Consider the following 71,794-nt stretch of genomic DNA (forward strand, 5'->3'; position numbering starts at 1 on the left):
CTATCACTTGCTGGAGTGCTTTGCCTCCATCAAAAGAGGACGACTTCTCAATGACCCTGTTTTGGGGTCTTCAGGGGTACAGATACAGGTCCCTCATCCTTCAGCAACTCTTGGGTATTTTTTCTTGCATGCCCAGGCTGTGCAATCATGTTTCTGGGCTCCTGTATCCTATAGCCTGGAGCCTGGGCTGATCTCTGCTGAGGGACTGCCCATCGCAGGTCATTGCCCTCCTGCACTGACTCTTACTCGCCTCTCATCTCTTTTTGTCACCAGACTGCTGACCCTGGCTCACTTTGCTGTCCTTTTGCTGTCCTTGCCATCACACACTCGCCTTCCCTTCCTTCTCCGTCTTCTTTATCAGTCACTGTGCTGGCTGACTGCCAAAGATACTTGGTTTTGATCTAGAAAATCCTATAAAAATATGGCTTAAAGTCCTTTATATACAGTAATCAGCTCTTTTTGTTATGTCGTGCCTCTTTGGTTTTGCTAAGCCTCAGGCTGTTTCCAGTGAGGTGCCCACATCCCCTCATGTTCACTTCGGCTGCTGGAAGCTTATTTGGTTTCACAGTGCTTGTACCTAAGGAGACTGGATGTGAACACTGCTTCAGTTTCTATAGTTTATCAAGAGGTTTTGTTCTTTGAAATTGCTATTTCATGTACCTGACTAACTTTTTCTTGGCCCCAACTCTATGTGGAAGCTGTGTTTTGGGGGGTGAGAGCTCTGGAACACTTTGGAGAAGTGTCTGCCTTTCATGTTGCTGTCATGTGTACCAGAAACTTTGACCCTTCGCCTCGGGTCACCCCATGTGGCTGCATCCAGCAGTGCAAAGTGGAGATGAGCAGCTAAAAAACCTGATTTATTTAGATCCCGCTCCATCCCCAACTTCTGACTCAGCCAATATACTTGATTGCTCTGTTTTCTTTTCTCATTTAAAAAAACTGCTCAAGAAAAATCAGTTTTATATAAGACTGTAAATATTGCCTTTCTTATATTAACTCTGTGGAAAAGCAGAACAAGAATGGTTATAACAGTGGAAATGTTACAGTATGAACTTCTCATTCAAAGTGTCACCTAGTGGCTGGGTGGAAATTTTGCATCCCAAGTTAAACAATAATCAGAATGATCACATAAGCCATAAAAGACAAAGGCTAATTCTTATGCACAATAACTGATGAAGAGGCATTTCATATTCTGTTGGTCATCTTAAAATTCCTTTTTAATGTGTCTCATTTAAGCCCTACAATTTGCACTGAACCACTGCATTCTTGGGCTAGGATTACATTATTTCAGCTTTATTCTTTCCTATTCTGATGAGTAAAATGACAATTAATTGCTAAAAAAGTTAATTGTCAGTGATACTAGCAGTGAAATCTTGCCTGAACAAAATCATTAGACCTTGTTTATGCTAATAAGTTCCTTGTGCAGCTGTGGGGTGGGTTCAGGCAGAGTCCCTGTGACAAAAAGATGATTGTGCATCTGAGTATGCGGTCGGTTCAGAGCTACTGGAAAATGTGTCTTACATAACACATATGAAAAAGATTAGCAGTTTCAGAGTCGTCATCATCTATAGTTCTAAAGGATATTACAAAGGAAGTTAATTAATATAATATACTTGTAGCATGGACCAGAAAACATAAAATGAGCTTCTCCATTTATGTGAAATTGTGCAGTTTACAAGCTGCAGAAGATTATATGAATGGAAACATTAAATATGTGTTTTGAAAATACATCAGTAGAAGCCATCTATGATGCTGTATTTTTTTGTTTTGTTTCTTGCTTTATTATTCTGTGTGGACACTTTAAACTTGTGTAGGAACTTTCTTTGGAAAGAACTGAGCACCTTTGTGTTACGAAGATGTGCAGGAACAGCAAAGGCTCAGCGTCTCTGAAAATAAGGCTGGACATATTGGCTTGGGCACTCAAAATTGGCCACCGGATTTGAGAATTCAGTTGTGTTTTGCCTGGGGTCATGCAGTGATAGGAGGGTCCCAGGTTGGAGGAGAGCCTGGGGCTGCTGATTCCCATGTTTTGCTCATTAATCATGAACTTCATGAGCTGAGATACATAGGCAACACCGTTGAGCAATTTTATTTGTGACAGTTTTGGTTTTTGTTCTGCTGCTGTGACACATTGCTGTACTTACCTAGTGCTTGGGGGTGAAGGTGTTTAACCACTGGATATACAAGAGGCTAAAGGTGAAGAATTTTACAGGACCAGGTAGTAAAAATTTTGGTGATTACTTTTCTCTAGACCTCTGGGCACAGTTTTTTGATAGAAAAATATTGCCTATTGCAACCTCTTTTATTTTCAGCCCAGCTAGTGATGAAGTGAACAGTAGAATACAGGTCTTGACTTCACAGCCCTGGTCTGTGCAAGGGAGAGGAATAAGATGTCCTGGTGTAGCTAAGATGTAGGTCTTCTCAGGCTAATTACATTTCCCTGAAGCTTGTAGTGCAAAGATGCAGCTGCACAATGGAGCCACTTTTGGTTAATAAACTACATAAGAAAGGATCAGCTCCTGGCAAAGGCTGGCAGGCTGCTAAGATGTGGGTAGCAAAGGGGAGGCCTTTTTAGCCTCTGCCCTGTAAAGCTACATGGTGGGGAAGAAGAGAGATTGCAGCAGGTAAAAGGTACCTCTAACCAAAGCTCAAAATTGTACATGTTTAATATTGCAAGGTAGTTTAAAGAAAACTGTGCTGCTTTTCTTAAATGCCAGTAAGGAATATGGGACAGGTCCCAAGGGAAGCTCAGTCCACCCCTGGGCTTATGAACCTTGACTCTGTCCCTTTAAATGTAATTGTTAGTAAACACTCTAATGAAAGAAGCTTTCATCAGAGAAAAAAAGTGGCAAACTAGACTGGTAAATAATTTGCCTTGGCAAATAATATTTAAGCCACTGATTTGAACCATAATTCTGCTCAGCATTATCATTTGCTTTGTAAATAGAAGGGCTTATCCAAACACCCGAGTTTTGTGTTGTTGTTTATGAAAATAGGGAAATATGGGGCAGAGGGAGCATATCACTTCCCTTCCTTTCTGGAAGTCTGCGGTTTCCAGCTATTCAGATAAAACTGCTTGTGTTTCCATCGATCCAAGCCTTGCACCGCCACAGTAGCGTGGGAGAACAGCGTTGAGAAATAACCCCCCGCTCTATTGGTGTCCCCAGTTTTGGGGGGACTCTGCTCCATGACCCACTTAGAAACTTCAGGAGCACCCTTGGAGAAAGAGGCGGGTGCCCGAGCTCCCAGCACCCACCCGGCTGTCGCAAGGTCAGCGGCTGTGGCTGCACGCTTGCCCCGTGCACCGAGCCCACCACCCAGCGACGCCTGCAACCCCGGGTGACATTTGAGGGTGGCACGGGGAGATTTCCATTTCGCAGCCCTGAGTGAGCTTCCCCCTCCTTCTTCTCCGAGCCAGATGGAGACGCATTTGGTTTCTCTTTTAACCATGTTACTTTTGCGAGGAGAATAAACGGAGCAGGAGCAGCTATTGGCCGCAGCGGCAGAAGAAAGCCGTGCTCTGCCAGAGGAAACCACATAAAAGCGTGCGTGTGTGTTTGGGGGGAGGGCGCAGCGAGGGATGATGCCTGGAGCTTCTTGCAGTCGGAGCTGCGATTTGTGAGTGAAACATGATGAAATCACCCCCTGGACAAATCACACGAGCCTGTCAACCTCACCAGGTGGGATTACTTGTAGCTAATAGCCCGAACTCCCAGAGCAAACAGAGCTCTGCGCTCACTATAAAGAAAAGGCGACGGTGCCGCGCAGGCTTTTCAAGAACTCTCTAGTATGGCTCAGAAGGGCTGCGTCCACTCGCACCAGGTAGGGGAGGAGAGGAGCGTGTTTGCTTTTAGAGGAGGAGTAGCCCGTCTCTCCTGAATAAGTTCCTACAAAAAGGAGCGTTTCAGCTTGGGAAAGAGATGTTTTATTCATAAACCCCTTCTGGTTTGTGTTACTCTCTAACGGTGATGCTGTCAGCTGCTGCTCCAGTGATGGGAACTGCAGTGCTGGGGAGCTCGAATGTACAGAGGACCATCTCTGCCCCTTTAATCCTAACACTCTTAGCTCCAAAGTCCTGCTTTTTGCACAGTTTGCTCACTTTGCTGTTTTACTTTTGCAGGTTATATCTTTATTTGCTTTTGCCTTTGGAGTAAATGTCTGCATGGGATTTACAACAAATCGATTTAGGAGATCTGAAGAATGGGATGAGGGCCCAGTCTCAGGTACAGTAACGGACATAAATTGTACATCGCAATACTCTTATGTTATATGGTGTAGTTAGAAACCACTCCTACTCCGAAACAGTAGTTTGCTTGTTCCTTTTCCCTCTAGGATGTAGAGAAGAATAAATAACTTGCCGAGCCCAAGTCAGTTGACCTTTGGGACTCACCTATGGGTCTCCTATTTACTTAAACTTTTGCTCTGTGTGCATGTGACTATGGAAAATCTAGCTTATTTTAGGACTGAGCACCGTCAGTCTCACAGAGACCAGTCTCACCAGCTCCTGTGTAGCATTTGCTGTGTTTTTTGCTCTGCACAGTTTCCTTCTAGAGCTAAGAGAAACTCCCCGATGAGTTTAAGGGTACTGGTTTTGTTTTAGTAGCTATTGAAGCGGTTTCTAGAAACTTGATTAATGCTTTCAAGAGGCGGTGGTGAGAAAAGCTTTTGGGATTTCTGCGGCTCCTGAGGTCATGCTGGTTTGTGAACAGTAGACGGCAGACATCTGACGGCGGAGAGGGCCGGGGAGAGGAGAGCTGAGCAGGTGTTCGCGCAGATGTGCTGTCACCCCGTCGTCTGTTTTCCTTTCACCTCCTACTTTTTTCTTTGCAGGAACATGCCACAGAAGGGACTGTTGTTTGTGTTCTGGGGCAGTATAAGGTTTTGTGAGCTCAGGCATAGTCCAAATGGAAAAATATATAAAATGGAAAACTAGTCTTTTTTTCTTTTTTTAAAAAAAGAAGTAGGCTTGACTTGTGTCTCTGTTCCTTTCTTTGGCTGGAGAAAGGAAACCTGTGGTCATTGACTTAGAGCTGGTTAATGCAACTGAAGTGAAAGGGTTTTGTTTGCAATAGCTGCCTGTAATGATAGCTTGTCAATTTTAATTATAAAATTCTTTTCCATGGCCTGAGTTTGTTGTGTTCCTGGTCACGAATCTGTGTCTCCCCCATTTTTCAGAGGAATTGGTGTCTAATCACAGCCACAATCAGGGCTGCTGGTCACTGAGCAGAGGCATTTTAGGTAACCAAAAAGATAGCAGGTATTGCTTTTGATCTTTATATGACAGTAAAAAAAATTAGTTTGAAAACCAAATTTATTTCTATTTTTAACTTCTAGTGCATTAACTGTAGAGCAGTTGCATAGTGTGTGTAATAGTGACATGAAGGATTTGAATTTCAAGTTTCCAACATCTGAGTGCCAGTTGCTTTGCTTTCACTGGCCTAGGCTTTAGGGCAGAGCTGCTTAGCTGATTTTTACTGAAGTCCCAAAAGTCTGATATTGGGGACCCATTGCAGCCTATGAGTGGCAGCTCTGCCGAGCCAGCCAGCACTGTTCAACACTGCCAGGGCTGCTTCCAATAGCAGGAGGTTTAGCTCAGCATTCCAGGAAAACAGGAAGACACACAGCATCTCTTGCAAGAGATATTTGGCAGTCTATTGAGAATTTGCTTACAGGTGGGATTGGACCAGCAGCTGGCATTGAAGTAGTCCAGTACAGGGTGCAACAATGAGAGACAGAAAAGTAATGGAGAGTCTTGTCCCTTCTGTGTTTATGCAGCTTGGTTACTTTTGTTGCAGTAAAAAGAAGGATGTGACAGCAAAGAATAAAGTATTATCACATCTATCTAAAGGAGAAAGTAAAAAGTTACGCTGGAGAGGTGCTTTTTTTTAACAAACTAGAAGCACTGTGATCAAAGAACCTATTTAGGCTCTCCTAATTGCCTGACTTCCAGTTATACTTCATCAGAAGTCCAGTGCAATGAAATATCCAGAATAAAAGATTAGTATAAATTCTTTTTACAACTTCACTCTGCCTTGGCTTATTTACTTCTAAGTTTCTTGGTATTTAGAGTTAATTATTTTGGATTGACAAAACACTCGACCAACAACTGCTCTATAGACCAATTTGTTATTTCTCCAGAGGTATGACATAATTGTAAGCAAAATTCAGTTTTAATCTAGCATAGAACTCCTCTATGAGTCACAAACAATGTGGTTTTTTTCTAGTCCCTTATAAATGCATGTCAAAGTACCATAATGCTTAAGGACCTCCTCCTTTTCTTTTTTTTACAGTGTACAGATATATAAGCCTTTATACTTTGAGATGTTTACCCTACACATTATTTTATTGGAATAATATTTTTACTTAGAATTTCTGAAATACATTAGAGAAATAAGGCTCCCTTTTTTTCATAACTTTGCCTTTGTAAGTTATTGGCTTTATTAGCTTTCTAGGCATGTTTTTAAGCACTTTCAGGGAAAATGGCCTTAGTCTCTTGAAGCATGTTTCTTGGTGATGATAGGATGACAGCTTTAATTTTGGAAGGAGAAACACTGGAGTTTTTCTATGCCTTCTCACTGTATTTTTAAGCATGTAATTAAAAATAGAGTAGTATCTTTCTTGTATTGAAATGGTTAGGATGTATTTTTCACTTTATATGACTTTTCATTGAAATTTTGCTCATTGCAATGACACCATGCAAAAATGAAATGCAAGTTCATAATATGAATGTTATCTATCAGAACTGGTGTTCCAGATGTTTTGTATAGGCATTCAGTTGATCCATGTAGGTTCCATATAGGATCCGTAGGATCCAAAATGGCAAATCTTTACCAGGTAGTCTCCTTCCTGTACTGACTGTGTAAGCATGTCTATATTGTGTAGTCCTATGACTGAAATACTACTGGAAGTAAATGGATTTGAATTTTTTTTTTAAATATTGTAATCAGATATAATCAGAGCAAGTAGTTTGATATGGCACTTTCTAAGGTAAATATAACACATTTACAGTGGAAATGTAATAACCTCCAGGGACTGAATCAGGAAGGCACTATTGCCCTATGTAACTTCTCTCTCTAACCTATGACATAAGAGACAATCCTCAGATCGTCGTTTTGAGCTTAGCTGGCCAAAAAAGAATGCATGGAAAAGGATGTGTAAAGCTTTAGGTATTAAATAAGGAGGGGAGGATATTCATGTTGACATCCCTCTGCCTACTGCATGGTCTGATTGCAGGAGCTGTGGAGGGATGCAGGAATTTTGGAAAGGATTTTGAAATTGTGGAAGTTTGTTCTGTACAGGGGTTTCTGTTAACTTAAGAATGCTCACAAGGGATGGAGCTCCTGATGTTATATATTCAAACTATTCTGCATGCACCAGTACCCATGCCATGGCATTGTGCACGACCTGAAAATCATGGTCTGGCTGCAAAGGCAAGGTCAAGTGTGGTAAACAAAGGAACGATCTTAGTGTATTTAGAGATCAGAGGAATTAAACCAAGTCCTCTTTTGTGTTGCTATATGGAAAGTGTCCTACATTGACTCAGGAGGTATGGCTTGAATTTGCTAAGTAATTTGGGATAATTTGTCACATCACTAACAAAGCGGTTGTCAAGAGATGTGAAAAAATAACAGACAAGGTAGCTGGGCTAAACCTTTCCTACGTGCAGTGGAAACCCTGCTGGCAGTTACAGAAGATGGAGCTAGAGGAGACCTTGAACAGCTATGTACATCTCTATAGCCAAAGACACGGTCAGTTGTTACTGAAGTGCTCCTGACAGCTCTTGGTCTAACCTGTTCTTCCTGATAAATTAGCTGCTCTTTGCAACAGGTAGACATTCCTTGAGCTGCAGTCGACTCTGTCCTTTATGTCATGTGCAGTCAGATGTACAACTTCTCTTTTCTAAACGCATGTTGACATGTTTTTTTGACCTTCTGAAAGGATCTCCCTTGCATCCCTTTGAAATGAAGAAGGCAGTGCCAGTGTAAGGGACATATAGCATGTGCTAGTATTTAATACCTTTGATTTGCAGCTTACTGGGCCTGTGATTATGTATCACCTAGCTTCCAAAAAAGAAAGCAGTTGAAGAGTTACATAACATGGAAATATTATTTAGTAGCAGATTTTCAGAAGCATTTGTCAGGAAGCAGCTGTCGTTAAGAATAAGGCACAAGAATTCATATCTCTGAAAAATCTGAGTGTTAGCATGCTTTGAAACAATTCTCATGTGATTAATTTCTAACGTAGCATTGTGGCTTATTTATATGAGCAAAGAAAGTACTGATCTCTGTGTTGCAAGCATAGACACATGACCTTCAGCTTTTCATAATTCCAGATGGCCTAATATTGATGGCTCATTAAGAGCATGCTTGCAAGGTATGTACCTATAGAGTGAAACTTCACTGTGCGTATGATGTTGCTTGCTCTGAGCATTACTGACCTGATTGAAAAAACCACAAAAGCAGAGAGAGACACGGTTGTCTGCTACTACTTTTTCCAGCAGTCATGTGAATGTGCCTTGCCACTGCCATGATCCATGACTGCAACCACGGTAGATTGGTTTTCTTACCCATTATCTTGCTGTAGGGTTGATTTGCTGCCAGGTTTGCTCCCTGAAGAGCTTTATGCTGGTGTCCAGCCGGTGCCACTCCAAGGGGGGCAGTGGAGCAGTCATGACAGAGATGGGAGCTGATGGGACATCAGCTACTACAGGGTCATCTCCAAACTCCCCCTTCGTCTTCTTTTCCATTCATTCTCACCGTGTTGGGGTAATGCCATCTTGTTTGGGAAGATATTTCCCCTCAGTTTGTGTGGAAACTAAACTTTCAGCTATGTAAAAGAGTAAGGGAAAAATATATAAGAAAAGATGAGAGCAATTGTTTCCCACAAGTGCCATTGCAACAGTCCTCTTAAAATCATACTGCTAATCATGGTGAGGCTTGCCAAAACCAAAACCAAACCATGGTCTAAAAGAAAACAAAGCCCAAGACAATTTCAAAGACTTAATTTTAATAGGTCTCTCAAGGAACAAAAGACATTGTGAAATTTTCCTTGGAACACCTCTGTTTTTAAAAAATAACATACATTCCTCTCAGTTTATTTTGTAAAATATGATTAACCCTAGAGAGTAGCACACAATTTTCCTGCTTTATATAAGCTACTGTGCAGGATTCTCTCATAGGAAAAATGTATAGCATGTGTAAAGTATATAGAATGTGGAAGATACTAAGTTTTGAGAAAAGAGCATCAGCTTTGATAGTAAGGGCCATTACTAACAGATTATTGAAGTCTAAAGCATTATTCATGGTTTTCAGATTGGCAGTCCTCTGTTTCGTTATACACATCAAATATATTGATTTCTTACATAAATCTGTATTTTGTTAAGTTTTAATAATTCAATGCTCTGCAGAAGCCTACTAAAAAGCCCTGCTTTACTTCTCCATTAATTTATAGAGCATCTTACAGTTTTCTTTCACGCTTGACATTGATTTGGCACCTTCCAGTGTAGCAAACCGAGTCCTGCTGACTGCATGCAGATTAATTGCAGTCCTTTCCTATGCAAACTGCCCAGCCAGCCATGAAAATGTCACTTGGTTTCTGAAAACAAAGGCCTGCTTCTGAGGAATAGCTGCAGCTCCTGGAATGAGGCCTTGGAGACTTCAATACATTTGTGCTAATGATTTCTTGATTGTTACAGAGGTAAAGCCAGGGCTGTTTCTTTGCAGGACCTTATCACAGCATACTGCTTCCTCTTTTTTTTTTTTTTTTATTTTTTTCCCCCTCCCCCAAAAGAGTACCTTTTTTTGGAATTTGTTCTTTTTTGTTTGTTTTTGGTTTCATTTTTGTTTCCTCCAGCAACCCTCCTCCTCTCCCTGCTCCCTTCCCTTCCCCATAGCAGGCAGCCGAGGTTTTGCTCATCCGAGTGGCTTGGGGCTGAGCCGCCAGCCCCACCACTGCTGTCCTGACAGATGTTGCCCTGTTTCTTGTTCCACGCAGTCCTGTCAGATTCCTCCTGGATCAGTACCTCTGGCTCCTGCAAAAACAGATGCTTTGAACTTCAAGAGGCAGAGCCTCCTGGCTGCCGCTGTGACAACCTGTGCAAGAGCTACAACAGCTGCTGCTTCGACTTTGATGAGCTGTGCTTAAAGACAGGTACGATGGGTCTCCTGTCCCGCACTGCTGGGCGCTGCTGAAGCCTGGTTTACGCCAGTGGCTGGAACCTGCCACGATAAACCAGCGCTCCCTGCCATAACCTGCATCTCCTCCACACCTTGCCTTGCCAGGCAGGCTGGGCTCAGCCCAAAAGGCAGCCCGTGTTTCCTTGCAAGGAGCAGTAGGGATGTGTACCTATCACTCCTCACTGCTAGGCTTCAGCTGTGGTTTCCAGGGCAGAAAAAGCAGGACACTATTCATACTACCTGAAAAGTAGATCTTCAGATGCTCAATTAAAAGCAATAATCAGCATTCAGGCACCAGTTTGATCTCCAGGTTACAATGAGAAGAGCCATGGTAAGGGCTGGGAGGGGGTCATTCTGTGGCAGCCATCCTTCTTCTCTCCCAAGTGATCACTTAATATTGGAGCAACGAATGCTTGCTTGTGGACTGTGCATTGTGGTTGCTCATGAAGGCACCTCTGAAGCTGGGAGCATTGAAGTGGCGCAGGTCCTTCTGGAGTGAGCTGCAGGTGACAGGCTGGGCTTGTTACCCTTGCACCAGACTCCCATTTCCAGATGTCAAGATGCATATAACACACTGGTAAAAATGGTTTACTTCAGTTCATTGGACCCTGGAGAATGGAAATACAGCACTGGGTTTATTTCCTTTTTGTTTTTTTTTCATGAGTCATAAGCAAGGAAAAACTTCAAAGAGGGCCATGAGTTATGTTTTACTTCTTAGCATAGGGCATTTAAATTATTAGTTGTATCCATCTCCTTGAGTGTTTGCACAGTGGTTAGAGTTGACACAGGTGCCTTCTACTTTTGCCATTAAACATTTTCTGCTTTATCAAATAGTTACACTTACTAAGCAGCCAGAGGAGAAGTCTAATGATTAAAAATATCATTGACCATGGACGTACCATGCTTGAGAGTCCTGACTTCCTCAGTTGTGTTTGTAATTATATAATTTTAATAGCTTGGTGCCAAAAAATGGTGAGCTAATCCGGTATGAAAAACTACTTGGTTTCCTGGCCAAAAACTTTTGAATTTTAGGCTGACGCTGTTTTGCCCCTGGTGTAAATGACTGCAGAATGAGAGGCTCTTTTTGAAGATTTTCAGCACTATACAAGGTGTTTGCTTCAAAAAGGCAGTTCCTCAGCCTCCTGTCTGCAGCACACCACGTCCGCATATGTGTATGGATACCTGCACAGCCCTTGGGACTGTTGTGTGAATTGTGATACACTCCCATAGACATTTATTAAGGCAATTATCACATGTACAATCTGTGAATATCACGTATGTTTAGAAGAAAGACCCAAGTAAAAGAGAAAAGGGGATAAAAGAGATTGCTCTGATGTGGTGTGGTTTTTCTGGGTGCATGTAGTCTAAAGTGAGTTTTGAAGTTTCTTGCTGGTTTGGCAAGGACATGTGGAAAACCATATGCTTACATCCTCAGGCTCTATTCCGAAGTGCAGCGAGGTACTGCCCTTGAGAGAGTGCTCTAATTAGGCAGGCCCTTAGATCCTAACTTCATTTGCAAGATGAGAAGAGCTGGAGTGTTTTACAGCAGCCGTGCCATGCTTTTCCTTAAAGAGCAGCTCTTATTCTTGTAAGTTTGCAGTTGGTGTTGAATCTCACCCTGTGGTTGAGGAACTGGTGGGAGTAAAGCATCAATTGGTGTCTACATAGTCTCTTTTCAACTTCTCTGACTTCTGGTGCGTTGAACTGGAGACTCAAATAGTTGGGAGAAAAAGAACGGATTACCCAAGAAACACCAGAATTCTTAGTTTGTACTCCAGGCCCCGCCATTTATCTTTCAAGATCCTTTCTTGTCTCGCCCTTTCTACACTTTTTCTGGCATTCAGGGTGTACAAAGCCTGGAGTGCAACACCCGAGGGCAGCAGAAGCACTTGTGTGTGGGTGGAGGAGCCCTCCTGCACCTGCAGGACACAAGGATCCTTTTTGTTTCTGGTTGACAGGCCTACTTCAGAGGTCTTGAAATCGCTAAAATAGGGCCATAAAATTTACATCCAACTTTAACAACTAGAGTGTTGTCATTATGGCTTGAGTGAGTACTTTTTCTTTTGATTATAATCTCTCATTCTTGCTTACCTTGTGAATATTTCAGCTCGGGGCTGGGAATGTACCAAAGATCGCTGTGGAGAAACCAGGAATGATGACAATGCTTGTCATTGCTCTGAAGACTGCTTAAGTAGAGGAGATTGTTGTACTAATTACCAAGTCGTTTGCAAAGGTAGGTCTCTGGTCTTTCTACCTCTTATCTTTTGAAACCCCATAGAAGGCAGCCCTGTGGGTAAAGAGTTTTCTTCTAAAGGAGGAACCCGTTCCTTGTTTCGTTCTGAATTTTTGAACGAGGGAGGAAGAATGGGGAATTGCATTTGTAATTTTTTGGGCACTAGCAGAGGTGAATAATTCTAATTCGTTGATGGCAGAAGGACAGTTGGCTTTGCCTGTAGAGATACTGATAGGAAGAGAAGAAGCTTAGGTGGATGAAGAGGAATTTAAAGCAAAACACAGAAGTGTTCAGACGCATTTGTCTGCATCACAGAAAAAACAGGAATATCTGATGGTCTCAGATGGAATTGAGCATTCCTAGGTACATTATCTCTGTCTCAAAGACCTCTCTCCACCCCCACCACAAAAGGGTCCTGCTCAAACTACTTGGCCTGACATCTGTAGGCTTTGTTTCTTGTGGAAGAGGAGTTGCAAGATTGCAAGGGCTGTAATTTTGCAGATGGGTGGCATAGGCTTCAGGTGACTATGCCACCTTCTAGACACACCATGGCAGCAGTACGGCCTGCACTGGTTGGTGGGTGGATGGGCTGTGAAGGCTTAATTTTCATCCTCCACCCCCATCTTTTGGAGCATATCCTGCCTTGTGTAAACTGTCTTCCATTCAGAGCAGGTCTTGTGATCCTTCGTAATGAACTCTACAGGTTCTCACTTTTGTATTTTTTTTATATTTGTATTATTTATATTTGTATTTTGCTAGTTCTTAGTTTTTTCATTCATTAACTTTACTGGTAGAAGGGTTACAGTTTGAAATTTTTTCTTCCACTCCATTTTGGCCAACGCGTATGTTTAGAAAACTATAATAGTCCATATCCACACACTGAAAATGGCCTTTTCTTCTTTGCTTGAGTTTTGCTGTTGGGAATCCAAATTAAGTATTTGTATTCCCATAGATTACGTTCTTCCACTTCCCAAAGAAACCCAAGGCTTAGACCACTTAAATACTGGTATAGTTTTCAGTTCCTGCCTTTTTTGTGAGCTCCCTCTTTTCCTGCCTTCTTTGAGAACTCCTTCTTGCAAGGGTCAAGATAGAGGAATTTACATGTGTCCAGATTTAATGTACATAATCTTTGTTTAATTGGTTAATAACAAGTGATCTCAATGACCCTGTCATTCTGACACACTGTCTTAGGTGAGAACAGTGTTTCCTCTTTATTCAGGCCTTTGCCTATCTAAGGATAGTGTGGTTTGTTTTTGCTTTTTTCTTGGAAATTGTCCTGCACCTCCTGTCATGGTCAGTTGGAATTGCTGCAGAACACATTTCCTGCAGATCTTTTCTATGGCGCTTTTTGTTTTGTTCTTTTAATTGAACTGCAGTTCCTTTAATAGGGATTCAGGAAATGAGCCTCATTAGCTAATCATTTGTTTTTCAATTGACCTGTGAAAGTGCAAATCATGAGCCACTCTATAGCCAGCATTCAGCAGTGAAAACTTTAATAGTTGATTACATAAAGTAATTTTAACTAATCTAGCTCTGAAAGAGTATTAATGCTTTTTTTAGCTGTGTCTGAGTCTCACCTGATCCATGAGCTGATCAGCTCTCTAAACCAGCTGGAAGCTATTCAGAGTTGTTTTTCTTCCCCAGAATGAATTTTGTTTTGTGTCTTTAGCCAGCTGAATCAGCTCATGGAGACATGAGAGCGGGAATTCACAGCCAGAAGCAGCACCACCTGTTTTTGACAGATCGAAAATAAAAAAATTAAAATAGATGACCACTGTGCCTAAAGTGTTACCGCTGTCTCCTGCGGTCAAAAGGACACTTTTAACTCTGGTTTTAAGAGCTACTTCTAGGACTGCTAGCTTGGATATTCTTGTTGAATAGAATGTAACCAGATCATTTGTTGGGCTTTGCACAAAGACCCACTCATTATTCATGGCAAGTATGGCAAGACAGTCCATTAGCTGGTGCTAGACTTTACTTGATGTTTACTGTGAAACTTGTATCTGTGCCCACAGATTACTTTTTTTCAACTTCAGTGTGTTTTTCTGGTAGGAGAAACTCACTGGGTGGATGATGACTGTGAAGAGATAAAGGCTCCTGAATGTCCAGCAGGGTGAGTGCATGCAACTGCAAAGTCAAATGCAACATGGCCAGTGGTCCCCCGGCTCTGCCCTGGACCTTTGAACACCACGTTTCTGCACTGGCCCTGTCACACAGGCTGAATCGCTGTGGGTTGGATGCTTTCCTATGCTTCACCATTTCACCATTAGGCTGATGATATTGTAACACATTTGCCATTGAGCAGCTGGATGAGTAGTGGCATATGATATGTGGGCTTGAACTCTTGGTCTTTGATCACCTGCTGATGGGTTTGCCTGCTTCATTTACCTGCATAGGGAAGGTAACCAAACTCCCTTGAAGTCAGGGGAAAAGTTTAGGCTTTTTTGGTTTCAATAAAATTCAGGTTAAGCCATATGTGAACACAGTTCAGGCCTTTTTTTTTTAAATTTCATTTTGTACTCTTAGTCTTTTCCTAACTGAAAGGATTTAAAAATTGCAATGGGATACAGGCTTGACAGTGAGGTATCTGAGCACATTAATAACATTGAGAAAGTAAGCACTGTTGAAACCAGCTGGTTCACTATTATCCTTAAAGGTGTCTGTCAGGTGCTGCGTTGGGTTGCAGCTCAGTCTGTGCTATTATTAGGAGGATAGTTTGGAGGAGATAGGAGCCCCCTGCTTCTCCTGGTGATAGTGGTGGCTGCTTACACCTGCAGCAGGTGACTAACATTAAAAGCTCAGGTGTGTCCATCCAGGACACACCTCTGCCTACTTAGTGTCAACTCCCAGTAGCAGCAGTAAATAAAATTGTAATAAAATAACATTAAATACTGTCACCTTTAGTATGTGAAAATGAGCTCTGCCTCATAGAGCCCCCTCTAAATGCCACATGGACTTTTGTTTGTGAAAAGAGAACAGCTGTCATGAGGCATGTGGTTTTTAATTACAGATTGTATACTAGGGTGGGTATTCAGCATACTGTTTTTTTTTTTCCTTCTCCATCTCCTTCTATAAGCACTTGCTTTTTTGGGCTATATGCTTTTAGCTGCTCAGGGAAGATATCTTTTATGTTGGAGCTCAGTCCTTCCACTGACTGTGAGCAAATACCGGATGTTACTGAGCATGCAGGTTATCAGTTTTTGCTAATCTGTTAAGTAAGCAAAAAAAAATTACAGACATACAGCATATGCGGTAACTGTACTATAGTTCTTTGGAGTCTCAGTGAGCAAGTGGAAAAAAAAATAATTTTGAAATGCTGCCTTACGCTCCCACTGTTTTTGCTTTTAGCTTTGTTCGTCCTCCTTTGATCATCTTCTCTGTTGATGGTTTCCGTGCATCATATATGAAGAAAGGGAGCAAGGTCATGCCCAATATTGAAAAACTGAGTGAGTACATCTGTTTTCTTATAATAGATGAAAGACAAGCTCTTGCAGCCCAGTTGTTTTCATTGTTCATTGAGCAACAGACGTCAGCGTGGAGCTGGCGGGTAGAACCAAACACAGGGGTCCTTTAACTGAGAGGTCTAACCAAGATTAAGTCTTCTTCCATGAAAGCAAAATGGCAGAAGTCCCCTTTGGTTTAAACGGTATCAATTGGTGGCTTGAAAGTACCCTGACTAAAGCTGCATGTAGCAATCAGAGAGTGGGCAAGAGAGCTGCGGGTTTGGGGAATGCTGCTCGGAATCGGTGACCTTCATGTGGTTTCGTCAAAAAAAAAAATGCCTCTTCAGTATATATACCATGCACTCTTATAGGCTAGTTGGGAGGTGCCCACAAAATTTTCTGCTCAATTCATAAATATTGAAGCTATGGGTAAGTGGGTGCAGGAGCCGCAGTGGATGTGTGATAACTGGCTGGGGACATGCCCCAGTGGTGAGCGGTCCCGCACACACCTCTGGGGGAGCGGCCACCCGCCTGGGGTTGTGGAGTGCTGGCTGCAATGCAGATTTGAGCTTCTCCATCTAGGATGGTAGTTGTGTGTGTGCCCGTGCCCCTGAAAGGTGGTTGGGTTTTTTTTTCCTGTGTGTGTGTGCTGGCCCTCCTGTAGCTGTCTGGGGACCTGTGGCCAAAGCCCATTGTGAAAATCCAGCTTTAGTGTATTTGTCCCTTACAATCAGCCTGCGTTTTCCTCATGTTGTTTTATTTAGCAAGATACTTCTAAGGACTCTGGAAGAAGGCTAGCTCAGAAAGGAAAACAGTCTGTGGAAATGTAGCTGGTTCTGTGGTCCTCTGGCTGCATTACTTCAGTTGTTTATTGTGAAGTACAAAGAGTGCATGAGTGGATTTACTACTGTCTCATGGGAAGACCTGCCAATGTTAAGCAGCAGAATGTTCATTTAAATCAGTTAAAATTTAACCAATTTCTGCAGCATTTTGAGTCACAGCACATTACTTTCTTTGTTTTTGTTTTCCGTATCTGAGAGCTTCACTTGCTAATGTTTGCATTCCCTATTGATTTTTCAGGATCTTGTGGAACACATTCTCCTTACATGAGACCTGTCTACCCTACAAAAACCTTCCCCAACTTGTACACCCTTGCTACTGTAAGTCCCTGGGAAGGAATTTTTGATGATAAAATGTTGCATTGCAGTAGAAATGTGGGTTCTGGGAAGCAGATTTTTTTTTTTTTTTAAATAAAACTCCTTTGCTGTCCATCATTTTTGGCCTTCAGTTATGTTAAACATTTTCTTCAGTATTTTGAAGGTCTGAGATAAAGTGTATCTTGCCATTGTACACTGTGTTACAGCTTTCTTGTGCTTTCTTTATGCCTGCTTTTGCAGTTATTTGTACTGCTGTGTAATTACAGGTCACAGTTTTTCTAGGGGGGGAAAAAACCACCCCTGAAATCCTACCCAGAATACAGCCAGCAGTTGTTCCTTCATGGGAGTAGCTGACTTAGCAGCCGACTTACAATTTACAGTTGCTGAATGTGTCTGGATGCTGGGTTGGCCCTGCAGTAAAAGGAACCATCACTTTGGCACTCTGGTGGCACGGCTGACAGCCAGGCTGTCCCCACGCTGGGATGCAAATGCTCCTGGTGTGACAGCGACAGTGCTCCCAAAGCTGGGCTAAGGGACTTCCTCCCTGCAGCTGCATTTTTTTTCCCTTTCCTTTTTTTTCCTGCAGCCTCAGCACAAATGTTAAATGGGAAGAGAAAGGAGGGGATGGAGAAACAAATAGCTGGGGATGAGAGAGCGCCAAGAGAAAGGGAGAAGAGCAGAAACCTCTTACATTGCCTTTACTGTTGGACAAATTGTCATAAAAGACCATGGCTTGGGGTGACTTGCCTCTTTTTTTTTTTTTTTTCCCTTGGAGATAACTCTTATCTCACAGAGGCTCTGGTGAAGATAAAATATTATAAAATGGAAATGCTAAGTGTAACTCTTGCAAGCAGAGAGTGAATTACTGTTTCCAGAAAGGGAATTCACAAAGAGGAACTGAAAGTTCAAATCAATCTTCTTTTCATAAATTTTTGCTTACTTTAGATGCCCTGAAACTAACTTTTAACCAGTGTGAAAATACTTTAAAGTATCGAGTAACAGGAGGTTTTGTGCTTTTTAGCACAATTCAATCATCTCCTACTGCTTTCATGACTACAGCCAGTTTTAAATGTGCTTATCTTAGAGTTACAAACTTTTCTGGTGTGCAGTTACAACGATACCTATTTTAAAATAATTTGGTGGTATTTGCAGATTGCTTTGAGGAACTGGATTTGTGTGTATTAGGGTTTTACTAATTAATCTACTTCTGCACAAAGGGACTCTATCCTGAATCACATGGAATCGTTGGCAATTCAATGTATGACCCAGTGTTTGATGCCAGCTTCAGTCTTCGAGGCCGAGAGAAATTCAATCACAGATGGTGGGGAGGTCAACCAGTAAGTTTCAGATTCCTTCCTCTTCCTCTCCTTCTCCTTCTCCTCCCCTCCCTCTGTGCTGTGGAACATAGCCAATAATAATAATAATTAAAAAAATACATCTGTGAACAATTTGTCCCTAACCCCCCCCCCCACCCCGGCTGGCCATGTGTCTATCCATTTAATGTAACGTTTTGAGTTGGCTTTTGCTTTTCAGAATAATAAAGCCATTGATTATGGAAAGGTGCTTGCGTTGATAAGTATAAATCAGATGTGGCTAGGAAAAAAACCTCACTTTAGGCAGCAGTTTAACAGGAATTACTATATTTTCATCACTGTGGCATAATTTTTCCTTTTCATTATGGGTTTCTCAGGTTTTCGTCCTAGTTATGTTCTTGTGGCAGTTTTAGTATTCGTGTTTTGTCAGCGCAGCGTGGCATAACTTCATTATTATTAAGTCCAAAAGCAATCGCTCTTACCTGACTCGCTGCAGAGCTGTAGAAGTTTGTGAATTCATTTCTGCCCTGAACACAGCAGCAGTGGCTGAACTGGGCCTTCCCTCTTAGATCCATGTTGCACTTGGTGGTTTCTCTAGCTCTGAATCCTTATTCCAGACAAGGAAACGGCCTCCTTCAAAGTATTCTGCTTTACTACAGCTAAGAAGGTCCCCTTGCTTCTGCTGCGCTTTCCCCTATTAGTGCACGCTGTGGTGGCTTGCTTTTGCCAACTGAAGTGGGTTTGAATTAAACTAGTAAGTTTTTTTGCAAGCAGCCACCGTGCGTGCACATTTCATTGCACTGATTGCTTAGGGAACTGTAGTTGAAAAGCTCCCCGATCAGTTAACCCCACAAAAGAGTGGGATGATGGAGAAATTGGAAGGGGCTTGGGAACACCATAATCTGTCATTGCTGTTTGCTAAAGTCATCAGTGTCATCCCCCAAATCTCTTAAGACAGAAATATCCCAAGAGGGTAAAGGAAGTTACTCGGATAGTTTTAGGCTTAGCGAGTGCGTGTGTTATTTGTCTGCATGTGGTTTTAGTCTGCAACAAATGCGAGACAAGACAATTTAGAGCTTCAGGCAGATGTGTGAGAGGCAGATGTGTCTGGCTGTAGCTGAGCCAGAATGAGGTATTTGTGCTCTTGTAAAATTTGTCAGTGTAACAGCGAGCGTAGTCACTCCCTTGCCCAGCTATGACCTGGGTTAGCTTCTCGCGTGGGTTGTGTGGAGAGGAGAGGGTGAGGAACACGCCTGGCTGTTATCCCCCGAGACGTAAGCAAAGCAGCAGGATCAAAACTAGTGACAGGGCAGCAGTGGGTAGCCTCTTCCTCCATCTCAGATGCAGCCAGAGCCACACACCTAACAAACTGTGCCGCTGCAGCCGGGCATCGAGCTTGGACACATTATTGGGGCTCAACAGCTATATGACCACTTATTAAGCAGCTGTAATTTAATTATGCATTGCAAATTTAGTTGTGCATCTTACCTTAATCACAATTAGGTAGGAGTTAGTGGGGAACTAACTTCTGGGAACAGTACAAATGTCCCTATTTTTAAACTACAATATATTTAAAGTAAAATACAAGTCTATAAATACTTCATCACCTGCTGTGTTGAGTGGGGAATGCTGGTAATTCCCACAACCATCCGTTAGAAGCACCTATGCTGCTCCAGAGAATAAAAGTCACTCTGGACTGTAAACAAGGGTCATGAAAAATGTCAGCTGAGAAGAGTTCAAGAAAGTTACACAACAGTGGATGACCATGCACTGGATGAAATCCTCACAGGACAGGGGGAAGCGTTGCATACACAAGTAAGGATGATAAAATAAACCAGCTGATCTGAAGAAGTGTTAAAAAGGAAAAACACAAAAATAATGTAATAAACTGGAAATGTCTTTGGAGAATTGGAAACAAATGCATAGAGGAAGGGCTATAATTCAATCCTCACACACTTAATATGAGGGAAACCTGTAAGTTTGTCAAACCTGATAGAGTGGCCGTAGTGGCTGGGTAAGGAGGTGGTAGAGCTCTTGCAGAAGTATGATATAAATTATACTCTCTCTGCACATGAAAGAGTTGCACATTTGATAAGAGAATTGCAGATTTTTATAAGAGAAAAAATTATCTCCATCTGTATATGGGTTAGATACAGTCCATTTCTAACTCCTTTTTATAATTTTCTCTAAATATCACATTGACATAGACTGCCAAAAATAGCTGGGTATTGAAAGACAAGACAGTAAAATTAAGGGGGAAGGAAGGGAAATTTGGTCTGCATATCACAGAAATCTTTCCTGTCATGTCACGTATTCATCTGGGTCTTTCTAGGTCTTGGGTCTCAAACTGAAGCCCTCAAATGACTGCAGAGTGGTACCTGGTTTGCACAGAATTAGGAGCTATTGCTTTTCTGTCCAGGAAGACAGAAAAAGTGTCTGGGACCCTCAGCCTCATATTATGGCTAAAACTGCCTAGAAGAGAATGTCATTTACTGTTGATAATTTCTGAAATACTTAAATACTTTCTTGTTCCTGGAAACTGGCCTGTTGTATATGGCTTTGTTAAAATGTGGGGGTTTTGGTGCCTTTTTTTTTAATTACTTGTTCTAATACTCAGCATCTTGCTGGGAAACAACCAGATTAGCATGGACATCAGTAGGATTTGCTAGATGAGTACCTGAATGTTTCTACACAAGGAATTACGAGAAATTAATTTTAAGAACATTAGGAAAAGGAGAAGGGAGGAGAAAGTAGCTTGGAAGTGTTTTGAGGTGCTCTAGCCGGCTGTGGGACTTCCTGAAATCCAGTCTTCTGATTTAGTATACAACCTTGATTTATTGTATGAGCTTGAAACCGTGTTGTTTTTCAAGACAAAAATGTTTGACAGAAAGCAGCTGCAAAACCACTCGTATTGCTACAGCATCGCACAGAAATGGTGAGCATCAGCGCCCATGCTCCCAAGGGGGAAACTAAGTTTAGTGCTCATTTTTCATGACACTGAGACTCTGTTTTCGTCTCAAGTAACTCTAAACACTAAATTAGGTCCCAGCTGCCTTTGCCTTCTGTTAAGCAGTAGTTTTCCATGTCTTGATTTGATTTAGTAAGCTTAAGCTTACACTACAGACAATACATGGCTTTTTTTTTTTTTTTAGTGATTTTTCATGATCCTTAGAAAGAATCCATTGGCCTCCCTAAGGTCAGAAGCTGACAGGTATAAAACTGCTGGTTTGTGGTTAATGGGAACAGAGAGGCTCCTTCAGAAGGTAACCCAGCTTGGATCCGAGTTTGGCTCCAAAGATGCCTCTGTCTTCAGAAATATCTTAATTATAAAAGTATTGCAGGTTGTTTAAGGCACCTTGTATGAAGTGTTACTTTCACCATTAACCTTTTAAAGAGAATACAACTCTCAAAAAGTGGCCCAGCTTGAGATGCTGAGATAATCCCTAAAAGGGGCCATGTCATTACTGGACAAGTGACAGATGATGTGAAACTGTCTTACAGTCTGCAAGGTATGCCTGTAGACACTAGGCATCATCGCTACACATCTCAACTGGATATTCTTGATTTTATCTAGATTTCATATTCTGTATCAACCTTTGGGATAAAAACATTTTGCTCTCCTGTTTACTGGAATTTTGTTGATTTTTACCACCTAATGATTACATAAAGAACTTGTTATTTTCATTTTCTGACCTAGTTGGCCTGCTGGATAGTTATATCTGAGGAGCCCAGGCTCTGCAGAAAGCTGTCATCTGCCTTTTTGTCCCAAACACATTTTGCAATCACTCTGTTGACTGGTGGGGGGGAGGCAGGAGACATGGCTAAAATTGTCTTTTTATAAGTATTTATTTTTGTCTAGCTTGAGCCATAAACAAGCAATGGGGCTCTTTGAGTCTGCCTAATTATTTATCAGGCTTCTTGTACCAAAATCTTATGTCTGGGCAAGAAGGCAATGCTTAGTTTTCAAGGCTGTGAGATTGTGTCCTGTGAGAGTGAGGAGTGTGGAAGGGGCTACTCGACATTTTTCCTTGTTGGCAGGACATGTTTACTTAGCTGGGAAATGCTGTGATTTCTCCCTTCCCACCTTTGCCTGGATGTGGAAGGGATTTCCCATTCATGCATTACCAACCCTCTGCTGCCATAGGTGTATGTGTTTCCTCTGCTCCTGACATGAATCTACTTCCCCCGTTGGCGAGCAGGAGCATTTTTTCCCAACTCTGCCCAAAGGCTGGACTTCAGAGCCGTCACTCCCACCAGCCACGAGGTGTGCTGTTGCCGGTCCTTTCATAGCACAACAAATATCGGGCAGCCTTTGCGAAGTTATGGGCTCTTATTTGTTCACGGAAGATTAAAAGTAGGGAGGTGCCCCACTTTCTGTGGAGGTTTTCAAAGACAATTCCACAGCTATCTTGAATAACTCTGTATGTAGTGTCTGTGTGCAAACACGTCTAGCAGCCAGAAGAAGGGAGAGCTTCGAACTTCCATGTTCCATATGGCATTGCCACCTGAACTATTTCATAGCCTGTCTATTTTTATCCATAAATAAAGGAGAATTGTAGTCATTCAACACAGAGGATATAAAAATGACAGTAATTCAACTTACAGGATATGTTTCATATAAATCTAGAAAAGCATACATGTTATTTATTGGGACATGTGCCATGTACTAAGGTTGAATCTGTGGCTCTGTAATTTAACAGGTCTTTCTGCATTGGAAAAGTTAGAGAGTCTCTAATTCCTGTGGCATGGTATGAAGACAGAGTGGTTAATATTAGATTTTTTTAAAAAAGTATTTATTCCCCTCCTCTCTGCTTAAGCAAATTAATTCAGAAATATGGCCTTTATATAGCTTGCAACACAGTAAGACTTGTCCCGTATCCAGACCAGGGGCATACATCTGACATAGTTAGACAGCTGGGTATAAAATTCTAACATATTAACAGTTAAAACCAATGTATTTATGTATGGCAAATAAATTACATAAGCTTACAAATGGTACTGACCTTGCAACGCCTAACATAGCAAACTTTTATGATAAGTGACCTGAACAGATGTGACGAGCCACAGAGTATATATAATGCATTGCATTTACATGCGCAGTACTGGAACATCTAGGATTAATTAGCTTTAAGACTGTGACTCTAACCAACAGAGAGGAAATGGAACAATAACCCTTATTCCCTTCTTAATTTCAGTTGTTTTGGATGGAGAAGGTTGAGAGGGCATCAGCTAACGTCTTTTTTCTATCCTACATTGATTGACAGTGCAGATCCCTGTTAGCCTGCCAGGGGTATGACTCGTAGTCTGCCTTGACAAACTATGAATTTAATTTAAAGACAGGCAGAGATGATCACTGGTGATTAGGCTGCAGTAACAGTTTGCCACGCTTTTCTGCTAGACTTACTATCCTATAGCTGAGGGTTGTAAGGAAACTTCTGTGCTCCTATCAGCTGCTCCAGTCTGCTAATTTTATCTAGCCAGTAAAGGGTCTGGCTAATCAAGGGCACTTCTGGTAGAGAGGGTAAGAGACTGCTGCCACTTGATTAATCATCAGTAGCTGTCGCAACTCTAAAACACACTGGAAATTTGAATTAAAGCTTGCTCAATGCAGATAGAAATTCTTCCACCTAGATGACTGCTGCTTCTCTGCGTGTGTAAAGACGTCTTTGCAAATGTATTGTTATGAGTAGCGGCTTTAGGTATGATGATGAATAGTGATGAATTTTCTTATTTTGGTTTTAAATAAATAAAAGGATTTTTTTCCCCTTCCCCTTAAAAAAAAAGGAGAGGGAAGGTCCAGTATTGTTTTGTTGTAACCTTGAGTTGAACCAGACTCTGCCTGGAAAAATCAGGATGGAGTCACTCAGACTTCACAGATGTTGTGGTCAGATATGTGCCTTTGGGTTTGCTGCTCTTTGGCTTCAACAGATCATTGTCTTAGCTGTTGAGCTTATTTCAAGTGCAGCAGACACATGTCCTCATCCAAACAGTTAATGCCAACAGAAATGGCTGCATTCCCAAGGTGAAATCCCTGGGAGCAGGGAGGGTGAAGTTTTTCCCTGTCTGCAGCCAGCTGGGTGCCTTAGGACTGCCCTGCTCTTACTGCTCACTTAGGGGTGTGCAACTAGGAGTGCTCTCCACTTGCATTACTCCTTGCTCAGAAAGGTGTTCCTGCTGTTTTCACGTGGCGCTCATGAAACACACTCTATGCTTGACAGGAATAAAAAATAGCTACCGCCTTCTTGCAGGCATGCTGGGTGCCTTGGCAATGTACATAGGGCCTAATTATTCATCTGTCAAGATGACTACTGTTCTACTGGCTTGGCCAGAGGGAGGGCATCTTCTGGCACATGTTTAAAATCACTGCCTAAAATAGACAGGGTCACGGGTGATTTCAGCAATGCTAACAGCCAGGAGCAGTGCAGGACAGCCTCAGCTGCTGGGGGTGGAACTTGGCTGGCCTGATTTGGCCAACCAGGCAGGCTGGACCACCTGGACCTGTGCGGGCCAAAGCACTAGAAAGTCAAACTAGAGTTAACAGATGGTAAAATCCAAATGCTGAATTCCCTGGACTTAGTTTGTTGATACCTTCCCAAAGATATCTGCAAAATTATTTAAACTTTGCAGGAACAAAAACACTTTCAAAGAAAAATAAATCTGCTGCAGCTCTGCAGGGACGATGGTTTTCCAAGTACAGCAAGACCAAAGAGCATAACAACAGCGGAGCTGACGATGGATTTGTATTTGACCTCTTTTCTCTGCAGTGAAGTGTTCTGCTCTAGGAATAAATCTGCAACACAAATAAAAATGTAATTGCTTTAAGTGGGGGCCTTTTTTCACCTGGGAAGCTCATGAACCACTAATGAACATGGAGTAGCTCCTGCCCTAGTTAGACACAGGGTCCAGGCTGAAATTATATACCATGTGCTGATTTATATGACACAAGCGAGCTTGAAGACGCATCCTTGCATTGCGGTCACACCTCTGACGGCAGTGTCTGGGCTCAGTGACATGATCAGTGGATTGTAGGCACTCTTCTCTTTGGTTCACTGGCATCTTTCTGTCTCATCCTGTCAGGGATAGTATTCTGGGAGCATTTGAAAACAATATCCCTGTTATTCAACAATTAAAAACTCAATTTCAATATAAATTCAATGACTTTTTTTTTCTTTTTTTGGGGAGTCAGTTTGCAGCCACATCATCTTGTGGCCATTGTCCCCATGCAAACCCCAGTGCTGGTGGAAGGCTGGGGCTGCAGACAGTGGGGGAGATGCTTGGAGGACTCCCCATTTGGTGGCAGCTTGAGCACAGATTAATATGAATCAACCCTGAAATCAGACTCTTGGGGAGAAGCAACTGAAAACAGAGAAGGATGGGCTGCAAATCCATGGCCCTTCTGCTCCTGCTGCATTTATTTAGTAAATCACCGTTTCTGTAGAGTTATCATGGATGTATTCTTCCCTGAAAAAGGGGATACATTACCAAAAGGTTAGAATACAATGAAAACAAATGCTCTTCTATAGCTGTGATTTTAATTTAACTGGATTGAGTCCAGTAAGATTTGGAAGAGTATAAGACAAGAGAGAAGCAGTGTGTCCAGGGTACTGGAAAGGCAAAGATCACCAATTTTCCCATCAATAACAATGTCCAAATGTAGTTGCTGTTCACTATAGCCTCAGTTTGCAAATGATCTGTCATCAGACTGTGCCTACTTTATTTCAGTTAAGACTGATTCAAGAATAATTCCGACGTGATGTTTGAATAATGCATGCCCAGACGACAGTTTATAAGTGCCTGTTTGAGGAAGGTAGAGGGGCCTTGAATTATTTTCAAAAAATTGATTTAAAGTAAACCAGAGGTTTTGCAATTATTAAGTAAGAGAACTATGTTTCGGTCTAACTGCTCATGAAATGGATAAATTGCAGTATGCATTAAAAATGGGAAGAAATAATATCATTGTATATGTAATGCTGGCCTTTAAGCCATTATCACTATTGAAGTGACTTTTGAGATAGTTTTGATAGTTTCTTGCAAGAGAAATTTAGTTCTGTAGGGTTATAAACTCATTGTTTGCTTTGCTTGATTGTGGAGCTTTCTGATGTTTGGTCATTCTCATTCCCCTGCCTTATATAGATGTTCATAGAATAGAAAAGAGAAAAAGAGTGAAGGGGGAGAGAGAGAAGGGTAATGAGGATAACTGGGGGGGCAATAACTAGGGGTATGGTATGTCTACAGCACAGCGGCTGATCCACAGCTACAGAATTTGCATAAGTTTGTCACTCCATGGGTTCAAATTAGGGACGCAGGCTGAGGACTGAAATTTTCACTTCTAAGCTCAGGGTAGAAGAATGTGTCTTGAAAACATTTTCTTTTGATTTCAGAGGGTCATTAAAGATCTGAACACATTCTAATCCTCTTATATTTTCCTCATTAGATTTGGATTACTGCAGCCAAGCAAGGGGTAAAAGCTGGCACATTCTTCTGGTCTGTGTAAGTGCCCTGTTTTCTGGAGATTTGTAACTAGTAATTCAAAATTAATTTGACGCAAGTGTTTATTAAGTCATTTTCCATACTCTAAGCACTCAGTAGCTTGGAGACCGTACCTGTAACCTTCCCTTGTTTCATTTGTGCAATGTTTCTGATAACTAATTTGCTGCTTTACGTTCATACACTGATTTTTAGCAGCTGTCAGAAGAAAAGATGTGTGACTATGTAAAAAATTACTTTCTTTCATTTCACAGTGTGTTGTTTCACCTCGTTAGTATTGCTAGCAAAGTTTCCTAGTCCTCTGACTGTTTGTGGAAGACTCTTTTATTGTCCTATTATGTCATCTGACATCAACAGCCTAATTGACTCAAAAGCCTGACTTGCTCATTTTACAATCCAATCTGACCTTTAAGTAAGTTATCCAATTGCCCTTTCCTAAAAGACAGCTTTGAAGATCTTTGCTACTTATTCTGTTGTTTAATGGGTCCAATTTATTTTCCCTTGTTCCAACTAAGATGTATCTTTGTAACCAAAAAATTACGAATTTTGATCTTTTCTGAGTTCTGAAGAATTCACACGGATCAATCTCTCGTTTTCATTTTAGTGGTAGGATTGCAGGAGCAAAGAAAATGGGCAAACTGTCAAGACTGAAGTACTAAGGGGGTTTGCCTATTTTTTGCTGATTCCATTAGGAATGATACTCTTTGCTGCTCTAAATACCATATAGTATATGGAGGGAATAATAAAATATACCACATACAAAGCTGATGAGAGGGTTAGGCTTGCAAGATGGTTATCTGACAGAGCTCCAGCCTGGTGCTCTACAAAACGAAGAAATTAATGTGATTCTGTGATTCTGTGTAATGTGATTCCTAAGCTCTATAACTCTGTAGTCACCATAAACACCCTGGCCAATGTGTGCTTGGTGATATAAAATGTTGTGGAAGGTAACCAAGGGTATGTCATATGAATGGCAATAGTAAGGGAGTGAGACAGCCACTTCATGTATGAATGAAGTATGTATGCTTTAAAACTGTATTATTTAATCTGAGACACAGAAAGTTTTTTGGGAGAATTTTCAGGCAAACTCTTTTAGGAAAACAGAGGTGTTACAAACATCTTAGTCACAAATGACTTTATTGAAATAGTGGATTTTTTTTCATATTGCATAATAAATACAAATTTCAAAACTGGGCAATACACAAGATTATTATTCCACTTTGTAATATTGCCTTGTTTGCAAATGTTAACATAAATTCTTATTTTTGTAGTTTTTTTACAACCAAAAGTTCTTTGTGTAGCTGGAAGCTGAGGACCACTGTTGTTCTACAAGGCATGAAAAACTAATTTATTTCACAGTGGCTGTTGGCATCTCTATTTGTCTGTCAGACCTTTCTGAAGAGTGCTGAATTCAGTTCAGCATGGTGAATCCCAGACTGTTGTATTTGATTCCTGCTTTGACCTGATGGAATCTGGACTGACTATAATATTGTATTAACATAACTGCTTGGTCAGTGACCTGCAGAGCTCTTCTAAGATGAGATATTTGGAACTTTAATGTCTGTTTATAAGGTTAGTCATTCTCATAGCACGAACTTGGCCTCAGCAGCCAAGTGAGAAGTCTCAGGATACAGTGAAACAGGATGAGTCTGTTCTGCAGAGGGAGAAGCTGTCAGAGTTGTGCAAGTCACCATGCTGATAGCCTGGGATTTCAGATGGCTCTGTTTTGATTTACACCAGCCTAGCCCTCAGTTTGGTTACTATAAAGTCAATGAGAACGTTTCCAGTGTCTTCAAGACTACCTGAACAGGATGGTCATTTAAACCTGTGAGCAATTTAATGGCTTTTACTCACACCACCTGTCCAATGGCAGCACTGTATTGCATGAAAAAGTTCATCTGGGTTAAAGCTACCAGAATGGATCTTTATTTACTCCTATTTAGAACAGATAGATTTACTGCTTCAAGTTCTGACTCCAGTTACAAACTTTTAATCATCTTTCTTTTGGAGTATGTGGACATCCAGGAGAGCTGAAGTGACTCTGTTTGCAAAATAAGAATCAGTACCAAGCAAGAAAGAAGATACGGCGTACTAAAAGCAGATGAAGTTCTTATGACTGATTTTAATCATCTTAGAATCAGTTCGTAACAAGTCTTTGTTGATGCTTGTTGTATTCTGTGATAACAAGATATATTATTGTATTTTGCGGTCCAGTGTCATCCCCCATGAGCGCAGAATATTAACAATACTGCAGTGGCTAACTCTTCCAGACAGTGAAAGGTAATTCACTTATTGTCATCTACTGTTGGATAACTGCTACCTTATCTTCTCCCTAAAAGTAGTCAGAAGAGCAAGAGGAAATTTAATTCCAAATGTTATTTTTGTCTATTACATGCTATCACTGATTTAAGGATATGCTTGGGGTTTGCGTTTGGTGTGGTGTGTTTTGGGTTTGTTTGTTTTTTTTTTTTTTAATCTCAGCTTTTAACCATCAGCATTTTTATTCTTCTCAATAAATGTATGGTATGAATTTATTTCTTATCAAGAAGCATTTAGTTACATGGATTAACTTGGATTGTTCTTATCCTACTGAGTCTAATATGGTTTAACAACCTCACGGGCAATGGCAGTTGCAGAACTGGACCCGGAGGACTGTGTAAATGTTAATATTTTAATTATGAGTATTTTTTAGCACACAAGTTCCCACATGCTGCTGGCTGCAAAGCTTAGGCGAGCTGCTGTTATGATCTCTCCTACAAGACTTGGAGCATGTGTCCTCAGATGGTACCCCATGTGCCTCCCTGCATGTGTTCTTGGATTTAATAAAACTGTAGAACAACTAATTGCTTAATCATACCATGGAAACATGACTGAGAAACAGTTTTTTTTCCGTAAAGCCAACTCTCTCCTTGGAAAGTTAACTTGATTTGACTTGACCTAACAGGTCTGGGGTTTTTTGTTGTTGTTGTTGAAGGAAAGCTATCCTGAACAAGACCTTTCTTTCTTTCAGGCCTTATGTTTATGCTTTCTACTCTGAACAACCAGATGCTGCTGGCCACAGATATGGTCCTTTCAACTCAGAGGTTAGTATAGATTTGCTTCTGCAGAAAAAGCACGTTGGGCAAATACAGTTTTGGAATAATTGCTACTGCTCGGGAGTAACATTTCTGGCAAGTTTTTTTCACCCGTTTCTGCAGAATGCTTCCCCTCTGCCAGAGAAAGCAAAGTTATTGTCTTAAGGATCTATCTTGTAAGATTCACTTCTGAGAGAAGGAGCTGCCTGTGCCTTCCAGGAGGCTGTTTCTCTGTGTCATATGATAATGCAAATGGAAAGATTTATTTGGCAAAGACAGGAGTATATTTGGGGCAACACCATGATTTAACTTTTCTCAAACAATTTATCCTTCTTCAAAGTAATAGAAATATAATGCAGAAAATATTGAGGAAAAATGAGGAGGAGAAAAAGCTTTCTTTAAAGCTGACAGCCTGCAGTAGCCAAAGTAATAATTCCAGTCTGTCGTGAACTGTAAAAAGCTGCTATTTCCAGCTTCATATAGGCCCTACAGGGGTTCAGAAAGCTTTGCCAGTACTGTTCCCTCAGGACCAGACTGTTGAGTTTGGAAAAAGTTTTGAAGCACTGTAAAGTATTTTAATGAAAAATTATGTGCAAAATGCTACAGAAGTTTAACTCCTTGTTTGAGCTTTGGGTGGCTGGCTGGGATGGATGAGTACCACTTCCCTGTCAACACTGTCCAGGTGACAAAAACTTAAAGACTATCACTTGTCTAGAATTTGTGGGGAGGGAATGTAAACTGCACCCAAATATGTGATTACTTCAGGTGGCTGGGATCTGGCATCTCCTGTGATCTCTGGCATCTGGCAAAGGTCCCCTAGTTTCAGTGTAAATCTATGCCTGCAGATTGCCATCATAGGACTTTAAGAGTTTTTATACATGCTCTTTAAAGAGTAAACAAATATTTGCAAATCTTTGAAAACTGAGGAGTGTATCAGACACCTAACCTTTGGAAGGTAGTAGAAGTCTCCCTGAGCAGCCAAGTACCCAGCAGTAGTTCCTGACTTGTTTGGTATACATCTGATAGCTCTTCTCTACTGGAGAAGAGAGCAAAGAGAAGCAGCATTAATCTTTTTAATATACTTGAGTTATTTGGGCTGTTTAAATAAGTTTGCAGCAGTTATGAACTTGCTGTGGGTAGCATCCCTGTTGGAGCAGTTTGAGCCATGGTCCCAGAGCAGCGCCTGTGAGGAGTTATTCCAAACCAACACTGAAACACCATACTGGATAGGAAGAAGTGGTCCTTTTTCTGGATTAACAGTGGTTAAAATCTGCCAACACTCTTGCTAATTGATAGGCGTTTATGTGTCTCCATTTGTCTCAGAACAGGAGAGATGTCTGAATCAGTCAACCAAGATATTGGTAATGAGAGCTCTCTGATTCAAGGATATATTACTCAGTGATGCTTTATAGTTCCTCGTATTAAGTGTTAAAAATACTATGTGTGGCTTATGACTGACAACTCTAATTTTATTTATCTGTAGACAACCAGTTCCTTCTGAACAGAGTTGTGAGGCTCTTTCTGTGAAGACGACAATATTGAATTTGCTCTTTAAATTGTAGTCTTTAACAAACCACTTTAGTATCCAATGTGGTAATCCAGTTTCAGGTTAATTATAAATGTCTAAAAAGTGAAGAGGAATTGTATCATCATAGGAAAAGCCACTATAAAAGCAAAAGGCCCCCAAAGGCTCTTATTGCTTGGGGGTTCTTCTGGATGGTAATCTGAAGGTTGACTTCTAATTGCAAGGCAAAGCTTAGGCTCTTAATAAGTGTGAATTAATAGCTTACGTAAGTTTTACAAAGAAATTGATTTATGCCATTTGTGTTAAACACAAGAAGAGCATGAAACTGATTTTTATCAAATTGAGAACAGATGACTTAGCAGATGAGCGTGTATGGGCTTGTAGTTCAAACAGTGGCCATAACTTTGTGAATGGAAATTTGAATAAATGAATACAGCTGTGTAAGTATTCAGATGCTAAGATTTGCTAGAGGCTTGGTTTCAGCACAGAAAAACTAGGAGACACATTATATTGTTTTTCTTGACACTGTTTTCAATATAATTTTTAGGAGATACGAAGCTTACGTAAATCAGCTGGGGAGAAAGTCCTCAAAGAGATCTATTTCAGCTGCTTCCTTGACACCAAGAGCACGACATCCCTGTGAAATAATTCTTTTTTTGTATACAGCTGGCAGCACTTAGAGAGTTGGAGTAGTTCTGACCACTTCATTTTTCTTCATGCAAAGGCAGATCAGCCAAACAATAATGTTTGAAAACAAGCTCTTAGCAATTCTGTTTTGTGTTTAAGATGAGCTTTTTATTTTTTCTTTTGAAGAGTGAAGATTTTATGCTGAGTTTTTCTTGCTGCATTTAGTAGCTTGAGGAATACACCTTGAAAACCTCCAAATCCTACAAATGTCCATTAGTGTAAAGTGTGTGTTCATTACAGCTTCTTACGCCAAATACTGTTCTAAGTGTACTTTAAATGTATTACTTTTAAGGTCTAATGGTGTCCATAACTGATAATTTTCAGCTTCTAGTCTTCAGCGGATGGCACTCAGAGCTTCACAGGACATACAAAACAGCCTACCTCCAAAGTGTCGTAAAAGCTAGAAATGAAGGGACTTAGATGCACTCGTACTTTGCTGGGGAATTGCCAGTGTTGCTGATATAAGCGGAATATAGATTGTGGCCAGTGTCCACTAGTGTAACTTTGCATGTTTTCTAACATTATGAATTTCACTATAGAAGTTTTGTTTGTTTGTTTTTGGTTGTTGTTGTTGTTTTGGTGGAAGAGGAATAAACTTCTTAGGAAGTATTTTAAAGGATTCTGCTACATTTCCAGGAGTAGTTATGGGAATTATCAGTTATGTGCTTGCTCTTGATTTACTTCTGCATTTTTTTTTCTATCCCTTTGTGCTTCTGCAGTTGAATTCTGGTAGGTGGGTCCCTTTGGGTCAAGAAGCAGAGCTTTGGCTGGCTAGTTATCCTTGTGATGTTACAGTTCCCTTCTGTAAGCAGGGAGGGATTTGTTGCCCTCCTGCATAACTCTGTTCTGACTCTTCTCAAGCAAGGCTAAGATTTGGCTGGTTAATAAGAACTTGGCGCTTTTTTTTTTTTTTCCTCCTAGCTAACTTTTTTTTTTTGGAAAATAAAATATTGTAGAATTATACTACCATAAGAGCTCTAAACCACATCGAAGTCTGGCATTGCTAAGGCGTTCCTGCTGCTCCTCTAACATGCTGTCTTGAGACGGCTATTTTCAGTGTTGAGACCTGGGTCTCCTGCGCTCGCGTGTTTCTGGCATTGTGGAGCTCTGTCTGAGCTGATTCAGAGACAGTAAAATGAGAATCCTTCCTTTCCTTGCCGCTCCTCTCATCAGGACTGCACAAAGCTTGAAGCGTTTTAAAAACAGAAAACTCTGGTGCTGCTTTATTAAAATGCCTTTCTGGAGAGAGACGAATGAGACTGGACTAGAATCTCCTTTCCAGCTGCTTGCCTTGGAAGCAATGAAACAGCATGGCAGATGGTAACATCCCCTTCCTTCCCTTCCGTGTTTACATAGCTCTGTGACTGAACAACTGTGAGAAGCTGCCTAAGTACATAGAAGTAAAAGATCATCATAAATCTCCGACTCTTCTCAAGCCCACTCAGCATGCTCCGTTATACGCAGCATCTCGTAGTTACTATCTCCCAGTAGGTGAAATCTATCACTGCTTCACACGCAATTCCAAGCAGCGCCAAGTGCCTGCAACTTGGATTAAAGTCAGTGAGAGTGGTACAGTTTAAAATCATGAGCAAATTGATTAATGGGATAGTATGTTTTTCCAATTATGTCTTAAATTTTTTTTTTTCCCTTCTATAAGCCTATCCCAGGTATTTGTGTATTTATGAACAATAGCATTACCCAGTAAGACGCCACACTGAAAGTGCTAGGAAATTAAATTCTCAAATTGCCCGTAAAGCTGGTAATAAGGCAGGTAGCAGTGCGGCTTTCTGATGTATTGCCACTAATATGCCCTGCCTAGCCGATTTGAAGGATACAAGCTCCATGCTAACTGAGTCTCACCTTCGCAGCTTTGTCCTGCAATCTGCAAACAGTGTCTAGTGGGGTTCTGGTGATTCCAGTGGGGTGCATGGCCCGGCACACAACAGTGACACCTGCTAATGACACTGATGAGGGTCCCCACTGTCACTGATTCTCAGCCAAAAAGTGCGGGTGGGAAACGTTGCAGAAAGCCATTTGGACTGGACAGGCTCTCGTGCTCGTACCTGAAGCATCGTACAAGTGAGATGTTGCATTTCCACCAGCAGTCTACCTCATTAAATTGTATGCAATTAATTTCAATTTAAGTAAAATTAAGTTTACTTATATTTTGATAATATTAATGGATTAATACTTGATCAATAAAAACCCCCACATAACTATATATTTTAAAAACCAGAAGCCCCATCTATCTTCCAAAACACCAATTTCATTTGCTTTTATGCTGTCCACTCTTATAACTGGAACAGGCTGCCCAGAGAGGTTGTAGAATCTCCTTCTCTGGAGATATTGAAAACCTGCCTGGACGTAATCCTGGGCAATGTGCTCTAGGTGACCCTGCTTGAGCAGGGGGTTGGACTGGATGATCTCCAGAGGTCCCTTCCAACCTCAGCTATTTGGTGATTCTGTGAACTGCTGTTCTGCTTTCAGTACAATTTGATGGATTCCTCTTTAAGGAGAGACAGATCCTAAATTGTCCAAATGCCTACATTTTTGAAAAGGCCACAGTATTTATGCTTCAGAATTAGCTGGCACAGGAAGCTTTACTGTCTGATGTGAGTCAGGCTTTTTTCTGAGTCCAGACATCTCTCCCCGCCAGTACAGGAGAGTAGTTATGGCTCCCCTCTTACTCCGCCTAAGAGACCTAAGAGAAAGCTTCCTCCTAAGAGGAGACAGGAAAGACCAGTTGCAGCTGCAAAGAAAAGAAGAAGAAAAATTCATAGAGCGGATCAATATGCTGCGGAAGCTCGTCGGAAGAAAGTAAGTTTACATATGTTCCAAAATTTTATGATGGAAGTGCCACTTTTTAGGCACTATTCTAGCTTTCTTTTTTTTCAACTTGGGAGTTCGCTCCATGCCTCAGCTTGGGATTTTGCAAACAAAACTTCTTTAAATGTACTGCCGGACCCAAAGGGAAGCAGCCAAACCAGACCAAGTCTTCTGGGAGCTATGTTTTTCTTGTTTCAGACTCTGTTTGCATTAGGGAAAGTCATCTTTATAACCTCTTTATATTTTTAAATCCAGACATCAGCTGGAGGCAATGTCAGATAAATCCCTGTGAAGACACTACCAGTGTTGCTAACCCTTCTGAGCCATTACGAATTCTGCAACATGTTATAGCCTCCTTAATTCCCTAGCTCTTGGGAGCCTGGTGATTATTTGAGATTGTGTGTCTAGTCATTGTGGTTGTGGAAAAGTCCTGAAAATGTGACTCATAAAATCTAAAAAGGAAAGAACTTTAAAAAGTTGTTTTAAAAAATATATTTTAAAGCCAGTTTGTGACTTTGGAGGGTAGAGGACTACATGATTTCTGAATGCCATATTTGCAACAGATGTGGTGCATAAGTCTGTTTTCACAGCAAAAAGGTCAAATAGAATTTGCTTTATTAGGAAAAGGTGCAAGTGGAGGAAAAGCATGTTCCTTAGTGTACTGCCTTTCTCCACCTAGCACTAACACACTGGGAGAAATTATAGATCACTTCAGTGTTATTTTAATTTCAGAAATTTAACTAAATAATTTTAAAACTCTTCTAATAAACAACCTAAATATTTCTCCTATAGGTTTTAAACAAGAGCCTTGACACACCACTGTATCCTACAAGAGGCTATAAACACTATTCTCAATAGCCTTTTTTGGAGGTGTTTTTTAACTTGTTGCATGATTCAAATTAAAACAGTTCTTTTGAGACCAATGCTTGAAGTGTAAAGATATGACAGACAGGAACACGCAAAAAATTATCAGGTATAAGAAAACAGAAATATTCCAGAGAACTTTTAACACCAGTTTACCTGAGAGGAGAGCTGGTAACTTCTACGGATATTGCTATTACTTATTAATTTGCCATTCCAAGTTATACCCTTCTGGCATGAAGTATAGTAGGTAGCCTATAACATTCCTACTGGTGTGAGCATATGTTACTCTCTTTTTTTTTTTTTTTTCCCTTTCTTTCTCTGGATAAAAATATAATCCAAACTTATCCCTAAAGAACTCTTCTTGATAAGTCAACTGTGAAAATTTATTGCTATAATTTCAAAAAAAATCATCCTAACCTTATACGATAGTTCCCATCGTATCTCCAAGTTAATCTTTTGGTACTGTTTGAGAGCAATGGAATATAGTACAGGCTGGATCCTACCAATATTGGGAAAAAAAAAAAAAAGTTAGAGCAAAATTCTTTCTTCCTTCTAATCGAGCTTCTTCTAAGGGAAAACTTAGCAGAGAGTTCAATTGTGGTCTATATGTCTCGGATCCCATACCCAATGCTTTCACAATAGTACTATCTCTTTACTGTAGCACCATCTTAGAGATGGTGCTACATCTTGAAATATAAAATGTTTCTGTATGGCCTTCCAAAGTCTTGATATCAACATATTAGTTGAAGAAAGGTATATGCAAGAGGGTTTTTGTTTACCAATAACTCTTTGAAAGTTGCTTCTGGGAAGAACATGATCTATAAGAGCAGCATGTCTGCACAAAAAATCCTTGCCTGAATATGTCACCTACAGCCAGCCTTAGACTGCAAAGACCATTTGGGGAAAAACTTGAGCATTGTATAGAACAATAAAAGATAGCTGAAAAATTGAAGTGAGACAGAATGCAATGAGACGTAGAAATATTGATGAGGGCCTTTCTAAGAGCTGCTTTGAACACAGTGAGGTAGTGAAAACTGCAAAGTTGAAGGGGGTTATACTGTTGTTTTCTGTGTGAGTTTTTTGTTTCTTTAAAAACAGGATTCTTCATCTATATTGATTTTTTTCCAGAATTTAGAATTTTCAGATTAGTTTCAGAAATGTCTCTGCAGGCTTACAGATGAAATTGGTGAAGAGAGGAGCTAAACAAAATTACCATCACTCATGAACCCTTGAAATCTCTGGAACTACTGTCGCTCTTTTATTATTATTATTTTTTAAAGAAACCTCAAGCCTGCTGACAGAAGTAAACATTAATGGGAAATAGATCTGTATTTCCAGCTTCCTTGAATAAGCTTTGGATTCTGAGTGAAAGTTGTATTTCCTTATATGATTGATGTTATACAAATAGAGTTTCATAGAAATTGAATTCCCATTTGTTGAAGAAATTATTTGTATTTGAGAGTGGAAGAATGCCAAAACAGACAATTTTCTTGTAGTCATTTTTCCTTTTTTTTTTTTTTTTTTCCCTGAATTCTAAATGTTTCAAAGTTTTAACTAACTGCCTACTTAGGCTTTCCTGAACTAAAATATTTCAAAATTTCACCCTTTGCCTGAACCACTTCCATATGTTGCAGAAACTGTTCTTCCTGTTCCCCACTGCGATTCCATCTCTCACGAGCTGCTTCTCCGTGTACTTAAAGTGCCACATGGGAGATGACGTTTCCTGTCTCACCATCCCTTAATGACTCAGGCAGAGGGAGATTTTCTGAACCATCTCTTTCTGGGTCATACTAACATGGTGTTTATTTTTTCTTCTCAGAAAATTTTGCCAAAATCTAGTTTATTCTCATCCAAAATTTGTTAGCATTCTGTTTGTCACTGGGAGGATGTTTTGTTGTGGATATGTGGACCAGCCAAGTCAAACAGAGAAGTGAGGAGGAAGTTGGCATATAGTGACAAGAAATGTTTTCTTCTCAAAACCAAAACAAAATCTGATTCCTCTGCTTAAAATCTTACTTTAAAGCATTTCCCTTCTCTGTGCCATCTGGTAAAAAATGTTTCATTTTCTTATAGCTGAAAACACAATCCTGTGGACATGTCTTGGTGTTTTCTCTTGTTTCTTAATAAAAAGGAAAGTTAAATGAAGAAATTATAGTACTGTATCCACGTCTTCTGGGCCTGCTGACAATTTTGACAAAACTGCCATTTGAGATGTCAGAAACTCTTGGCTTTGAAGCTGAAGAATTGGCTCCCTCCGAGCCCCATGTGCTACTCAAGTGACTTGCATGTTGTCATCCTAGGATCAGATGTCCTTTGAAGTGAATTTCATTAAGTAACTTGGCCTATAAATCCCAAGTCCAAAGCTCCATTTTGTGTTCATGTTTTGACTAAACCATTCACATAAAATAGCCTTTTAAAAGTACTGCTATTTCTCTATAAGAAACAAACTGAACCCCAAAGTCACATGCGTTTCACTAATATCTGTACTTTGTTTTACCAAATGTACACACGTCCATGGGAGGCCTAGGATCTTCCATAAAGATCTGCTGTCTTTTGACAGCATCTCAGCAGGGCTTTCTCATGACAAAGTCACAGTATGGATATAGGGAAGGAAATGGTGCGAACATTGCAGGTGTAACAGCTCAGCCAAGGCTTTGCCTCTTGACCTGGATGGTTATCCTATCAGAGTTTTGCCAAAGGACCTCCATTTGTAGAAGAAGAGAGGACATTACAATGACAGAATTAACTTTTTTCCTTTCTGCATATTTATGCAGATGATGGTGAATCCCCTGAGAGAGATTGACAAGACAGTAGGACAACTAATGGATGGACTGAAACAGTTGAAACTACATCGATGTGTCAATGTCATCTTTGTTGGTGATCATGGTAAAATGAATAGTATTCTTTACCACAACATAAATGCTTGAGTGATGTAGCTGTACATATAGTAGGTGGCATAAATGAAAGTTCCATTTAGATATTTTTGTGATTATTTTTTTCTAGTAGTTTAAATTCCCAAACCCAACCAGTCGGTGTGGACTGGACTCTCAGCTTGCTGGTTCATTGTCATTGGAGGACACTTCTCTTTCACAACAGTGAGCAGGGTATTTACATCTCCACTTAAGAGTTTTTCAGAGTTGTCATTTTTGATATCACATCCAAGTGCAGCTCTCCTTGCATGTATTGGAAGGCTATAATGTGCCTAGAGTAATCTTTTTTGGCAGTTTTTATGGCAGCAGACAATTTAGAATCACTGTTCTCCTTTTCATGAGGAGAGGAGTAGGACTTTAGAGCAAGACATTTCCATGGCAATTAGTGGGTCAAGTTATCCTGCTGGGAGAAAGACTGGAATATCTATAAGTGACTGTGTCCAGCTTGGATGGAAAAATGTAATCAAAATAGTGGAGGAAGAAGGAAAACGGTAAAAAGAAATTTCAGGGTCAGATGGAGAGTTACCCAAAAGCAGAGCTATTATTTGGTAACTCTCATTCTTTTGGACATCAGAAGACACTTTACAATAGGAGAAATAGTATATACTAGCAAAGACAAAAAGGAAAAGAAGGTTTTGTTAAAGAAAAATGTGACCATGTTTGAGATAAACCTGTTTTTGCATAACTTTTTATCAAGGCTACCAAAGGTCCTGTTCTGTTTAGATCTTTGTTTATTAAAGTCTCACAAGAACTGCTGCATTAGCAATAAAATGGAATATGCCTCCTTTCTTCCTGCAGGGAGGGAAGGGTAAGGGGCAGGAAGGATTTCCAGGGGAAGAGGCAGTTTTGTGCTGAGAACTCTCTGTGACTGGCAATCCATTCCTCCCTGCCACAAATGGCTGCAGGAGAGAATTTATCTGCGGCTGCCTTAGAACAGACCACCAACAGACAATACCTTTTGTGTGTGACTTCTCTTAAAATCCTTTGTTTAAAAAAAAAAAAAATCCCTGAAGAAGTACACTAAACTAGAAACAGACTCTGATTTTTCCATGAGCTTAGTTTTGAGATGTCAGTGCACACATGGTATATGCGGTGTCTGTTTCTACAACGTTGAGACTGGTATTTCTCTTGTGTAGACAAGTGCTAAAATCACCCCTAGTTTGGCTCCTGCCAGTGTCTGGTGTTGAAATTAGATGACTGGAAAGAACAAGATCAGTCATCCACAAGAACAGAATACATAGGCTGTCTGGGGTCTCTTTCTGTGCTGTTTTGGAAAACATGTTTATTTTCAAACTGGATTAATTCTGCATTTTCCTTCTGCAGGAATGGAAGACACTACTTGTGAAAGAACTGAATTTTTAAGCAACTATCTGACTAATGTGGAAGATATCATTTTGCTGCCTGGATCTTTAGGGCGAATTCGCCCTAGATCTAGCAATAACCTAAAATGTAAGTTATTTTAATTGTACCCCTTTTCTCCCGAGAACCAGATTCCATCTCTTCCTTGGGTGACTTAGCGCTTGAGATGAGCTAATCTTTGATGAGAGCAATTCGGGGCTCAGACAAGAGTCCTCTGGTGAAGCTAACCCTGGGATTTAAAGCACTACAGACCCAGCTGCCCCGCTGCTGCTCTGGGGAGGACTAACCCCCCCCAGGGCAGCACTACCAAGACGGGGCTTGTGCCAGCACCATGGCTGCTCTGGCTTTACCAGCAGTTTAAGCTACCATGCAAACTGCAAAACTCCAACTAACCATAAGTAGGTATGTTTTTTGTAATGCATGCTACAAGGATGATAACTTTTTGTAGAGGGGAAAATCAGATAGTTGGGACAGCCAACTGACCCCTCATAACACTTGGGGTAGGTATACTTTGGGGGAGGATAGATTTGACGAAAAATTGGCCTTTGAAGGTTGAAGGTTTCTAGAATAGCAGCAGAAATCAAAAGAATGTGGCAAAACTTTCTTAGATACTGATTTAAGTATGTATTTATTTTACTGTAAACTAATTTACCAAGGTATTTGTGCTGTAGAAATATGGGATGAATGTGTAGAGATCTGTTGAAAGTATTGCATCTATTGATACTAGACTACCATGAAGACTGAATTCCTGTGCTTCACAGTCTACTGAAAACTCATATTTCAGTTCTTCTGAGAAGATATTTTTTTTTAAGATCTTTCAATCCTTGCATTCCCAAATTGCTGAGAAAAATTAGTTTTCTTTGGAGGATGAATGGCAATATCTTCCAGAAAGACCAGCTAGTCTGACCAACCTCTGAGTCATACTACTGGTGTTCCCGCAACACTATTTTCCTCTTTTGGCCTCTCTCCACAGCATCCTAGGTTGAATATTTGCAATTGCTTGTAAATCAGCAGTTTGAACATAGAACAAAGAAGTATATTCCTTAGTTTTAGAACTGGGTTTTGCCCTCGTAAATGGTAAATCACCAGCTTTTTTTTTTTCCTCCTCCATTTTTGTATTGATAGCGCTGCCTCAAGGCCTGCAGACACATCTTTGCGATGCACAAGCCTAGAGCTTGTATTATGAGATTCAGTAGAGGTCAGTTCAAGCTCAGCAAGATCATGCCTTAAGCGACCAAAAGAATAATAGTTCAGCAAGAGATTTTAACTTCCTAAGATTTTCTCTTGACCTGTTTCTTCTCTCAGGACTGAAAAGTGCTTCCCCTGCCCACCATCTGGAAGAAGACAGGGTTTGTGTGGACTGCTGCTGGTTTTGGGACATCTTGCATGTCCCTTTAATAGTCCAAAGATGTATCCAGAATATTTTACTGCAGCTTTTCACTTACCCTGTAGTACCCTATGAAACATGGAAAACATTAAAAGAGACAGAAAATGCTACATATTTATCTTACGGCTTCTAAGGAAGTACATTGTTGTATTCAAAAGTGCTTTCAAAAATTTTCAAAGAAAGTCTCTGTGTTTGGGGATGATTTTTTATTTTAAATGAAGTAGTCAAAAAACTTGAAATTATGTGTTTTCAGAAAATAGAATAAATACTAAGCTAAGGCCCAAATCACAAAACAGCGAGCAACATTACCTAAGCAACTAAAATATCACTAAGTAAAGGGTATACAGTTAAACTTTAGTTCATATTCAGGATATCTGATCTATACAGTTTTAATAAAGATCAGCCAATTCTAGGAGGAACACTTCTGTAAAACTACATTACTGCCTCATGTTTTCCTCTGCAAATCATTTTTTTTTTTTCTTTTGCTTAACAGATGACCCTAAAGTGATTGTTGCCAACCTTACAGTAAGTATTTAGGACTGGGAGGTGTCTCTGTCTATACTGTACTGCTCACTCCACATCTTAATTTGGGGCATTATTCAGCATTCTCTCCTTACTCTTTAGGCAGGAGAACCAACCATTAACATGAATAAAGAGTGTTAAATGCTGCCCTTCATGAGTACAGATTAATGTTTGTCATAAATTCCACTGTTTGCTGCTGTAGTAGCTTTTATAACCTTTTTGGGCAGTGCAGAGCCAGAATCTCCCTGACCATCTTGACTCCCTGAATTGAGTCTATTTATTCATTCCTTCAGAAATGGAAAGTAATCTTTTAGGGTAAATATTTTACTAGCACTTTGAAGAAGCTGAAAAAGTTCATTTGATAGCCTTCAATTATAACCTTGCTTTTAAAGGAAAAAAAGTGTTTAAAATAAAAGCTGATTAAAAAAAGATGTATCAAATTTTGTAACCAAGTGGCTTTAAGTATATCTGCAGACAAGATGTATTTTAAGCATTCAACTTTCTTCTGAAATTTGAGTTTTGGTCCAGTTATAAAAAAAATTCTTCATCTGTGAGCTAAGTAAGTGTGATATTTTGCATGGTGCTTTCAAAAAGACTGTAATGAGAATGAAGCTTTCCAAATACATCTTTGAATGACTCCCTGGGCCCTGCTCTTACGTAAATACTGCACCGAAAGGGCTGGACCACGTGCTCTAGATGTACGCTTTGTTTTCAAGACATCATCAATAATGACCTTAACAGCTTTATTTCTGTAGCTCAAGGTTTTATGTGCGTCTAAGCTAACTGACAGCAGTGTTGTTTGTAACCATTTATTTTTCAGTGTAGAAAGCCAGACCAGCACTTCAAGCCTTACTTGAAACAGCACCTACCTAAACGCTTGCACTATGCTTACAACCGGAGAATTGAGGATGTCCATTTACTGGTGGATCGCAAATGGCATGTGGCAAGGTAAACCTTGCTTTGGCTTCCATCCTGATTTTCAGCCTTTTTTTTCCTGTCTGTCAGCATCCCGCTCCTGTCCCCCAAGAGCAAGAGGAGTTTTGAACTCCCAGTGAGGTTCAATCACATTTGGTGCAGGGGGATGTGACACAGAACACAAAACTTTTTTAAAGTCTGGGAATATCAGTAGCTGGATAGATGGTAGAAACCCAGATTTCTTTCCTCAAGCAACTCTGTGGTTCTTGACTTATTAGCTTGAGTATAGGAACTGATAAGCTTTTTTAATGAGCTGCAAGCTTATTCCAACCAGGAAGCAGGCAATATGGCAGGAAGGGCAAGGCATATGTGACCAGGGGATATTAGGGAACAAGAAGCTGAGTAGATGCAATGGGTGAATGGAAAGAAAACTGACATATTGGCAGAGTGGGTGAATGACTGAGAACATGTGGAAGGGTCAAAGTGCCCGGCAGTGTATTGTGTTGCAAAACTAATCCACAGAAAACCAGGATGCTTTAGCTCAGAGAAAACCATGTTCTGGGTTGTTCTTCCCCATATGCCTCCAAATTTTCAGTTATAAAATGTGGGCAATTTTTAATAATCTTAGCTAAAGAGGAAAACCAAGTTGGCACATATATGGATAGAGTGAACAGGAGAGGAGTAGCATTTCTTTATGAGTTGTGCACCTCTTTCTGGTTTAATATATATTCTTTTTTTTTGCTTTGATCTTTTGACATATGTTGTGTATTACAGTATGAGAACGGCTGGGTCTTTATGCATAAGCTGACTCAGGGGTTCTTGGAAGATGACACAGCTTTTGACTCATGGTAGTCTGTTATGAGCTTTAAATAATGGTAGGGGTTTTGCCTGTATAGCTGCCAGGCAAACACACGGTGTGTTGTAAGTGCCTTTTGACATCTGTGCTTATCTTTCTGTGAGTTATGCAAGGATCTCTCTGCTGAAGCAGTGAATGAGAAACCCCAATTGCTTTCTTGCATAACTCCACTAGCTGGCTGGCCGGTTGCCCCATACAGTTTCTGTGGCTAGGCTTCATGTACATTTCAAAGAATCACACTCGGAGTTTTAGGCCTATAAAAGCTTTAATTTTAAGAATGTTACTGGAACTGACGGGATGGCCCAAGCTGATTTACATTTAGTAATTTCTTAATTGCATCAGACTTTCTTTGGCTTATTTATTCATTAGATTTTCTGAAATCTCATTCACCAATAATCCATTTGTTAATGTAACTGTAATTCATTGTATAATCATAACCAGGAAAATGCTTGCTGTAACTCTAGTACAAAGCCAAAATCAAATTTTGGCTGACCATTATTTTGTTGCAGATGAAGAAATTAACTTGTAGGATGATCTGGTCTGCTCCATGTATTGCCTGCATATGGCCCTCATAAAACTAAAAAAATACTATGAAGCAAGCTGGTAGTTATAATTCCTATGACACAATACTTATTTTTCCATGTATTTTGTAAAAAGTACTCAGGAACAAGCTGATAATTACTGTTCCTATGATAGAGCACTTATTTTCTCAGCTATTTATCTTCATTACTGTCCTTCTCTTTTCCTTCCAGTTCCGTTTCTGCTCCTCATTTTTGTTTATTAGGTGGAAGGCAAACAGGTGAAAGCACTGTACAGCATTGCATGACATTTGCAGCATTGCAATGCCACAAAAGCACTTTCTTAGAAGCCTCTGTTGGGCCTTTCGACAACTGTAAGAGTATGGTCTAGTCTGTAGCAGATGATATGATATAAGAAAGTCTGGTAAAATAAGTAAATAGAGGCTAAGGTTGTTATCAGTGAGTTAGAGTTGGCTCTTAGGTTTGCTCCCTGTTACAGTGGGAGCAGAGGGAGAAGCCCTGGGGTTGTTGGATGAGCCTGCAGTCCTCACTACTGCTGTTCAAGAAAGATGAGCAATGCACTTGGTTGTAACCTTATCCCTCCTATCCCCAAAGTACATTGTCAGGTCAGCCACCACACCTACTCCTTTGTGGAAATTTCCTCATACTTTTTCAATTTAGGAAAGCTGTGGACGTTTACAAGAAACCAACGGGAAAATGTTTCTTCCATGGAGACCATGGCTACGACAACAAGATAAACAGCATGCAGGTATGAGCAGTGCAGTAACCTTTGCAGGAGGGTTGTTGAAGGCAGAAGAAATGGGAGGTCTCTGAAATGTAAATGTTCACTGAAAAGACCCTACCTTTTAATGCTCTTTTTTAATTTTTTTTTTTATTCTCTCTCTCTCTCTTTTTTTTTTTTTTTTTTTTTTAATAAGACTGTCTTTATAGGTTATGGCCCTACATTCAAATACAAGACCAAAGTGCCTCCTTTTGAAAATATTGAACTTTACAACGTCATGTGTGGTAAGCTACCTGCTTGAGAAATTGCAGGAGAAACACGCCGTTTTAGCTAACAGGGCTTTATTTAGGCACCGGTGAGCTCAGGCCCTGACTCCTTCCCAGCGTCCCGTCCCCAGTCTCCCCTTCCCACGCACTTGCCTTTTGGCCAGGAGGGCTGAAAGCACTTCTCAGGGGCCTCAGTTTGCTCTACTCTAGCAGCTGGCCAATAAAGGAGGTTACTGTAATTTTGCTGTGTGCAGCTTGGCAGAGATCAAATACACAGCACGACAGTGCATGGTGTCCACATCTCAGCAGCTGGGGAAGGAGGTTTCCTTTCAGAGACTGCTTCTGCCCCTGCATGTCTCATGGAGCAGCTCAAGGGCATCACTTAGTTTTCTATGGCATCTCCTGGTATGATTGTTTCCTAAACTCCTGCTGTACCATGAAGAAGAATCCGATGATGTATATAGATATTCATTATGATATTTTCTTTAGTACTGACTTTCCAGGGTAAAAAAAACTTTCTAGATGAAGATGTAATTCACTTATTTAATTTATTTTTTGAAACATGAAATACCAAAAAGATACTTATCCCTTAATTCTAAAGCAGGCGAATAATAACACTGTGTTCCATGTGGTTGGTGTAAAGTCAACATACTGACTGGGGGTTTGCACTGGAAGCTGCAGGAGTAGCTGTAATAAAACTGTTTTGTGTCTTGATGCAAATTAACCTTCTTGTCATAAAGATCACCACACTATTCAGACAGCATTTGCAATTTTATGATTTGGAGAAAAGGTTAGTATTTTTATTACATTAAAAGCATTCATCAACATGTCATAAGTGTAAACAGTATTGCAAATAAATGTCTTAGCTCAGTAGAAATGCTGCTTCATACATGTTTGCAATCTAACCATCACTCCATTTTCTTTGGTGTTTTTATAGATCTGCTTGGATTAAAGCCTGCTCCCAATAATGGTACTCATGGAAGTTTAAATCACCTGCTGAGAGCCAATGTTTATAAACCATCTGTGCCAGATGAAGTTGCTAAACCACTCTATCCTGTCGCCCTACCTTCTGCATCAGATTTTGATATAGGATGTACATGTGATGATAAGGCAGGTGTTTAGAATCTGCTGATGCTTCCACTATTAGCTGTAGATGCCTAGTAAAGGTGTAGCCATTTTATCTGTTTTTAGAGCATTTGATCTGTAAGAATTTCTTGGATACTTCCTATGAAGTGCTTGTACCCTTTTGGAACAATTAGGGCCTTTTGTAAAACAAAAAAAAAAAAAACAAAAAAATTGTCACTGTTTTATAGCACTAGTTTTGTGTTGCTAGATGCCTAGTAGAAGGAGATTTCAGAATGCTCCAGTGATCCTAATCTTGTTCCTTTTTTCTATTCTTGAGAAGAACAAGTTGGATGAACTTAACAAGCGCTTTCATGTCAAGGGAACAGAAGGTAAGAGCCTGGTGCCTCAGTTAATAAAAGCTGTTTTGGGGTTTTTTTTGCAAGTTAGTTTGCATCATTGATAGCAGACAAACTCCTGTTTTTGTTTAACTGTCAAAATAGCACATAGACACACAAGAGACACATGGGCAAGATTAAGTGCTGCTCGTGTGAGGAAGTGCACACTATCTTTTGCTGTAACCAGGACTAAAGTATTGCTCAAAGCCATAGGAGTTTTAGCTCTTCTTTTCCATCATCGTTAGGAGGTTTAATCTCTGCTGTGGAAGCAGACAGTTGAGGGAAGGAGAGGGAGCACGAGCCAGTGCTCCACTCAACCACAAGCATTAATGGGGTAAAAAACATAGACCACATCTGCATGTTGTGTTTTACCAGTATTGTTCAGGCTTAGGTTTCACCAGGTCAGTGGTAGAAAGGCTGGTACAGCTGCTTTGACAATCCCTGACTGGGTCATTAATGCTTGGTTTTTTGGATGCAGGTATCCACTGAAACAAGTGCAGAAATGCTCTGCTGGTTCAGGGGTGCTCAGCGCAATTCTGTCCCTCAGCAGCAGCCAAGTCACTGTTACTCTTGGGAGAAAGCATCCCCTGCTCTCCTGGACACTGGTTCCTGAACCCTCCCTCCCTCCAGGGCTGACTTTTGCGTGGCTGGGCTCTCAGCTGCGTCAGGGCTGTGGTCCAGGTGAAATCATGGCAATAGGACTGGAGGGAAGGAGATGGGAACTGCTTTTCTGAGCAGCAATGCTGTCTGAAAGGCACACCAAAGCAGAGCTTTCCTTCTCATGGCTGTGGTCCGGTGCAGCATAACAATTCACAGCATTCCCCTCACCACAACAGTTGTCCAAATCAGCAAACTCTGAAACGTTGTTTTTAGACATGGACTTTGAGATACTTCAAATCATATTGCTCAGATGACTAAGGATATTTTTTTTTTTTAAATTTCCCTTGTGAAGCTACTTCAGTTTTTCTGTGGTGAACAGGCAATGTAGCCTATCCTTTAGTTTCTAGAGCTGAAATTATTCCTTTTCTTTGTGAGTTAAATTACCTTTCTTCAGCTTTCATCTTGTTAAACTGATTTTTCCAATTAGTGAAGAGCTTACTCCCCGCTGTGGCAATTTCTGGCATCAGGAAAAAACACCCTCACCATTGTACTCCTAGATATCTCAGCATCTTTATTTTCACTTAATGTTTAAATGCTTCTTCACTTCAATAATATAAAAATAGTCTTTTTGATGAATTTTAAGATCTAAACATTTGAACCAATGTCAGTTGCTCATTTGTAAGTTGTCTGTTAAGTGGAATGCAGTGTCCCTTATTTAAACAAAAAGAGTTCTGGTAATACAAGTTATTTTGTTGTATTTTATGACAGACTGTAGCATTTGTTCACAGATCTTCCTGCATTTAGTTGGTAATTCCCTTCTCCCACATGGTGCACCATGCATAGCTGATGTTGTTATTCACTTGCAGAAGAAAAAGATTACTCCAGCTTCTCTTGACTTAGACAAGACTTTTCCTACTTTTATTTCTTGTGTCTTACAAAAATATCCCCTCTTTGGACTTGAACACTAATAAAACATGCCCTTTTCTTTTGGGTTAAAGGCCTATCTGTTAGGCTGCTTTCCTTGTTTCTATGTTTTGATTTCAAAAGTGAGCCAAGCCTGTTTGCCAAATGGTTATCAAAATCAATGAACTGTGCTGCACAATGAAAGATTAGCCAGGAAGTTTATTTTTCTATCGCTTTCAATGATGGGGTTTTTTTATAGGCAAGCTTGGAAGAGGTATCTAGTGATATTTAACCATAACATATCACCAAGACAGAACAAAAGAAAGTTCTGTAGAGCTGGAGGTGTCATTTTGTAGACAAAGTTAGGAAAAGTGTTGGTTTGTTTGTTTCTTTTCTTTGATATTACTGAAAGAAGATAGCACATCAGTCTTCAGATCATCGGTATCAGCCAAGTGGAAAGAAATGCTCTTTTAGTGAGTGAGTACTTTTACCTCTCTTTTGCGAGAGACTTTACAAAAAAACTTAAGAAGGAGAGAAAGTCTGGAGAAGAGTGGCAGGGGTGACAGGATAGGGGCTGATGTAAAGCTACCACAAAAGTGCTTATCACCTCATGTGTGATTGAAATGTGGACACAAAGATCCTCTTGGAGTATCCTGTGTTTGGAGAAACACCCTCTCTCCATGCTATGACCCCAACAAGCTTTCAAGGGCAGAAGGGAGTTTGAACCTCAAAGTGGATTGTGAGCCAAGAGCAGGGATCCCAACCCATAATATTGAAGAACCGCTGCTCTCTTTGCTATAAGGTTTCCTCAGCAGTTATTCAGGGTCAGTAACCCATTAAGGATCACTGTAAAATCAGCGTGTGTTGGAAAGTCAACCCCTTTTTTTTAATCTTTAAGGCTTTCACTAATAAATGTACATAAAATTTATTCTGATCTGTAGAGAAGCATCTCCTATATGGGCGCCCCGCAGTACTGTACCGCACAAAATACAATATCTTGCATCACCATGACTTTGAAAGTGGCTACAGTGAAACATTCCTGATGCCTCTCTGGACATCCTACACTATTTCCAAACAGGTCAGTGCTGTCTTTGCTCTTGGAAAGTGCTTAAAAAATCCTGGGGAAATCTGTTCAGTACCTTTACTCTCGAAGTCCTAAAATTCCCCTTCCCCAAACAGAATTTCCCACCAGAAATTATGTCAAATACCATTGAAAACAATTCCAAAATCTCTTTTTTCCTTCAGGAGAAAAGAGTTTTAAGGCAGAAGGGCGGCATATTTCTGTTTATGTTTTTATTTTCTTTCTAAATTTTGCTCAATGGAGGTTTGTTTTATTATGATAGCATAATCAATGACTTCATTTGAATTATTTCCCATGGAGACTTCTGCTACCTGAACGAGGGGAGCTGCGACAGGTACAGGAGCAGGACTTGGTTGTACAGCTGGGTGGTTTATTTTACTCCACACAAGGCCTTCCACCTGATCTGTCGACTGTATGAAATTGTTTTCTTTTGGCTATAAATGCTGGAATTGCATTTCTTGTAATTTCTCTGTGTGTTCCCCAATGCAGGCAGAGGTATCAGGCGTCCCAGAACACCTGGCCAGCTGTGTGCGGCCCGACCTCCGCATTTCTCCAGGAAACAGCCAGAGCTGCGCAGCCTACAGAGGCGACAAACAGCTCTCCTATGGCTTCCTTTTCCCCCCCCGTAAGTTCAGATAGCTTTTTAATACTTAGAGGTTTTGTAATTTTCTTTTTTGACAGGGAAAACCATAGGTATGGGAAAAATTTCCTGTTGAATTTTTACCCTGGCTGGCAGCCAAACAGCACAACAACCGCTCACTCACCCTCCCCGCTCCTGGGGATGTGGGAGAGAATTAAAGGGGTAAAGGGAAAAGAGACTCGTGGGTTGAGATAAGAACAATTTAGTAACTAAACTACAATAATATTGGAAATAATAATAGTAATATATGCAAATACAGAAATGAGTGATACACAGTGATACTGCTCACCACCAGATGACCAAGGCTCAGCCTGTTACCAGCTAATGATCACAGAGCAGGGAGGATCCACAAACTGCAATCCCAGAATGGAGATAAGAGCCCGAGTGTCTGAGAGACCAAGACGACCCTGGGAGAGGGACAACCCAGAGGGAGACAACCTGGAGCAAGAGCAAGTACTTCTGGACAGATCTTCTATATACTGGACATGACATGCATGATATGGAATAGCCCATTGGCCAATTTGGGTCTCAATCCTAAACCTCAGGTCAAATCCTAGGCTAGTAATTGGGGCTGTGCTCCCCCCCAGCTTCTCATGCACCTGCAGACACTGGCATGGCAGAGGTGCTGCAAAGTCCTTGACTGTCCTGGCAGAAGCTATAAACATCAGTATGTCATCAGCCTTCTCCTCAGCACAAATACAAAACACAGCCTCTCACTAGCTACTATGAAGAAACTTAACTCCATCCCAGCTGAAATCAGGACACCTCACAGCAGGTATAGGCAGTCTAAGGGTTTTTTTTGAGATTGTTGGGAAAAAATTTAGGTAGGAATGGTTTCATTTCCCCCACTCCAGGGTGATTTCTCCCTCCATGATGTTTTCTCCTTGGAGGAGCTGCTCCTGCACTGGTGTCACATATGGGGCTAAATGGGATGGATACATTATTCTTGCTGCACTCATTGAGGACCAAGGGCTCAATGGTACAAGTTGCCATCATGGCTGTGTTCCTTCAACTCTGCGTGAGATGTTCCAAACTGGTGCCCAGCTTCATGCACCAAAAGCGAAGCATCCCAGTTTAGCTAATAAAAAAAAGGTGAATGAAGAATTGCACAGAGTAGAAGTACAAGCTAGAAGACAATCTTCAAAAGCTGCCCCTTTAAAGTCAGCGGATAGATACCAGTTTATATGAAGAGGGAATCTAGTCAGAGTTTTAAATTTTGAATTCAAACAACAGAAAGATAAACATATATTTAATTTATAAATCAATATTAAACTCTTGCATACTGTAAAAATTTCCAGAAACAGTGCTAGTAGAAAAGCTGTGTAAATGAGTGTCCTGGATTCTCCTGTTGCAGTTACATTGGTTCAGTCTCGGAGCAGTGATCCTCTAGGATTAATAAATGTTCAAGGGACACGACTGTCTCACAACTGTGAACTTAATTGCTCTGCCTTCTTCACTCAATGGCTGAAGTATTTGATGGTGGATTTCTGATATCGAATTACCGGTGCAGAGGTTTGCTCTGAACTAGAAGATAATGCCGCACTCTTCTCCCTGGAAATTGCATGCTTCTTCTGTAAAAGCCTGCGGAGCAGCTCTCTGACTTTGGAGAATGCAATAATATATGAGCTATAAAAATATTTTGAACTGGTTGACAGTTTAAGCAAATATAAAATCCTTACTTTCCATGTCCAGCTGTCATATAAAGAAAATTTTTATGCATATATTGTGCACTTCTGAATATAGCATTCAGATTGCCATTTAGGTGACAGTATTCCTTTTGGTTGATCTCTGAAGCCATTTCTCAAAATATTTTTATGTTCCTTGAGTTTCTGATACTTCATCTTATTAATATTTTTCTGGTTTATTGTTTTCAGAATTAAGTTCCTCTGCAGAAGCAAAATATGATGCATTTCTAATAACAAATATCATTCCAATGTACCCTGCCTTCAAAAGTAAGTGCCCTTTCTTTCCCAACATTTTATTTTTTTAATGATATATGTGCTGGACTATGTAAAGAATTGTTGTCAGAAGTTTAGAACATAAAGTTCAGTTACCTGTGGCCAGCAGATAGTACATGTGCTTACTACTGTATAGTTCTAGGTATGGGCAGGCAAAATACCACAAGAGAGATTTAAGGTTTAAGAAGGGTTTATTTTCCTTGATGCTAGGCTAAGATAAGAGCAGAGACATACTGTAATTCAACAATTTTGCTTCATGCCACAGTAATTCAGTTTGTGCAAGACTTTTCAGATTTTCTTGTCTGCAGCCCAAGCTAGTGCAGAACGTACTTAGGCAACATGGTTTTACTTCTCAACTGGAGCTGCCTGGCAGTGTGCACAAGCCTGGGAGTGTGTACTTCGCATGTTGTTGTAGTTCAGGGACAAGTGATTATTTTTTATTTTCTATTCATGCCCTTAGAGGATGACCAAATGTATTTATTACCTGTAAAGAAAAAGGAAGAGGAAACCAATTTATGGAAAATGAGGAATGACTTAAACCTGGCTGAAAATTTCAGCACTACAGGGATATAATATTATTGTTTCTTCTGCTGCACATCTCTTTTCTCTCTAGTTTTGCCAAGAGGTAGGAAAACCATCAGACTATTCTGGTGGCATTTTTGGTTTGGCAGGAATTGAGAAGCCTTGGAACAATTTCAGGAGCCTGTTCTTGTGAGATTTCCAATTCAGATTTTAGGCCAGAGAGGTCTGGATAAACATCAAAGCCTGTGGGAGGCTTTTTCTTTTCAACCAGAAGAGTGTTTTGAACTGAAAAACCTCTGAGTAGGAACAAGTGGTGATGTTTGCTGGAAATTTGAGCAAAGGCACTTAACTGATTACAGAGTGCAAAATTATTGGGGATTTCTCACTCTCAAATCACTTCATAAAAATGCTCTTTATGCTAATGTTAGTCTAAGCAAATTAGCTGCGATGCTGAGCACAGGCGAACCAACCCACCACCAGCAGCTCGTTTTGTCTAGTGGTCTCCCTGTTCGTCACAAGTGGGTGAAGGATTCCCCAAGAATAAATGCTGGAACTAATATTCCTGGAGAGTTACGAATGTGTGTGCACGTTGCAATGTAGAGAGCTGATTGCAAGCTCATTATAGAGCTTTTTCCACAACAGGGAAAATACAAGGTGGCAGGTTTATGCTGTGCTGGCTTTGGTGGCAGTCCTGGGGCCCCCTCCTCTGCTTTGTTTTTTTAGTTCACTGTCCCATCCCATCCCCCCAAGCAGTAATTCTGTATCCATCTTTTCTGTAGTGAGTCTTCCTTAAACAGCTCCCACTTTGCTGGATCTGCAGGACGATGTTCCTGGGCTGTTCCCCGTTGAACTAGTGTTCCTGTCTGTGCGGCTGCTGTGGGAGCCCAAGTGGGGAACTGATTCAGCTGGAAAACTTGGGGCGGGGTAGGGAAGCTTTCCTTTTTGGGCTATTTTTATTGTTAGGGCTGATGCATTGGAGGAGCGAGCAGCTGGAGGAGTGGTACTGCCAAGTGGTTACCGCAGCTGAGGTTCTTGTTAGACCATTCCTGTGGGGCCCTCTGCATCTGCCAGGGCAGGGAGTTCATATGGCACTGAGCGTCCTGGGGAACTTGCAGAGGCTGGTGCTGCTGTCAGTCCTGGGGAACCATGGACTTAACTGGTTGAGCTGGCAAAAGAAAGGTTAAACTTTTACAAGTTTAAGATGCTTTGTTTACACACACTTCTGTTAGTGTTAAAATAAAAAGGAAAAAATAAGGAAAGGAATGATGTAACTGGAGATTCCAGTGTGTTCCTGTCTCTGCAAGCATCTTAGCTTGTTAAGGTTGAGGATGGTGTGGTGAGAGAAAGAGTATCACACTCTTCCCAAAAGTTGCTGTAATGAGATGCCATGCCATAATTTGGTCATCCTTGATGGCACCTAATTTAAAAGCTAGACATTTTATATCCAAGGAGAATTTTACTGGAAGAATATGACCTTTGTACTTCCCTTTCTTTTAAAACACTTGCATTTGGCTTTTAATCATGGTGCTGTTTCCTTTCTAGAATTAAAAAACCCCACAGCACCATTCGCTGTAACTAGATAAGAAAGACAAAGGAAATATTTACAGGGACATCAAAAGTGCGTGAATAGCCGTTTCTACTGCTTGGTGAAGGAACACCAAGCTCTCTGTGCAATGTCTATGGCAATGCCAGCCTGGGAGTGGTACCGTGCATTTCCTTTTATCACTGGTTGGGGGAAAAAAATCAACAGAGAACAAAGAAGTCTGAATAGGCTTTATCGACCAAACTGAATGAAGCTGCAGTAAACCTGTAATACTTAGTCTTTGATTTCTCCTACTATCATGTGAATGATGTCCACTGGATTTTTATTTTCAAGAAAAAAAATGTTTATAATAATCTTGACATGTTTTGGCTTATCCAAATTTTGGTGTTTTGGTGTTTTTTTGGGTTTTGGTTTTTTTTGTTTGTTTGTTTGTTTTTTCCCACCACAGAGGTATGGAACTATTTCCAAAGAGTTTTGGTGAAGAGATATGCCACTGAACGTAATGGAGTCAATGTTATAAGTGGACCGATCTTTGACTATGACTATGATGGTTTACATGACACACCTGACAAAATAAAACAGTAAGAGTTTGTCTTTACATTGGTTCACCACTGCTTTTCTTTGTGATGACTTTATCTTAAACAATCCATTATCTGCATATTATTTGATTTTTGGGAGGAGTTATATTTTTCTATCTCTTTCTAAAATTATTGTTCATCAAGACTGAATACTCCTGTAGGTAGAACACTGGTAATAATAAGGAAATGGTAATTCAGCAGGTAACTGTTCACCTTGATTTCAAAATTAAGTGTTCATTCATCCTTGAGGCAAAGCTGAATTATGTTCCAAATAATCTGTTTTCTCTGGAATTCTCCAGAATTTCAGAGTTGACAGCTGGATAGCATAACAAACCATAGCAGTGCTATTGAGTTAGATGCTCAAGCCTTTTGTTAATTCAGTAATGCTTTCTCTCTGTGTCCCTGAACAGAAGAAGCCTTTCAGCACTGGCATGTTGTATTTCCATAAAACAGTATCAAAACATGAACTAATTGAATGCTCATTTTCAGACAGTGTCTAGGAATTAAAAACATCTCAACAACATATGTGTGTCCTCACACGTAGGGGAAGAAAGACCATGCTGTTTGAGTAACCTTCTTCCAGACAGGTTTCTCCTTTGTGGATAAATGTTTGCTTTATTCCCCCAGGTTTGTGGAAGGCAGCACCATCCCTGTTCCTACGCATTACTACGCCATCATAACCAGCTGCTTAGATTTCACTCAGCCAGCTGACAAGTGTGATGGACCGCTCTCTGTTCTCTCGTACATCCTTCCCCACCGGCCTGACAATGACGAGAGCTGCAATGTAAGTTCCGCTGCACTACTGCATGTCCCTGGGACATGTGAAACCCCATTACAGTGAGATCCTACTGCTCACTGGTGTCTTGAATGAAAGCACAGGGTAGGACTCTATTAAGTGTCATGTTCAACTCATTAGCCAAAAGAACCCCTCCATGATATTAGAGAAAATATGGAACTATTACTGCATCTAAAATTGTCTGGAGGAGCTGACATACAGTAGGTTGGTAGTAAACAACCTGTGGGCTTCTGTGTTTTGGCAGACACGGTCAGTGTAACCTCAGAGCAGATTGCGGGGAGGCTGTGTGCATAGATGTATTGCGCTGGCAGCCAACCTGATGTTTTTATTGAGGTCTGTTTCCATATGCAGGTACAATATAGTCTGTCTGCTATGGCAGTCTGAGTGCATCAGACAGCATGATTACATCCAACCCACACAGTATTAAAACTATATGCTAAAAGCTGCCGAGGGTAGAGTGCCAGCTCTTGCTGTTTCCAGAACATGTCTTGATTCAAGGGAAAAGTTTGAATTCTCATTACCAGAGGTGACCAGACACCCTTCTGGTTCCTTTGCTATCTTCCTTTAGGATGCAAGATCCTATAGTGTAAGAATCTTGGTAGAGTACAGAGGCTTCAGTCTGGTCAGCACTGCAGAAAATAACACACACACACGGCAGCTGATCGTGAGGTCGAGTCCCCACAGGCTCCAGTGCTCTGCAAGGACAGCAGTCCTCCCAGGCAGCTGTATTTAGACTTGTCCTTCCGCCTGAACTTGTTCTCCCATTACACAGCTGTGCTGATTCCTGCACACAGATGCTTCACTATAGGCTGCCAGGAGACCGTTTCCTGAATGAACACATTAATGTTGTGAATTTTGTATTGGCACAAAAAGTTACGACTCCTATTCCAGCTACAGGCAGAAATAGTCATTCCAGCTCTGTACACAATTCACCTGGAACACTGTCTGTTTCTCATTCATCAAACATCGCCTGCTTTCAGGTCCCTCTTTTTAAAACCACGCTTTTGGAGCGGTATCCTTCTCTCTTGAGCAGGTCTGGCCTCCCCCTGTTTGGACTCTTAACTGCTTTGGGCAGAGTTGTCTTCCACCAGAAGTCTCGGAAAGTCCTACATGGATTTCATTGCGGTTTTTCTCTGGACTGCTTTCCTCTGAATCAAGATCCAGTCGGTGATCAGGAAGTTACTAATCTGGCCATTATTAATGCCTCTGTCCTTGTATCTCTGCCCATATGTGATTTTATGATAAAGTCAATTTTTTTCCTCTCTATGTTATGTGTCATGGTCCTCTTAAACTGCTGAAATCTTTTTGTGAGCTATTTAGAATAATGGCCTCTTTTACTTTTTGATTTCTCATATTCCAACCCAGGCTTCTTTTCTCTGTAGGCCATGCTATTTACGGTGTATGTATTTACAGATCCATGAGGAGCTCCAGTGGTACTACAAGTCATTAGCTGATAATGGTCTAAGCTTTTTCATGGCAACGAACCACTCCAAAAATATTTAAATGTAACTCTTGAATGAAAATACAGCCAGGCAAAATTTTGCCATTCAAATACATTGTCAGTCTTACTTTTGCACATGGTCTTCCATCTGATTTGTTCAAAGAACTGGTTGTGTAAAACCTCACATAATTCATGGATAAAATGCATGGGAAAATATAAGAATTTTTCCTTAACCTCTCCACAGCTTTCTTTTAAGATCTGAAGAAATATTATCTTTCCATCCACTCTGCTCTTGTTGCACACAGTTTCTGTCTCTTCACACAACCGTTGGAGAACACTACTACTCTTCTCATTTGAATTTGTTCCATTTCCAAACTGTGTTTATTCATGGTGAGGTTATACCCATTTATTCTTGTGTCAACATTTTTCTATGGTTTAAATAGCCCTTCACTGGCCTTCCTTGGTATTTACCCTAGTGTGATTTATGATGATTCTCAAGGCATATACTTCTCTCTATTCATGGGAGACCCAGGATCTTTTTTGCTCTTCTTGTAAGAGAGGATGAACATTTTAGTAGCCTTCCAGTGCATGGGTTCCAGCCTGGATTTATTTTTTTTTTTTCCTCTGGAACATGAATGCATCCTCCAGTATGCTATTCCAGTCTTCCTCTGCATTGACAGAAGCTCCTAATTGCTTTGGGTTTTGTTTTGTGTGTTTCGTGGGGGGTTTTTTTGTTTGGTTTTCTTTTTGTTGTTTTTTTTTTCTACCACACTAATGACCTTGGCACGCTAACCATGTATGAATACATTACACAAAGTCCTTTTCAAGACCAAAGCTGGAGGAACCCTACTAGAGACTTCCTCCAGGCCACTATTTTCCCTTTCAGCAAAACCTTCTCTTTTAATAAGTGAGTTTCTCACCCATCTGTCTACACTCTGATCATGTTCAGTTTTCCAACTAATAATTTGATACTGATAAAGATTCTTCTGTCCAGAATATCTGGTATGTTTTGCAGTGGATTTTAGATTAGCCTTTTAATTGAATGCCTATTTCTATTTACCTGTATGCTTTCAATTCTTATTTTTTCCTTCTAAGACTCACTGTACTATTGAGGTTAGACTAACCAACACAGATGGAGAAAACTATCATTTTAAATATATACACTTCATTCGTTGTTCTGCAGTAGTATAATACCATGTTAGCTGATCACTGTGTTTAAAATCCTTGCTGGTGGACCTGAGGTTTCATGGGCCAGTTGTGGAATGGAAAAACTAAAACCTAGATCAGTTGATTGATTTTCTGGGGTCATACAAGTTCTGTCTTGCTGGACTTGGTTTAAAACCAAACTTACAGTCCTGTGATTTATTAAGATTGCAAATCTTTTGCAAACTCTTAGGAATCCTTGTATGCAAAACAGTGAGCTTTGTGGCAACGGGACTTCCCACCTGAGCTCTGTAAAAATGCAGATTTCCTGCTCAGAAGGAGGGCTTGAAGACAACAAAAATGTCAGAGCTGATTTCATTTGCAGTAAAATCCCTATGAAGGCCCATTTGCAGACTGGCAACCTGATTGCCAGGCTGAAGGCTGAACAGGTTCCTGCACCCTCGTGCTGCCGGGCGGCGTTCCTGGAGCACAGCGCTGCAGCGAAGGGGAGTGAGCAGGGCACGCTCCAGGCTGGACCTGGTTTTGGGTCTCAGGTTCCTAGTGTCATGGAGAGGAAAGTAAGTTTGGAGCTGAAAAGCATCAGAACAGGCAAGCAGCAACTGGGTCATGGATGTTTGTGTTGGAGCAGCCAGCTGTGACCTCGCCGATACGTCGTGTCCTCTCTGTGCAAACGATCACGCTCACCCTCTCGGCCTTTGCAGGGTGACCCACAGCCAGGTCTGTGGCACATCTGCTGCATTGGTTAGGCTCTGGCATTGCTGAAGCTTAGTATCGAATGGTGAGAGGATCACTTTGTAGGGGGAACTGGCTGAGACTGTCAGAAAGGGGCTTATTTTCAGGAGTGAGCCCAGAAATAGAGTTTAATCAGCAAGTTTTCCAAGACACATGGTGTCCAAATGTCCAGAGGCACAACCCTCCTTTCCTAACTTGGTTTCCCGAGAGCTGTGTAGATGTACCAGCCTGCGAGGCCAAAGGGGGAAAAGTCCTGTTTGCTCTGTCCTTTTCCCACGTCTGGTCCCCGTCGTGCAGTCCCTGGGGCTGGCTGCAATGCCAACAGGACATGTCACTGGGCTGGTTATTGCACTCAAACAGCCAGTAACTGCAGTGTTTTGCAGGGCTGATTTTCCGATGTGTTAGTGAGTTACATTAGTTTGTGGATGGCTCCAACAAGCGTTGGAGCTAGCACAAGGCATGCAGCAGGAGCAGTCCCGTAAGAGACATTACACCCACGCAACCCAACCCAACCCGGATCACTCTGGCAGCATCACCTTCCTGATTTTTTTTTTTTCCATATTGGGAAATGCTTAGAGAAAGTCTTTTTCTATCAGTGAACAGTATGTATGTTCTAGTAACAGGATTTTGCAAGTACCAACATAAACCATAGTCCCAACTGTGTAATCAATCAAAATGGTCTTCTAACAGTAAAGTGGAAAAATTAAAATAATATTGTGTTAGATGAGGTGCTGGTTAGACGAGAATAATGTGTAGGGGTAGGGTTAAAGCTAAACAGCCTTGAGTTTGGGCTTTGGTAGTATGCAGCTGATTTATAGGGAGCTCTTTCTCTAAGACAAAAAAATATGTAGTTACCAATGGATCTCCTAAAAGCATATGGCTGTTCTTCTGAAACACCTACAACATGGGAACAGATTTTCCAAGATGACTATAAGCATTGTCTCAACCCCATCTTAAGACGGGTCCGAAATGAAACTGTAGAAATCATCTTGCATGCTAAGTTTCAAATCTGTTTTCCTGGAACTTGTTTAACTTAGTCATTCTTGAATAGGGCACAGAAATTCTTCAAATGGACTCAATGTTTAGAAAAGTTGCATTTGCTTTCAAAGCTGATTTTTGACATGACATGTTATAAAACTGTTGCTTTTTTTTTTTTTTTAAACATTTCAGAGCTTGGAGGATGAATCAAAGTGGGTTGAAGATCTTCTTAAGATGCACACTGCACGTGTGCGTGACATTGAACAGCTCACAAGCTTGGACTTCTTCCGAAAGACTAGTCGCAGCTACACAGAAATCCTCTCCCTAAAGACATACCTGCATACGTTTGAAAGTGAAATTTAGCTTTCTAGGCTTACTCAGTGCATCCTTTTATCAACTGGTGTATATTTTTATATTGTTTTTATATTTATTAATTTGAAACCAGGACATTAAAAATATTAGTATTTTAATCCTGTATCAAATCTTAAATATTAAACCCTTGTGTCGTTTGTTTTGTTTCTCTAACGTTTAACATAGGTATGTCTCTTGGTTTATTTAGTAGCACTTGTAATACTGCAGCTTGAGTCTGTACTCCAAGCTTTTAAGTGGTGCTGCAGGATTCGATGTGCGCATCAAGGAAATATTAATTTCCCATGCTCCTTTACGACACTAGTAGTCCTGTACTGTGTATCAAAATACTGAACATGTAAAATTACATTCATTTACTGTTAACTATGTGACAGACATATTTAAACCCTATAGACAAATAGCATCTTAAATATAATAAACCACACATTCAGTTTTTTTAATGTGTTTTGATTTCCTTTCACAGGGACATTCAGAGGGACTTGCGGGCAGCTGAGTACTGCCAGATCTCTTATTCACTGGGCAAGAGATTAGATTTGCTGGTAAGAGGAGCCCAGGTTGCCTGCCCTGGTACTCAACAGTGAGACCATAAAACAGACACCCACAGTAGCCATTGCTAGTTAGGCTTTGCCATAGAGGCAAAGCTCGGAGAGGAGGTTGGTTGGTGCCATAAGCTACCATGGATACCCCATGCTTGAGGCCACTTGGCCCTCCTCTGGAGCCGTGGGGAGGACATGAGGTGACAACATCCACTGTCACCAGTCAGGCTATGCTGTATCCCTTTCCCACCGCTGCAGCTCTGGGCTGGTTCCTGGGAATACCTGTTCCATCATCTTTTGCTTTGACTTTGAGGGAAGCTGAGATAAGGCAGATGTTGGTGGAGGTGACGTTGCTACACACCCAGCAATGGGCTTTTATCTGGGAGGAGAAAATCTCATTCTTATAATCTTGTTGTAATGGCCAGAATTTTCAGAGGTTTCCCCTAATCTGAGGCTGAGACTGAGGCTTAATGCTGCCATGATTCTCAGAGGAAGCCCCTTGGCCTGACTGCACTATGTAACTTCTGGTACTGTGAACCTCATCCAGTGCACATGATTTACAGCCATCACCTATCTGGTCAAGAGGGTCAAGTCTCTGTTGGGTGCTTCTGTGCAACCACAGTCTCATAATCCTGGCAAAGCCCCAGGAGTGACGCTGATGGCACAGTCCTAAACCAATGGAAGAGACACTGTTGTGTACTGGTATCTAGATAACGGCCTGATTTGGCTTGAACAGCTTTTCTAGAAGGCATGTGCTCTGGAGCATTAACATTAGTGTAGTTAGATGATGTAAAAGACTATTTTTTAGAGTGCCTCTTGAGACTGAACCCACTAGAGGCACTGTTACGAAGTGCCACCCATCGTTTGGGGTTACAGCTTTCCCTCTCTCTACCAAAGTGGTTTATGTCTAATTTCTCTTTGAGGGTTGCAAATGCTGGAGGGAAGCAGGAAGGGCTGGAAAGCATCTCAGTAATGTACACAGACAAGCAGCCAGGCCTCCAATGTAAAGTTAATCTGGCAAAATTTTAACAGTTTGCATCCCTGTAGCATCCATTTAAGAGAAAGTAGTAAACCAGGATTAATCATGTTAACACTGATGATAAAGTTCTTGTGATCAGTAGCCAAAACTTTATTATTCTAGGTGCCAAATTCTGTTTAAATTAGAAGAGCACAAAACCTGCATGCTTTAAAATCCCCCCAAAATGTTAGGATGGAAATTCTAATAACTACACTGGATGGAAATTCTAATAAAAGCTCTGGGAAACATCCTATTCTTGCAGCTTAAAAAATGTCTCTTGTGGTTGTCTGGTAGCACAGAAATATTTTTCTGTAAGCTTTTGGCAGGGCTTCCTGCCATGATAAACTTTACATTCTTACATGTGCTACAAAGGGTATTTCCTCTGGATTTAAAACAGTTTTCAGTTAAGACCTAATTCCTCCAACACCAACTCTAGCGATGATATAATGTGGTTGTTCATAAACTAAACTAAGGACCACCCCTACTGTTTTGCTTCGACATGCATCTGTTGCTTTGTTTGTTTGGTGTTTTTTAAATTAAATTAACAAATGATGTAATTCTTTTATTTCCTCCCAAAATAAGATGACATTTATACCAAAGGAACATTTAAGCTCTGAAAGATAATCTTCTTGTGTTCAGAGAAGTTTGCTTTCAAAATACGGTTAGTGATGATTGTTGGGAGAGATGGTTTAACTCTTGGTTTCACTCAAGTATGATGATTAGTGTGTATGGAAATGGGATTTTTTACTCAGTTGCTTACTGCAAGATTAAATACTAGTGATTTACTTCTGTCTGCTTACTCCTTTTCAGCCCTTGGCCCCATGCTCTTGTATGGTGTTGCTGTTTTCTTTTACTGTGCTGGCAGAAGGAGCTGTGCTGGGCAATGTCTGTGGTGACTTCTGCGAGTTACGTGGGGTTTTCCTCCTGTTGAAAGATGCCTTATCAACACAAAAGTTCCAGAGCAAAGCTAAAGCCCTGTAAATCCCTCCAAGCGACATGAGCTCTGCAGGAACAACAGACATTTTTAAGGAAACTTGTAATTTCCCTTTCAGATTCGTCAGGGTGAATGTTAGCTTAGGGCAGCGTGTAGGAAGGAACCCCTCTGCTTTCCATTCCTGTTAGAACATTTTGAAAATACGAAATGCCACTTGCTTGTGTTACATGTTTCCTTTTCTTGATATTACTCTGGCTTCTGCAAGAGGTCCACTGAGGAGAACAAGCATTGGCTTTTTCTGTCGAGCAAACAGCAGTTTTGAGGGTTTGGGCAATTACTGTTTGCAATTGGTGATGTAAATTTGAGACATATTTAATGAGTTAGAGGCAGTTCAGTTGAGCAATTGTTAAGGCAACAAAAGCCGTAGGTGCCCTGCACACCTAACAAAGTTCTTTTGCTCTGGGAAAAATCCTCCAGAGGTAGTTATGCAACTGGAATATCCTTGTCACAAGAAACTTACTTTTTTAAAATCCCTTTTTCACAGTCACGTACCAGAACAAAATCTTACTAGATAAGCACTGAAAGCAGGTTTTAACCTGACCAACAGCATGGTTGTGATGGCAAAATGACAGCAAAAGTCACCATCCTATACTGACAGTACTGACATACTTAATTACCACTGTTTGTATTCTGTCCTGTTCAGCTAGCAGCTTGATTAGATTGATGCTTTCCACTTGCTGCTACTTCCCTGTTCTTCATTTCCAGCTTTAGTCCCTTTATGGTGTTATGTGCTGCTTCAACCGTTTCTGCACTCGCTTGTGCACTGGCAGTGATTTGGTAATAGCAGATCAGTTCGTATAGTGCTATAAGGCACTTTCAGCTCCAGATGAACTAGAAAATTAAAAAATATAATTGTCAGGTCTGTGCTGTCTTATGAAGATTTTCCAGTATTCACAGGGTTATCGTCTGAGTAAATTTAAATACCCAGGTTTAATTAGGCCAGTCTTGCAGTGTCCCTGGAGGCTGCTCCGAGACAATCCTGCCATAGTCCCCAGCTTCTCAGTGCTTTGTATGCAAACAGTCAACTGATTGTGTGAAGATTTTAACAAATGAAAACATACACTTCTTGTAGGAGAGGCCAGAAAACAACAGCAGTGATAAAGAGATAAGAGAGAGTTTCCCACTTCAGAAGACACAGGAGGCTGAACAGGTTGAAGGTCCAGGAGATGCTGCCAGAAGGGAACCAGGGCTGGAGAAGATTTATATGGCAGGTTTATGAAGTCCCTGTTCCCCCTGCATCCGGCTTCTTCCAATAGATCATTCCTTCACATACAACAGATTAAATAGCTCCCTACTTTCGGCACGCAGCCAGGAAGTGGAAAACTTCTCAGGGAAGTTGAAGGAGTTCCCCTCTGAAGGTGTTTCTGGTTGCAGGAGCAGCGCAGGAACTCCAGAAGTGTCCAGTGAGGATCGACTGCAGGATCTGACCTGAAAGAAACAAATCTGTAGCAGTTGGAGCTGAGATTCCAGCAATCCTTCCTTTCAGTCTCACATCCACCTCAAACATCTTTCATTAACTTTAAATACGTGTACAGCTGTACAGCTTACCAAAGATGCTCTCTGCAGGAGACGGAGGAGATACTGCTTGCGGTACTATGCAGCATGATAAAATTCCCTCTCTTTTTTTTTTTTTTTTTTTTTTTTTTTTCCTAAACTGCAAGCCCCTTCCCCCCCGGGAAGGCAAATGCATTTGTTCTGCCTTGTCAGAGAAATGGGAGCAAACCAGGCTGTCCCAGGGCAGGGAGTGTGTGGGTGCTGCAGACCTGTCCCCTCCCCTCTGCTCTGGTGTGGTGCTCTTCAAACACATCTCGTGCTTATGGCAATGGGGTTTATTCTGCTGTTTTGGCACAGAGGACAAACAAAATTTCACAGCCTTCCTGGGAAGTGGCTGTTATCACAGGCATGGGTGAAACAGTGGCAAGGAGAGGCTGAATAACACGTTTAAGGACATGCGTACGGTAAGCCCAGTAAAGCTGGTCACAGCACTCCTACACGGGGTTTGATGTGTGGTGCTTTTAAATCGCTTCTGGTAGTGCTGCCACTGGTGGGAGGGCACAGGGTAAGTTTTGTAAAGCAGAAGCCTCAGAGTCATGTGGCTGAAATAAAATTAGAATACAGGTCTATAGAAGCAAAAATTCTTTCCTCTGGTGACAAGAAATCATGCTGAATTAGTTTTTTATCAATCCCATCCATCAGAATGCTTGTGATAGGCATGGTTCCTTACCAGAGTCCTCTTGTCTCCAGAGGGGTGCTATGCTACGTGTCTGTCCATTCTGTCTGTAGTCAAGGTTGGTTTTGTGACTCTAGTTCCCATTTCCCTCCCTGCAGTCCCAGACAGCCATTGCACTTGACCTGAGATACACAGAACAGTCATGATAACACAAGTATACTCTGATCAGGGTAGACCTGCCAGGAAGATTAGCACTGTGTTAACTGTACATCTTCCAAGTGAGGCCAGATGTGTTTGAAATGTTTAAAGTTCAGCCCTTGTTCAAGACAGGAGAAAAAAAGGCATTTCAAACATTGTGGAAAAATACCTAATCTCGTTTCTTTGCACTTGTTGTGTAAATATAAGATAAGAGCAGGATTCCCAAGGTTACTGCAAACAGCCCATCACTACAGAGTACAAGCTAACATTGACTAAAATGTATGTTGACATAAAAAGCAGCATTGCTGCAGTCAACTGTGGTAAACAAAACCACAAGTTTCTTTGCCCTTACAAGTCAGAAGTTTGGGATTTAATGTATTCAGACCTGCCCTCAAAAAAAAAAAAAAAAATCAAATCCCTGCCCTGCTATAGCACCCACAGTATGTGCAGAGTTGCGCTACCTTACCCACTGTTTTCTAAATATGGCAGAGAAAGGGAGATGGAGGTCCCCCTGGTTTCATCTGCAGGTTTCAGCATGGAGAGATCAGCAGGCAAAGTTAGTAACTGCGGATTAGCACAGCTGTAACTGATTGACCCTAAAACTGGAATTTACTAGAAAAGAGAGGAGATTATTTGTTATCATAACCCCTCAAAGGAAAAGGATGAAATACTTTTCAAGGGATATTTTCCTGAGAAGCTCTCTGCATCCTGGCTGTGTGCCCAAAGTAGGGACCTGTCTCATCTGTTGTATGTGAAGGCCTGATCTATCAGAAGAGGCTGGATGCAGGTGAAACAAGGATTTCATAAACCTGTCAAATAAATCTTCTCCAGCCCTGATTCTCTTCTGGCAGCATCTCCTGGACAATCAACCTGTTTAGCCTCCTCTGCCTCCTGAAGTGGGAAACTTCTCTTTTATCTCTTTATCACTGCCTTTTTTTTTTTTTTTTTTTTTCTGGCTTCCCTGTTTTCTTCCAGCTTTGATCTGTTCATCATCTCCAGATAGCTCTAGTGTCACCCTAGCCAGTGCAACCTCTGTGCACATGCATATCTCTGCAGTGTGCGCTGCCACCAGCTGTCCCAGCTCTGAGCTCTGTCGGGCCTTACACTCTCCCGCTGCAGAAGAGAAGATGCAGAAGATCCTCATATATGCCCGGCTTCTTCTCTAGTACAGTTAAATCCCCAGGGCCAGCTTTTGCAGGTGAAAATCCTCTGCAGACTGTTTAAGGTGGTGACCTTTACCTGTGTGTGTGGCTTTGTATGGACACATTTAATATCCTTGAAGGTAGGACATTGAAGATGTGACTTATCAACTGAAATTCTCCATACAGGAGATGACCAACTGAACTTTTTCTAATGACAGAGAAAATTAACAATTAATAATGTCAGTATTGTCTCCTCTGGGACTGGGAAGTTCAGGCAACATCAGAGGTCAGGATATGTCTCAGTGTTGACTTCAGTGGGAATTGTGGCAGACCATCTTCTCTGTTCATCTGCCCCTTTTCATCTAACAATGTCCCTAGGACATTGGTGATGGCTGTAGCTCCACCTGCTCTCTTCCTGATGCACATTGTCCTTTGTCCTTTTAGTCTTTCTGGTGTTTCTGGCTATTGGGATGTGTTTTGAGGTGCATGAGCATGGTGTTCTGGGAACTTTAGGGTCAACAGCAACTTCACCCTCCTCTTCCTCCTCCATTGTGCAACCACATGAACAGTTGTCTCCACCTACCTCACGTAATCATGTGCTCATCTGATTTGACTGCCATTGCCTCCCCATGCCCAAGGGCCTCTGGATGAACCCATGGTTTGTAGTCTACCCACTGGTCACATCTGTAGAGCCTAGAGAAAAAGACAATAGGAAGCAGGTCACAGATGATGGCAGGCTACGTATAATCTGTATGGGCTGCAGCCTGGTTAGATGTTGACAGTCCTTTCTCATGTGGAAAAAAATAAATCCCCAAACATTATTCACTAGCAAAACCCCCTTTAGTTTCAAAGATTCTCCTTGTTGGTAATGCCAGAAGAAACACTGCTGCCTCAGGGATCTAACACCTGACATTTTCAGAATGATTCTTTCATGGCAATAAAGAAAAATAAGTTTGGAGAAAGAGAGTTCCTTTTGTTTCTGTTTTGTTGAAAAAAAACATTACATGTAGCATGCTCAGCTGGCCTAGCAGGTGTCCAGTCTGAACTAAGGATGCAACTCCATGGCTTTCACCTTCCATGCCTCATGATCTATTTCTAGCCTCATTCAAAAGGTTTCTGTGTGCATCCCTGAAACCTGGGAGCCCTCCTGTGGTCAAAATCATGAGCTATTCTTCTGGCTGTTACCCCAAATCTGATGTAGTCCTAAATTCAGTCTTAAACTTTATCCTTGAAGAATTCATCGAGAAAAGCTTCAATCAGTTAAAAAAAAAAGAGTTTAGATGGTTTTCTGGTTCTTTGGGGGATAGCCTTGTTAGACCCTGCTCCCCTTGGCCTTTATTTGGTGCTGTCCACATCCCTTTTCCAAGGTTGAGGGATTACCTGACAATCTGTCTATTAATTAATCTCTTCCCTCCACGCTCCTCCTCCCTGTCCACTGTCCTTTGCAGGCTTCTCCTGTTCTGCTCTGATATAGCCAGGTTCTCACCACCTGTCTATCTAAGGACCTTCCAGTTGTACATTAAACACTGTAATTAACATATATTCCATTTTCATTTTCTTCCAGGTTGGAGAAGTATGTGATTCAGAGGGCTTTGGCGTGCTTCATTTTTGGCAATTGTTTGTTTTTGAACAGTATTTCGTTGTACATGAGATGCAGAACTGTCGGTTATCTGCAGGAGGTTTATGAGGGAGTAGGAAAGGGTGAGGTGAAAATTGGAAAGGGTGAGAGGAGTAATAGCCCCTTTGCTTTTGCCTTTAATGATGCTGATGCTGTATGTTCTTCCCTGCTGTGTAACTAAAGGGAGCAGCCACAAAGTTGTGCTGACACCTGTGATGTCATGGCTCTTTGTGGTCTACGTTGTAGATCCCAGCACGGTCCATTGAAAACGTTGGATTCACGACATAGAGTGACTAGCAGAGAAGGACTGAGACCCTCAGTTCTTCCCAGTGCCCTCACTGCCCCGGAATATGTAAAGGCAGGTGGGTATTCACGAGGGTAAATACTTCAAGGCTTTTCATTTGTAACGTGATACAGCACATACCACAAGGGCTTGAAAAAGGTTTGAAGCTTCTAGCCCGTATGACTGTTACCTTTGAAGATATGGAGAAGCATGGAAAACCCCACTAAAAACTTCAGCATCAAGTATGAATTGAGGAGGTCTCACAAGGATAGCCTGGGATGGGGCAGAGTTTGGAGCTTTGCTTAGAACGTAAGCATTGCCTGACAGAGAAAGAAGTATTAAAAACTACACAGTCTTAGAGTCTGCATTTCTGAATTGCACCCAGAAGAGTGCACAAATACTTTCAGTAGTGAGACTTTTTCAGATCACTGCTTCCCAACTTGACACTGAAGGCAACTTGCTAGAAGACCTCTAGTAAGAACCACAACAAGCTGTAGCTCCGGTGGCATTAAGCTGTTGGCCCCACTGCTCTAACTGGAAGCTAGACCAAGAACTGTAATGATAAAAAATGACAAGCCTAAATGTGTTCATGGTCAGATTATATCTTCTTATCCTTTTTGTGTCAACATCGTTCTTATCTTAACAAGCTTGCCTTCCTCACTGGTATTTAAATAATCCACCCACTCCTTCCCAAAATATTTGATTTTTTTGTTGTCGGTTTTTTTTTTTTTTTTTAAGCTGCAATCATGTTTCTTATGAATAAGAAAGTAAACTGTTGCAACTGATTCCTGGAAAAGAGGCTCAAATTTTAGTATTTATTTTATGGTTTTAGATTTGTGCAAGTACATGCTTACATTTTATGCCCTGGGTACCTTTGCTTAATTCTAGTTCTGTAATACGGATATCATACAGAGGATTGTATTTTCTATTCTCATGATCAAATGTACACCAGCAAATAAAGCTTGCACAAAGAGAATAATTCTCCAGCAGCCACTTAGTCCATCCCCACATAATTTAGTTTTGGTTTTTGCCTAAGGGTATATTCTTGTGGGATTTCCTGGAATGGTTTAACAAGTCACCAACTCCAGCAGAAGGTTAAATTTCTTGGCATTGCAGAAGCAGATCATGTGATGTTCCTGGGCCTTGGACACAGACTCTTTCAGCTGCATTGAACTAGCTAAAGAGATTCTTGCTGCCTCTCCCTGCAAGGTCTATTGTTTCCTCAGTGCCTGCAGAATTGCTCCCCACTAACCCACTCCAGTTGGAGTAACAGATATTTCACTGAACAGTTTAAAATCTAGAGATCTACTCATGTGACTCATTTTACTTGGAAATGGGTTATGAAGCAACACAGGATATGCCTAGTTAGAAAACCAAAAAGGGTGGTAATTAGTGATGGGGAGACTAAGTTGGTCTGGTGGAGACTATAGATATTTGTATCTGGGACAGCTGGAATTAGGAGACACAGCCCTTGTCTGCTTCAGACATAAAGCAGCCTGATTATTTTAAATCACCTTTACTAACAGTTCAAACTAATCCAGTTACTCCTGTTGGTGCAGGCTTGTCCTGCGGTGCTACACGGCAGCTGAGCCTGTTAAACTACACATTGCTACCCAAAGGTATGGCCTTACTGACCCTAAGCTTCTGGGTGCCCTCAGCTCAGCCCATCTCCTGGCACTTCATCCTGGGGCTGCTCTCAAAAGCAATAACGGGGGGCTCAGCTGAGGGGCCGTCAGGTGTAAGCAAAGTAAACCTCTGCTGCTGTTCATGAAAAGTAAAAATGAGGATGTGTGTAGAGTATATCCATGTATCAAAGAGTATATCCCTAGGGACAGTGGGGCAGAGTTAAGCAACTCCTTCTTGCTGTGCTTTCTTCTAACTAGCTATGTCCCTGCTCAGTGCAGGGGGGTGGATTAGATGGCCTTTAAAGATCCCTTCCAACCCAAACTAGTCTATGATTCTGAGATTCTAGCCATCTCTTGCTTAAGAGAACTTCAGCCTAAAGCATGAGGACTTTGCATGTGCTGAGGTAATTATTTCACAGTGCTTTAAGGCAGCTGCCTAACTACCTATCTGCTTGAGTAGCCACACGACTTGTTTTATAGTGGTGCTGGCAGTTTCCACTGACCCCAATAGGATTCATTCCTTGCTCATAAGGCCTTGACTTTGCTGAGTTCTCTGTACAGCAAAGCATTTCAGAGCTGCCTAAGTCCATGTACGTGTCAGGGTTTGATGCAGCTGCTGGGAAAATATACTCCTCTCTGGGGTGTCAAGTATTTCCGAGCTGGTAATGTGATCACGCCCTTTGTGTGATCTCCTCCTTTCAACAACCTTCATCTCTGAACCCTATTTCAACCATATAACCACTGGGTAAAGATCTGAAAATCTGGCTCCAAAAGGTGTAATAAATATGAGTGGTGGTCTGCCCAGCACTCCCATGGGAGATAACCTTTGCAAATTAACTTGCATAAACTGTCGGATCACAGACCTTCTAGTCAGGATGAAGCAGAAGATGCAAGCACTGGGGGTATGTTTTGGCATCTATACATTTTTGTATGCCCAGTATATGCCACTTTTCTGAAAGGAAACAACCAGCCATGAGGAGAGATGTGTCTGATGGGATATAATTTCAGCCTTTTCCACAGTACCAGACAATATTTCTGGAAAATCCCTGCTAGATGATCTTATTCTTGCTTGTGCAGATGTTCCCTGCAGTGTGTTCTCTCCTCACTTCAACCGACCCAAGGGCTGGGGTTTAACCACTTCACTGGCAGCCTGTTCCCCTTCCTCACAGGGCTCCTCCTTGGCACTTTTTTCCTGCACCCAACATTTTCTTCGCTCTTGCACACCTTGCTTCCAGCTGAAGATCCTCTCACTGAAGTCTCCCAAGCCCCTTTTAAGCAATGACATTTTTTTTTATGTTCAGTTTTTTACTTTTTCAGTGGGTATATTTTCAAGGCTGAAAGAACAGGAGAAACCATTTTTTTTGCAGCACTTCACTGCCAGTGTCAGTGTGTGCAGGATCTCTTCTTCAAAATGCGCTTAACGTTTGAATGAAAAAGCTCCTATTATCATCTGATTCATCTGTGCTTTCTTTGATACCCTTTATTTGCAATGTAAAGAGCAGTATTTCCTTTTGAAAGGTGCTTAATCTCTTTCTGCCTTTCACCCTGGTTTTATATGGAATTATCTTTAGATCAGGACTCTCCACTGTGAATTATTTTTTTTGTCCTCCCTGCCCAGGTAGAATGCTGCCAAGGCATTTATTAAACACATTTATTGAGGGAACAAGGAGATTAGTTTTACATTGGGTCCTACATGTGGTTGAAACTTTGTATTCTCTTGGTTAGCCAAGTTGTACAAATTAGTAAATTTAAAAGCTACAGTTCCAAGAACTTGAATGCCAAAAGGAATTTCAGTGCTCCAGACCTTTCTAGGAAAGGCGAATATTTCATCCTGCCCAACATAATTCATTGTGAGGATAGATGAACGCTGACTGTTACAGCAAAATCTAGATAAAGTAGGATGCTAGCAAAGCAGAAAACTTCTCAGTGTCTCTACTCTTTCCTAATTCTTTTGTATAGACACCTGCCCCTTCACAAAACAACTCCTGGGCAAAATCCTGGGGTATTGTACAGTGGATATGTTGTACCATGCAACTGCCTTGGCTTTAAACACATGCCTGTTACTGGACTGTGGATTTGCTTGGTCATATCAAATCTGTGTCAACATGTAATCCTGCAGGACACTTAAGTGTGCTTAGCTCACATCGGTACACTTCAATCCCTTTG

The 71,794-nt window shown here is 41.0% G+C and overlaps 1 protein-coding gene across 2 annotated transcripts; it reads left to right on the top strand.

Moving 5' to 3' along the window:
- Window positions 1-3,627: 3,627 nt before the first annotated feature.
- On the top strand, window positions 3,628-60,479 carry ENPP2 (ectonucleotide pyrophosphatase/phosphodiesterase 2). Of its 2 annotated transcripts, XM_010079812.1 has the most exons (26): window positions 3,628-3,822; window positions 4,121-4,223; window positions 9,994-10,149; window positions 12,283-12,408; window positions 14,461-14,521; window positions 15,757-15,854; window positions 16,932-17,011; window positions 18,226-18,345; window positions 26,756-26,811; window positions 29,023-29,088; window positions 29,819-29,891; window positions 34,756-34,911; window positions 38,559-38,670; window positions 40,038-40,163; window positions 41,954-41,985; window positions 42,803-42,930; window positions 44,953-45,040; window positions 45,210-45,297; window positions 46,217-46,395; window positions 46,682-46,733; window positions 49,184-49,320; window positions 49,813-49,948; window positions 51,838-51,915; window positions 54,435-54,567; window positions 55,192-55,348; window positions 59,868-60,479. In XM_010079812.1, exons 1-26 carry the CDS (start codon window positions 3,790-3,792, stop codon window positions 60,036-60,038), a joined length of 2,745 nt encoding a protein of 914 aa, XP_010078114.1. In that variant the 5' UTR covers window positions 3,628-3,789; the 3' UTR covers window positions 60,039-60,479. The 2 variants fall into 2 exon arrangements, with proteins under 2 accessions (XP_010078114.1, XP_010078115.1); XM_010079813.1 differs by lacking the exon at window positions 34,756-34,911 and having other exon boundaries at window positions 46,217-46,389; window positions 46,685-46,733.
- Window positions 60,480-71,794: the final 11,315 nt, after the last annotated feature.

This window comes from Pterocles gutturalis, unplaced genomic scaffold (assembly GCF_000699245.1).
Source record: "Pterocles gutturalis isolate BGI_N339 unplaced genomic scaffold, ASM69924v1 scaffold26809, whole genome shotgun sequence".
Taxonomy (NCBI): Eukaryota; Metazoa; Chordata; class Aves; order Pterocliformes; family Pteroclidae; genus Pterocles; species Pterocles gutturalis.

Excerpts from the sequence above, each read along its gene's own strand:
- ENPP2 (XM_010079812.1), top strand. The coding sequence starts at position 3,790 with ATGGCTCAGAAGGGCTGCGTCCACTCGCACCAG. Across the intron at positions 15,855-16,931 it reads GCCCAATATTGAAAAACTGA|GATCTTGTGGAACACATTCT; the intron begins GTGAGTACATCT and ends TTGATTTTTCAG. Across the intron at positions 46,734-49,183 it reads TCATGTCAAGGGAACAGAAG|AGAAGCATCTCCTATATGGG; the intron begins GTAAGAGCCTGG and ends TCTGATCTGTAG.